This window comes from Olea europaea, chromosome 14 (assembly GCF_002742605.1).
Source record: "Olea europaea var. sylvestris chromosome 14, O_europaea_v1, whole genome shotgun sequence".
Taxonomy (NCBI): domain Eukaryota; kingdom Viridiplantae; phylum Streptophyta; class Magnoliopsida; order Lamiales; family Oleaceae; genus Olea; species Olea europaea.
Window position 1 is genome coordinate 16,176,388 of NC_036250.1, and position 72,089 is coordinate 16,248,476.

At 32.7% G+C, this 72,089-nt stretch overlaps 3 protein-coding genes across 8 annotated transcripts; all 3 read right to left on the bottom strand.

The window, feature by feature from the left end:
* Window positions 1-24,289: 24,289 nt before the first annotated feature.
* LOC111409319 lies at window positions 24,290-27,244 on the bottom strand. The gene is made up of 2 exons (XM_023039357.1): window positions 24,885-27,244; window positions 24,290-24,641 (listed from the first exon to the last, which is right to left on the bottom strand). The coding sequence occupies exons 1-2, from the start codon at window positions 27,148-27,150 to the stop codon at window positions 24,550-24,552; spliced, it is 2,358 nt and encodes a 785-aa protein (XP_022895125.1). The 5' UTR covers window positions 27,151-27,244; the 3' UTR covers window positions 24,290-24,549.
* A 3,883-nt stretch (window positions 27,245-31,127) lies between these two features.
* Window positions 31,128-35,545, bottom strand: LOC111409320. 5 transcript variants are annotated; one of them, XM_023039361.1, is made up of 3 exons: window positions 35,260-35,543; window positions 33,184-35,181; window positions 32,589-32,940 (listed from the first exon to the last, which is right to left on the bottom strand). In XM_023039361.1, the coding sequence occupies exons 1-3, from the start codon at window positions 35,444-35,446 to the stop codon at window positions 32,849-32,851; spliced, it is 2,277 nt and encodes a 758-aa protein (XP_022895129.1). In that variant the 5' UTR covers window positions 35,447-35,543; the 3' UTR covers window positions 32,589-32,848. The 5 variants fall into 5 exon arrangements, with proteins under 5 accessions (XP_022895128.1, XP_022895129.1, XP_022895130.1 ...); XM_023039362.1 differs by having other exon boundaries at window positions 33,184-34,265; window positions 34,731-35,542; XM_023039363.1 differs by having other exon boundaries at window positions 33,184-34,265; window positions 35,260-35,508.
* Window positions 35,546-47,171: 11,626 nt separating this feature from the next.
* Window positions 47,172-53,990, bottom strand: LOC111409322 (ATP-dependent RNA helicase-like protein DB10). 2 transcript variants are annotated; one of them, XM_023039366.1, is made up of 9 exons: window positions 53,791-53,990; window positions 52,781-53,122; window positions 51,650-51,790; window positions 50,771-50,839; window positions 49,969-50,238; window positions 49,375-49,725; window positions 48,946-49,223; window positions 48,359-48,661; window positions 47,172-47,565 (listed from the first exon to the last, which is right to left on the bottom strand). In XM_023039366.1, the coding sequence occupies exons 2-9, from the start codon at window positions 53,096-53,098 to the stop codon at window positions 47,514-47,516; spliced, it is 1,782 nt and encodes a 593-aa protein (XP_022895134.1). In that variant the 5' UTR covers window positions 53,099-53,122; window positions 53,791-53,990; the 3' UTR covers window positions 47,172-47,513. The 2 variants fall into 2 exon arrangements, with proteins under 2 accessions (XP_022895134.1, XP_022895132.1); XM_023039364.1 differs by having other exon boundaries at window positions 52,781-53,128.
* Between the last annotated feature and the right edge of the window lie 18,099 nt (window positions 53,991-72,089).

Genomic DNA, 72,089 nt, shown 5'->3' on the forward strand with positions numbered 1-72,089 from the left:
TTCCCTCAACCTAAATGAAATATTGTACTCAATGTGAAGATTAAACATGCAAAATGTATGAAGAACATAAGGAGCAAAATTTTGAACAGAGGGACGGGTTTTGAGCTTTACCTGGAGAGTCTACATAAATTTGGCAAAAATGAACCTTCTATTTCATTAGTGAAAAAAATGACAATAAAAGAGACACAACTAAAATAAACACACAACATTATAAAACTGAAAACAAACATACAAAATAAAACAATGAGAAAATGATATCAATCTTTAGGATCATGTAAAGCAATGGACTCTTCTAATCTAGAGAAATTTTCAAAAAATGGTTTCAAACGATGTCCATTAACTTTAAAAATATTTCAGTTACTTGGATTTTCAATTTCTACAACTTCATGTGGGTAAACAGTTTTGACAATGAAAGGACTAGTCCACTTGGAGCATAATTTTCCAAGGAAATAAATGTAACCTGGAGTTGTACAAAAGAACTTTTTGAGAAGGCTCAAAAGTTTTTCTAACAATGTTTTTATAATGGAATACCTTCATTCTTTTCTTGTAAATTTGAGAGTTCTCATTAGCTTTATTCTTGATTTCTTCCAACTCGTTCAGTTGAAGTTTCCTATAGTCGATACACATGTGCCAACCAGTAACAGTTCTAGTTGGAGTTAACTCATTTTCTTCATTTTTGACTACAGTAACACCAGATTTTTTTTTGTACAACTTTGGTTGGACTTACCCATCTACTATCAGAAATATTATAAATGACTTCATTATCTAAAAGTTTAATGACTTCATTTCTTACCACCTCTTTTAAAACAAGATTAAGCCTTCTTTACATTTCTCTTGTACGTTTAGCATATTCCTCCAAATAAATCTTATGTATACAAATCAAAGGACTAATCCCCTTTATATCAGCTATGGTCCATCCTAAAACATTTTTATGCATTTTTAAAGTTTGTAACAACTTACTTTCTTGGTGCGCATCAAGTTGGGAAGAAATTATTACCGGAAAAGTTTCATCTTCACCTAAAAATGAGTATTTCAGATTAGATGGTAGTGGCTTCAAATCGAGCTTTGGCATTTGAACACTTGAAATCATGGACATATTGGACTGTTGTGATAATTTTTCAAACTTTGATTTCCAATCACTTGTCTTTTTCTCCTGAAAAGAATACAACAAAGAAATTATATGCAAAATTTTAGAATTATCGTTAAATTCAAATTTTAGCGCATCAGATGAAGATGTAGCGATAAACTGATCATCAACAGTTGTTCAATAAAATCTACTTCATGCAAATCATCTTTATCTCCATGTTGCTTGCAAATGTTAAAAACATTCATTTCCATGGTCATATTTCCAAAAGAGATTTTCAAGATACCATTTCTACAATTTATCAAAGCATTTGAAGTAGGAAGAAAGGGACGTCCTAAAATGACAGGTATTTGTGCATTTGAATTTAAAACAGGATGCGTGTCCAAAACTATAAAGTCAACAGGATAATAGAATTTATCAATTTGAAATAGAACTTCCTCTACAACCCCTCTTGGAACTTTTACTGAACGATCAGCCAGTTTAAGTGTTGTTGTTGTTGGTTTAAGCTCTCTCAAACCAAGTTGCTCATACAAAAAAAGGTAATAGGTTAACACTAGCACCAAGATCAAGCAAAGCACGCTCAATCCTATTATTCCCAATCACACAAGAAATTGTTGGACAACTAAGATCTTTGAATTTAGGTGGAGTGTTTTGTTGAATGATTGAGCTCGCGTTCTCTGTCAAAAATGCTTTTTGTTGAACATTAAGTTTCCTCTTGACAGTGTACAAGTCTTTTAAAAATTTTACATATGAAGGAACTTGTTTGATTGCATCCAATAGTGGTATATTAATTTTGACTTGTTTGAAAAGTTCAAAAATTTCAAAATTATGGTTGAGTTTTAAAATTAGATGCAATCGTTGAGGAAATGGAGCTGGAATGGGGCATTTTTCAACACTAGGTTCAGAAATGATTTTTTCCTCGATTTTGGAAACATCATTTTCTTGCTTTGAAGTCCCACCAGATTTTAGTTCTTTTGAAGAAATGGTTTTGTCAATAATTTTTCCACTACGAAGAGTCGTGATGGAGTTGGCATTTTCTTGTTGACTTTCAGAGGAACTAGAAACATTTACATTAAATTGCCCAGAGGATTTGGTTGAGGTTGAGTAGGAAATTTACCTTTCTCTTGAGAACGCAAAGAAGAGGTCAATGAAGAAAGTGTGTTCTTGATTTCATTAATGGCTTGTGAAGTTTGATTATTAATGTTTGCTTGTCCTTGCATGAATTACTGCAATGTTTCCTCAAGAGTTTTTTTATTGGGGTGGTGGAAAAGAAGGAAATTTTGAAAGCCCTTGAGGTTGTGGTATATGAACACGATTATCATCTCTCCAACTAAATTTGGGATGATTTCTCCATTGTTGATTATATGTTTCTAAGTATGGAGAGCGAAAAGGCTTTTTAAAAGTGTTCATAGCATTGGCTTGATCATGTAAAGCTTCTTTGAAAACTGGGATGTTAGGACAATCATGCGTTGGATGTCTAGAAGTTTCATAAATGCTACAAATTTCATCATTTTGCACAGGTTTAACTTCCTTTACTTTGCTTAATTCCATAGCTTCAACCTTTCTAGACAAACTAGCAATCCTAGTACTTAGATTATCATCTTGACTCAATTGATATTTTCCTCCACTAGAACTAGCAAGACTAGATCTTATTGAGTTTTCGATTGATTTTATTGTTTGCCAAGATTGAGAATTTTCAGCTAGATGATCTAAAAATTCTAAAACTTCATCTGGATCTTTATCTAAAAATTCACCATTGCACATCGTTTCTACAAATTGTTTTATTTCAGGAGTTAAGCCCTCATAAAAGAAACTTATTGTACGCCATTTTTCAAAACCATGATGTGGGCATGTATTTAACAAATTTTTAAATCTTTCTAAACATTGAAAGTACGCTTCATTGGGTTTTTGAGAAAAATTTTGGATTTGTCTTTTCAAAGCATTAGTTTTATGTGCTGGAAAGAATTTCTTCAAAAAATCACTTTGCATTTCTTGCCATGTGCCAATCAACCTAGGTTTTAAAAAGTTAAGCCAAGTTTTTGCTTTATCTTTTAGAGAAAAATGAAACAATTTCAACTTAACAAAGTCATTGGGGGCAAGTTTGATCGTTAAATGTGGTACATACTTCCTCAAATTCTTTAAGATGCAAATACGGACTTTCAAATTCTAAGCCATGAGAATTAGGAAGTAATGGAATCATACCTGGCTTGAATCGAAAATTATTAGCACTACGGGGGAAAATGAAACACGAAGGAGCAGAATTTCGAGGAGGTTGCAAGTAACCACTCATGGTTCGTTCTTGTTGGTTTTCATTTTCATCATGTACGCTTTCATTATCAGGCATGGTGGAAGATGTGAGTGAGTATTGAGGTGAGTCGAATAAATTACTAAAGAAAGTTTCACAATTATCTTTAACTAAACAATGAGAATTGAATTCACGATACCAATATAATATAAAATAACATAAACTAGATGTAAAGAACGAAAATTATGTGGTACAGCCAACCATATAATAATGTAAAAAACGAAAATTAGGTGGCACGGCCTTCTTTTTGAAGTAAAATAACTAAAGTAGTAAGATCGAAAATGAACGAGTGTACCTGTTTTATAAAGATTATGAAAGATAAGAAAACCTCATAGAAAGTAGCAGAAAATAATCCTCGACGCAAATCCCCGACAACGATGCATCTTCCAGCTGTCTTGAAGTTGGACAGAAACAAGTTGTGTCCACTTGCATTTTAGATGTTCCTTTGCCTATAAAAGAAGAACTTGGCCAAGATTTTGAGAACATCAATTCCTCTCCATCATATTCTAGTTTCTTTCATTTTCTTTGTAACATTTCATTATGTATTTCTAAACCATTAGCTAGAGTTAGGGGTGAAACTTTGGTGAATGTATAGTATTGTCTTTGATCTTTCACTTTTTCTTCAATGTTCATCTTCTTACTTTGAAGTATATGTTCTACAAATGGTTTTGATTTGTTCAAGACTTTGATTTATTGTAGACAATTTTGGCACAATAAATGCTTAGATAATCTCTACATACCAACAACTTATTTTGACATATTCTGTCAAATAATTATCAAGATCTATCTTTTAGTATATTTGCGATCAATGTTTTATCTTCCATATAAGATCACTCCTTAGTTGATGTCCATATGAGTTAAATAAAAGATCAAGAGCAATTTCTACCCATTTATCCGAAGTGAATCCCCAACGCTCTAGTGCTCTGCTCCATCGTATTTCCACCTACCATTTACCACTCATAGAATAGTTTATTTCCTTCCAATTCCCTATGGTTCGACCTCAGACTTTCGATTTTACTACTTGCGATAACCTGTACTTGGGTTTGCAACCTTAAAGTTGTAGCAACCACCAATCCCCACCCGATCAGCCCTGTACACAATCTCACAACACAACCATTACTACCCCTACTACCTACTTACAACTTTCCTCAAACCTATGCCAATTGGAACAAAAAAATAAACATCCCCTTCGCCAACCCATCTCTATCAAATCAAGCTTAGGCCAAATTAAGAAATGAAAAATATTAAAAATAGAAATTAATCACCCTTCTCTCACACACATCGAGAGTTCCTCACATTTTTTGTTCCTTTTGTGGTTATCTTTATTTCAGTCAATGGGTGATAATCATGCAATTCCAAAACATGGCTACAGCATCCAATATATTCAGACCGAAATAGGGGTTAAATTGGTGGAATCGATGAGTATTCAGTGATGTATTTCAACGCGTGAGGGATGCTAAAGCGAGGGTTGACCAGACAGAGATTGACTTTGAGAATGATCCCACATCGGAATACCATAATTTGCTAAATTATGCACAGGCTAATTTGACCGAACCTTAGCTATTGATGAGGTTCCTAGAAGTGAAAAGTTGGGTCTCCTTGGTCGTGTGAAGGGGACCATAACACCCGATATTTTCATGGGATGGTCCAAGGAGGTCAGATCAAATCTCATATCAGGACTATCACGACTTAGGTAGGGGAAGATCTCTCTACTCATGTAGATATTAAGAGCTCGGTAATCTCATATTTTCAGGATTTATTATTTGCTCCATCATGGCCTTTGAATCCCATACATCCTAGCATTATACCTAGGTGTAAGAGATGATTTTTAGTATTGATGCTGACAGTATTGCTAGCTTAATGAATTCTCTTTCTGTTTCTACCAGCACTGTTGGGATATTGTAAAGGATGATGTGTATGGTGCAGTTATTGACTTCTTTGAGGGTGGTTGTCTACCATGAGACTTTGCTACTACCTCCATTATCTTACTCCCGAAGAGGGAGAATGGTTATAGATGGACGCATTATCAACCTATTACCTTGTGTATGCTAATAAGCTTATCATTAAACCGTTAAACACCAAATTGAGTTTACTGCTGCCTCGTATCATTTTCTCTCAGTAGAGTGATTTTGTCTCCGATTGCCTTATTGGGGACAATGTTTCATTGACTCAGGAGCTCGTCCATATGTTGGATGATAGAATGTGTGGAGGAAATACTATGCTAAAGCTATATATGGCAAAAGCATATGATCATACGAACTAGGGATTCATTTACTTTATACTGGATGTGTTTAGTTTGGGCAAGTATGGATTGATAGGATCAAATGGTGTATCTCGGAGTGTCAATTTTTCTTTGCTCTTGAATGGTCGTACATGTGGCTTCTTCTCATCCGCACATTGATCCTATCTCCCTGGCCAATTGGTGAAAAGAAATAAGAGTGGTCTTATACTGCCTCGACAAGCAACGAATATACAGATACTAAAGTCAATGATTTTAATTGGATTTTTAAATCAGCGATGGCCATTCACATACTTGGGAGTCCCCTTATATAAAGGGGCTAAAAAGAGACCTCATTGTGAAGTTCAGAAGTAAGATTTCAGCATGGGCATCATGGTTTCTCTCTTATGGTTGTAGGATTACTCTGCTGAGATCAGTTCTCTCCTTTTTACCATTATATCTCTTTCAAATTATACGATCTCCCAAGGCTCTACTGAAAAAGTTGAAGAGTATATTTACACGATTCTATAGGAATTCGAAGGATCATACACGGTGCTCACATTAGTAAAGTTGGAAGAAAATTTGCCTCTCTACTGATTAGGGTGAATTGGACTTTAGGAGATTATAGGATATGGTGGACACGTTCTCCTTAAAACAATGGTGGCTATTTAGATCTCAGAGTTCTCTTTGGGCTCAATTTTTGTTGGGCAAATACTGTAGATGGACACATTCGTCACTTGTAGCAATTCCTTATTAATGTAGGAGGGTCCGAATCAAGCGACGCCAAGTTGTCAGATAGCACATTGATGGTGCTAAGATACCATGAGATGGAAGATTGGCACAAATATGGCAAGTGATCGCAATCTTTTCCTAATTGGGACAGTTTTGAACATGTTTTGGTAATTCGATCATAACTTTGGCTACAATTATCATAATCGCAATTATGATCCCCAATTCAGAAAAAGCAAGGCGTCAGTGAGGGGATTGTTTTTGAGGCCAAAGTCCATTGTTTTCCCTTCCGAATTCCCATTTCAGTTATTTTTTTCTATTTTTGGTAATATTTTGTTTGCCATTTTTGAGATGAGTATGAACTTGATTTGAGTCAAATTTTTGGAAAGTTACTTCTTTTAATATGTAGTTTATTTTGGTATAATTATTGAGATTTTGCTATTTTTGATAAAAAAATTCCAATAACATCGTTATTCTTCAGCTATATAGCCCGATTTGTGGGCTGTTTTTCGTCATTCTGCATTTTTGAATAATATTGAGTTGAATTTCAGAGAAATCTCTCTGTTGTTGGGCATTTCATTTGTATTTTTTCCTTGAATCACCTGTTGTAACTAGCTTGTGGGATAATCACTATCCTGCCCCACGTCACTTATTCAGCGTTTCCTATATCGAAGAGACTAAAGAGATTCATTCCACGTGCCAAGCGATTACGTGGCATCTTGGGATAGATAAGATCTTTTCTGGCATGATTGTTGGATGGGTGATACTACATTGGCATCCATCTTTCCACACAGATAGCACACATCTTCGAGGATGCGGAATTTTTTTTAGGAGACTAGATGGGCTTTGGACGGTTCCTATATACTCTTCCACAAGTTATGGCAGAACAGATTGCGGCCATTCCACTATTTATCGATGCCCCAGATCGTATTTTTTGGTAAGTTACATGAGATAATATATTCACAACCAAGTCAGCTTGGCAGTTGATTCACTCTAATAGGGTAGTGAAGGACTTATTTCGTTTACTTTAGAGCCCTATCATACCTATCAAAGTCTCATTCTTCTATTAGAGATTATGGCTGGATTTGATTCAAGTATATGCTATTATTGAAGGGAGAATAGGCAGTCAACTGGCTTCTTCGTGCTACTGTTGTTCTGAGATTGAGACCATCGATTATACTTTCACTGATAGCAGTATTTCAAATTAGGTTTAGTAGCATTTTGTCCATCTTCCCTACATTCTTATGATTGATAGTGAGAGCGTTAGACAAAGATTTCTTATATGGTAATTTTCTATACAGTTTGCACGGAGTGGGCATATTGTATCATTATCCCTCTACTGATCTTCTGGTTCATATGGACAGATAAGAATTATGCGAAACATAGGAATATAACCATGAGACCCAGATGAATCGTTTGGAGGGTATATCGTAGGATGTCCTTCCTATGCACTAGTAGTTTGTTTCGACCACTACATTAGCATGCTAAATGCAGTTTTCCTTCTACTTCTTCCTTACTATGGTTCGGTGGTGCAATCATCGGATGGATCTATCAAGATCAAATACTGAGGGATGTGACATCAGGGATCATGCAGGTAAATGTACCAAGTCCTTCTTAACTTCATATAGACAATGTATGATATTAGAGATGGAGCTTAAAGCTATTCTTTACGGAATACTATTGGCTAAGGATCTTGGGTTTTTAGGTATTTGGTTTGAGTCAGATTCTATTATGGCTATTCCATGATTATGCAGTGTTACTAAAGGACTTACAAATCACAAGCGTTGTGTGGCAAACTCCAATAAACACACAAAAAGATGCTTGTAAAAGAATGACTTCCTAAAAGTGGAAATGCTAGGGTTTTATGCTTGGTTGTTCTTTTTTTCTTCTTCAGACTGTTCCACTTCCCCACTCACGTTAGATGCTGCATTGCCTTCATCAGTTTCCAAGGCTTCTGAAAACACTAAAATTAAGCATACTTCATTCTTTTTTAATTCTATTTACGTTTAAAAGAGTTTTCCTCAAAAATTCAATTTAAAATATACGTTAGGCATTACTAACAAAAGAATTTGTTTATTAATTTTTACTTGGTGAAATCTATATTCAATAAAAGCCTAAATAAAACTGATGTAATCGTAATGGTAACATGAATAATAATAAATTTTGACGCTATATCTGAACCTAACTAGAGAACAAGGGAATACTTATACCTACTGTAGCACTTGCACAAAGTTCTTGTATGTTCAAATGTACCCACCACTTGACGCGGTAATATTATTCTCACTGCTAGATGTTGAGTCCGAAATACCATGATTAGTGGGTTTGAGTAAGGTATGCCATTCGTCAATATATATTGATCGGTCAGGTGATAGATTAGGAATTTCATGCTTCTGAAGAGCTTTCAGAATGTCTTGAGTTTCTTCCAAAGGGCAAGTTGCTTCCTGTATACTTTTCTCCCGTTCTACTATGGTGTTATTGTTGCATTTCTTGAGTATAGCATGAGGTAAATTGGTCAGGCATGCAACAAATATATCTGCAACAATAACTGAAAATCTCTCAAACACTTGAGTATTTGATGCCGAATGATAGCTTTCCTTATAGACCAATAGCAAATTGTTACTTATTTTGTACATTTAATTGGAAATTATGATATTTTCAGGCAAGTTAACTGAGCTTTCCATAGCATTTTCATTCATTTTACTCATGAATTTCTTCAAAATTTCTTCACTTCTATTTGCAAGAGCCTGAAGAGTTTTTTTTTGGAAGATTTTGATACCCTGGCAATTTTTTGGAGATCCACGTCTAACCACTTGCGCCTCAATTCAACTAAAACCCATGCAAAATATGCGGCACTCGTGCTGCTCAAAATTTTTTATGAACATCCAGACTTTTCTCCATTAGGCTCACATACTTAAAACCTTCAATGACACTTCTTAAGATCTGATTCATAATATTGTAACAAAACTGATTTGTCGGATTAATAAGAGCAAATGCCCCAACCTTAAATGTTTAGTTATTATGCTACTTAGTAAGTTATCATTCACACGTTAATGCTCATAATATTATATCAATTGTTGACTGATTTAAATTTTCATCAACTATTTAAGCTACGCTTAAAAGGGACGAAGTTAGCATCTGAAAAGTATAACTTGTCACACAAATATCCTTCTAGACTGTGCCTTTGATACATAATACCTCTAATAAAGTAAACTCTTTTATTTATTGAACATAGAAATTCTCGGATATGAAAAATCATTAACTACATTGTTTAAATTGAAATTTTAACGAGAGTTGCTAATTTTCATCAAAAATAGCATTTCATTAATGACCGTTAAAAGTTGATTCCCAAATAAACCACTTAAATTGAGAGGCATTTTTCCTTGATTTTCGATGATTTGCTTGGACTAATTAAACCCTCCATTTATTAAGCATATTGTAAACTTTTCAATACCCGAAGTAATTTGGGTTTGACGTTGCGATATATTAATATGACATTGTGGTCTAAATATGAAAAATTAATTAAGTTACAAAAAGAATAATGTTATTTGCAGTTGCTCACTACCGCAATCGTCCTACGTGGCATACATATGGCGGTTAGTGATTTGATACGTTAAAACTACCACATTAATATATCAAATCATTAACAGACACATGTATGCCACAAAGGTGACTATGATAATGAGCGACTGGAAATAACATTATTCTATGAAAAACACAACATCGTTGAAATCTCCTCCCAAGTTATGACTTTGATGAAGGTATCACATTAAATTATACTCTTTTATCTATTGAAATTTTTGAGTTCTCCTATCTGAAGATCATTGTCTAACATATTTACCTAGCTAATATTTTAATGATAGTACTAATCTTCGTTAAAAATAACACTTCATGATTGTTCAAAAAATGATGTGGTAGTAAATTATCGATAGCAACATTATTTGCGTGGATTAGTTAATCCCAACAATTCGTATGAGTAATACTAGTGGATAGCTGTCATATTATTCGATGAATTTAAAATATTTTTAATTTGTTGAACAATGTAACATTGACCGTAGATGTAATATGAACTCATTAGAAATGAATAGTTCTCCATGTGTCCTATAAAGATGAACTTGCTTTCATTTCCACACAAATTAAGAAAAATATAATTAATATAATTAAAATTATAAATTTTTAAATTAAAAGTTAAATTATAATATTTCTTAATTATAATTGAATAAAGTAAGAAATAAATAAAAATAAATAAAATAGTATTTTCTTTGTCAATTTTTATAATAATAAAATCAAAATAAAGGACTTTTGACAAGAAGAAAAAAAGCCTTTTTCACATGGGTTCAACTAAATTTTCAATGAATTTGAAAAAGAGAAAATTCCAAACACACACACACATTGTGTGATTTTTAACTTTCCAATTCAAAAATTGGATTTAAAAGTTTTTGGTTAAAAAATCAGAAGATAATTCAACTTTTGAATATTAATAATAATTTTATAAAATAAAATTAATATACATCCCCATAACCCAATCCGATTTCACTCCCAAATTGTAAATCATTTCTCATTTGTGACTCTTTTGAAGGCAAGGAAGATCAAGAGAATGTGGCCCCGCTGTGCGCCCATCGAAAAAAACAACACTCAAACCCGAGCCATGATTGAAACCAACAACTCGAACCAACCCTATACCAATCTCATAATGCTTTTAAACTCATCAATTAGCTGAGGGATTAAATCTAGCTGAGAATTGGAAAGCTTAGAAGATTCATGTGTAAATAGCTTGTGAGTAATGAATCACTGAAATTGTTGATTTGGATCTCCAAATGTATCTCCATTTTCCAAAGAAATGTTGTGAATAATATATTTTGTTCTTCATTTTTTTTAATCACATTGTCGAAGTACTTAGTGTTTTGATCCCCCAATTGAATCCATTTTATTCCTACTTTTTGTCTCAGGAATACCTCTTAGCACGCTAGTAAATAGTTGTAGTCTAAATTATATTTGTAAAGCTTTATTCTCGTTGTTTCTGATTGCGCATAGTAAAGCGTTAGTTCCTTTTCTTTCAAACTTTGTGAAGAATTACCAAACACTTGTTTATTCCAACACTTAAGGCCAATTTTTAGTCTAGATAATTTATACTAGAAAACCAAGAGCCTTGTCTCTACTTTTGATTGTTTCTAATTCCTTACAAAAATGTCCTGAAATTGTTCACCTCGAATCCAAATGTTCCAGATCCAGAAAGTAGATGGACGATTGACGATTCCATTTATCAATAATCTACAGTAGGGGCAATGGCCTAAAATGTTCCAATTCAATTGTTGAAAAAGAATGATAGAGCAAAGATCCATGGCAAAGGAGTTACCATTCATTTACCACATATGCCAGTTTGTACAAGTATATTGCAAGTCTTCATAATCTGCATTTTCTAGGTTACCATACCTTAAAACTGTTGAAAAATCATCAATAACACCTAGATTTGGCAGTTTGACACTGAATCTTTCTTGGCTGATAAAAGAGCACATTAAAATCACCCCTGCAAAAACCACGGTGGATCATATTGCTTGAGAGAACTTTTAGACTATCCCAAAGTTCCACCCTTTCGTGCGTGGTTGATTTTGCATATACTACAGTATAATGGAAAGAGTCGGGCTAATAGAATTTTTATTCAGGGTAACTAAGTCATTGTTCGAATCCATATTTTGAGCATTGATTTTGTAAGAATGATTTTTTGGAGAATGTGTAATTAAAAAGTAAGAAATTTTTTTGATTACTAGCAAAATTATTTTATTGAGAGAATATGAATGTTGAAAACTGAATTTAAAGAAAGTCAATTTTCAAAAATGAGGCTCAAACGGGGGTTAATTGTCTCGAGTCATTAGCAATGTTACAATTAATATCAAGGGTCCATAGCACCCAAATTTGTTTCAAGGGAAATTTTCATAGCTAAGAGATTAAGTATAATCAATTTCAAAACAAAGAAACAAGTTATATTAATTTGAAATTCAGATATTGATTAAATTTTATTTATGAAATAATTAATTAAAAATATATTTTATTAATTGAATAGTATTAAGGTCACAATATTGTATAAATTATTGTCACAATTATGTATTTGTCACAATTATAGACGTCAATGTCACAAATCACAAATTTCATATGTCACAACTTATTTCTCGATCACAAATTTAACAAACTAATAGGTCACATATTATTCATTGGTCACAAATCAAAAATTTTATTAGTCAAAACCCATGGTCACAAAATATCAAATTAATTGTTACACATTATTTCTAGGTCTCAAATTATCAAATTATTAGTCACAACTTCACAATTTTTTAGGTCATACATTATTTATTGCTCACAAATTATCTATTTCATTGGTCATATATTATTTATTGGTCACACATTAACTAATTTATTAGTCATAATTAATCAAATAATTTATGACCACTACATCATTTGTGACCAGCACATCACCACTACCTCCTGCAGCACTTCCGTCGTTAGGATTTATGTTGTATTGACAAATCTTTAGACAAAAGGACTAATATAATAAGTTGTAAAAGTCAATGAGTCAATTAGAATATTGTATAGATGAAATAGGTAACTTAGGGTTTCAATTTTGAACAAGAAAGAAAGAGTAGTCGAATTTATGCTAGCCTATCTCTCATCTGATGCTCAAGCTAGAAAAACAGAAACACTATTACCTGCCTATCATTGATCTCTCGCTCGAGTGACACATAGATCACTCAACCATCGCTATCCTGGAGCTAAAGCGACAATGTTACGCGCAAAACTCTAATTCGCATTTTTAAAGGGTTTTAATTGGTCTATGCTAGCTAGTTGACTTCTACTATATATACTATTGCCCTATCACTTTTTTTGGGTAATTGTTCATTACATTGTTTCTTCATATCATCATTCAAAGATTTAAGAGCATATTCAAGCATTAGATGTATTCTTTAATTCTTGAGTCCATACAACCACATTTTTGGGAAAAACATCAACAACACATAATCAAAATACCCGCTTCCTATACACATATAGGAAAATACTCTCTCAGTAGCTTTTAGCAAAGGTGCTAAAGATTGAGGGTAGTTGGACTCGAAGCACACAAAGAGCACAAGGAAAATGAGCTCTTGTTTATCCATAAGAGATAGCAATTTCAGAAGATTGGGAACAGTTGTGAGTGAAGCACGTTTTAGTAGGTCTTGGAAATTGTAAGAATTAGATCAGCGAGTCTAATGGATTTTCTAAGCTGAATCATACTATAAGTTCGTATTGTCTATAGTGGAGTTTACTCACTTAATCCCAAGTTTTTACCCAGTTGGTTGTTCTCTGTCAAAAATGTTGGTGTTGTTTATTGCTTTAATTATTGATTGTGGCATTCAAACCATTGGATAATTTGGCATGTTTAATTAACCACCTAGAAACAATAAAAAAGTAACTTGTTGCTTTTAATTGTATAATTCCTAATGTTGGTTTAAAATAAATTGGCTAAATCAAACCTTTTCAAGTGGTATCAGATCTTTTCAAATGGTATCAAAGATTTTCAAGTGGTATCAGAGGCTAAAATTGATCCTTGAACTTTTTAGTTTAGATGAGTCAGTTATTATCCGTTCGCCCTTATTGTCATGGCAACAATCATGCCTATTGGAAGGTTAGAATGAGAGTTTTACTTAAGTCGATGGATGAGCATATCTAGTTCAGTGTAGTAAATGATTGGACTACACCTACTAGCACCGTTAATAATGTTGTCATCCCACGCCTATAGCGAATTAGTCAAATACAATTTTTTATGAATGCAATTGAAATATAAAGCCCTACATGCCTTACTTATGGTAGTGTCTCCTGAAAAATTTAGGCAAGCATCTATATGTGAGGTTGCAAAAGAGGTTTGGGATATTTTACACAACACACATGAGGGAGCTCATGCTATTAAGAACTTCAAGTTACAGATGTTGGCCATTACATTTGAAAAGATTAGAATGAAAGAGGATGAGACATTCGATAAATTCTACGCGAGCTTGAATGACATCGTTAATTCAAGCTTCAACTTAGGTGAGAGAATCCATAAGCCTAAGATTGTTAGAAAAATCATTGGATCCTTACCTGAAAGATTTAGGCCTAAAATCACGGCTATAGAGAAAAGTGAGGACTTAGATACTATTTAGATTGAAGAGTTGGTTGGATCTTCCAGACTTACAAACTAACATTAGCTAAACATACAAAAAAATAAGTCTTGGCCTTGAACACCATTAGGGATAACTGCAATGAGTCTTCTGATTTGTAATCATCCAATGATGATGAGATAGCTTATTTTGCTAACAAATTACAATAAATATTTAGAAATAAGAAGAAGCCTCAAAAGAGACATGTAGGTACTCCAAGAGATCTCAATTTGTAATATGTCATATATGTTAATATTTTGGCCATTCTCGGAGTAAGTGCCCTAATAGTAGGAAAAATAAGGATAAAGCTATGAATGTCACTCTCACTGATGACGAGTCCAACTTCGATAATCAAAATGGGAAATCCACTTAGGATGAGAATGCGAAATATATAGCCTTAATTGCTAGGAGTAGGAGTGAATCTGATACGGAGAGTAAGAATATTAAGGATGTAGATATGGTGAGGATTTTGAAAATGAGGAAGACATGTATGAGGCTTATGATAAATTATATGAGGAGAGCCTTAGGATATAGATTATCAATAAATCCTTGTGTACGAAGGTCAAAGATATTAAGTTAGAAAAAGAAAAACTAATAGCTAACATTCAAGAATCCATCTTGCACTTGAGTAAGTTGAACACTGTTAAAATCCCTAGATAGTCGCGTTAAGAATCCTAGAGAGATCTTGAGAAGTCCTCTGGGAAACTTAATAAGTTGAGTACTGTCAATGAATCTTTAAAAAATAAGGTTAAGAACTTTATGAGCAATCTCGAGGATTCCAACACCCAATTCATTACGTTCTCTAGTGGCTCAATAATGCTTAATAACATTTTAGAAATGGGAAAGCTTGCTGGTAATAAGGGAGGTCTAGGATATAAGGAGAATGATCACAATGCTGCTAGTACTTCCAAGACCATTTTTTCCGGTCATTGACTAGCTGAAGTATGTTTCTAACTCAGCATCCAAGAATAAGATAATCATAGGACAGAGGCATACTAGATAGTATAGGACCTACCAATTTAGGAATAGAAATCAGAGACTACATAACATTGGTCCTAGGTATACCCCTATTTGTTTCAATTGTGGTGAGGTACGGTATATAAGGCCTATGGGTCAAAAATTCCTGAAAAGAAATAGACATCAGAACTTTAATAGAAATAAAAATTAGAATTTTGATAACCGAATTAACTTTTTTACTAATCAGGTAAGTCAATTAACCGATTTAATGACATAGCTGACTACAATAAATTCTTCCGCTAGGCAAGTTACGTGAAGATAAAATAGATCACGATGCTCTTGAATGTAAAAGCGTTTGTATACCTGACTGATTATGTGTTTCTGGTACATAATTGTGCTCATTCAGTGTGACTCATTCATTATTACATGCATCTCATTGTGTTTGTGTTGGTACATGCATATTTTTTTGTTTTGCATGCTGAAATTTTTATTTTGTGTGATTGGTGCTTTCATATTTAAAAACAAAGGGGGAGGTTTTTTTAAACAACAATATGATATATGATATACTTAAACTTGTGTGTTGTGACCAACTATGAGTTTAATTGATGTGTTGTAGCATATTTTCTATTTTTTGTTTAGGTTTTTATAAAGTACTTAGAATAGGTTTCTTCGTGTACCATCTGCACTGCACACACTATGATATTGTGAGTGGAACTTGACAGTGTGTGTGAAATTTTGGATGGCAGTCACATGTTAGTAACGTGACTTTGAGCGTGAATTGACATTATTTTAGTAAACCTAAGCTCAAGTATATTTTCTTGAAAGAAAAAAGCTCAATATTTTATACTCTTCTTCGGAACCTATTTGACATGAGCAATTAAGTTTGAGGGGTTTCTCATCACTTGGTGCATATGGCCAACTGACTTGGTTTAATCGGCCTAAAGCTCGTACAAGGGTCATCTCAGTCACTTAATGGAGAAGAGCCTGTATATAAGATTTAAAAAATTGATGAGAAAAAAGATGAGCTTAAAATTTTAGAAAATGTATAAAAATATATATGTTCAAAGTTAGGGGGAGAAAAGAATAATATACACATGCAAAACGAGCTTCTTTTATAGGTTCTAATGTGCTATTACTTGTTTGACTTTCACAAGTAGAAGGACAAATTATTGACAATGATGTTTAGCATGTCCTTTCTCGCAAAATTAATGTTTGGAGTCCTGCTTAGAAAGGATTAGTGACACTTTACGTACATAGGTCACGTATACAATTTACTCCATTTTAACTTGAACTGAGTATGTGGGAATGTTTACTGATCATTGATTATGCTTTTACATGCTATCAACTACCTCTTCGATTATATATTGGTGTTCAATTGTATTTGACAAAGTTCCCTTAGTCATTTGTGACAAAAAGGGCGAGAGAGTTAGAGTTTTGATTATACGGTTTTTGCAGTAAGGGGGAGATAAAGATAAAGCATTCCATATCCTCTACATTCTATATCATCTGCATTTTTGGGAGAGATGAGTGTGAAAGGGAGAGATAATTGTATGCCCACTTCTTTGTGTTTTGATGTTTGGTGATATTAATGTTTTAGTTGTGTTTTGGTTAACAATAGTTTTACTTTTCAATCTAGCTAGCATATTTATGATTATGTGTTTTAATTGTTATATTTTCTGTATCACGTATTGCACTTGGTATTTGAGGTGTTGATTTCAGGAAACATGTTTAACAAGGAATGCAAGAGAGGACATTCAATTCGGGTTTAAGTAGATTAGTATGATTTTAATTCATTGTATTTATTGTATAATTTTGTCATAGAATTCTAAAAGGAGAGATTGCTAGGATTTGTATTGTATTGACAATTCTTTGGACAAAATGACTAATATGAAAAGTTGTAAAAGTCAATGAATCAATTGAAATATTGTATAGATGAAATAATAGGTCACTTAGGGTTTGAGTTTGGAACAAGAAGGAAAGAGTTTCTGGATTTACGCTAGTCTATCGCCCATTTGATGCTTGAGTGAAAAAAATAGAGACACTATTGCCCTCTTGTCACTGATCTCTCACTCGAGTGACAGTGTTAGGCCCAAAACTCTAGTTCGCATTTTCCAAGGGTTTCAACTGGCCAATACTACCTAAATGTCTTCTACTATATATACCCTTGCCCTATCACTTTTTTAGAGTGGTTGTTCATTACAATGCTTCTTCATATCATCATTCAAATATTCAAGAACATATTCAAGCATTAGATTGATCTTTTGATTCTTGAGTTCATACAACTACATCTTTGAGAGTGGAGTTGCTGAAGATTGAGGAAAGTTGGACCAGAAGCACAGGAAAAGTACAAGAACAAGAAGTTCTTGGTAATCCATAGGAAATAGATATTTCAAAAAATCGGGAGAAAATGTGAGTAAAGCACGTTCCAGCGGGTATTGGAGATTGCAGGAATTAGATCAACGAGTCTAGTGGGTTTTCTCAACTGATTGATACTGTAAGTTCATATTGTCTATAATGGAAGTTACTGGCTTGGTCTCGGAGTTTTTACTCAGCTGGATTTTCTCCGTCAACCAATTTGGTGTTGTTTATAGCTTTCATTATTGATTATGGTATTCAAACCATAGGATAATTTGATGTGTTTGAATAACCATCTAGAAACAATTAAAAAGTGACTTGTTCTTTTTAATTGTATAATTACGAACTTGAGGTCAAAATAAATTGGCTAAATCAGGACTTTTCAAGTGGTATCTAAACTTACAAGTTGTATCAGATCTTTTCAAGTGGTACCAGAGCTTTTCAACCGTCAAAACCATCGTCGCAAGAACAAAGTGTACATATATATATGAATCTAGGAAAAATAATTCCAAGGTCAATGTTTGTCTTGATTGCGAATGATTTAACATACCAAAGGAATGATAATAACCATTTCATATAATCGATCAGAAATTTATTAAAAATTAAAGATTTTAATTTATTGTCGTTGTCCTTCTAGACCAAAGATACTTGTTAACCGTGAACAAGTCCACCTTGTGAGAAGAAAGAGTATCTACATATTGTGTATGGAACAATATACATTCTTATGTTCAAGCTTTTGTGCCAAACAAATCGAATAATGTTTGATTTCAAGATTTCCAAACAGTTAAAATTTACAAACTAAAAATGTGATTAAACTCGCCACATTCGACCATATACTTTTCAAATACATTTATTGTTAAATCTCTATTTAGTTTTTGTTTTTAATTTGGGGTTGAGCTTTGAATCATGGTGCAAGGTATCTTCCATTTAACTTCAAGACATGTATCATGTTTCAATTCCACAAAATTCAATGTATATAGAGAACTTGAATTTTCGTTTTCAAAAGTCTTCATGTTTGATCTTTCAATCTTGGTGCAAATGGATCATATTTCAATTTCACAAAAGTCGAAGTATCTGGAGAACTTGAATTTTCGGCTCCTTGTTACTGCACTGCTTTAGATTCAAGAGTAGTGAAAATTTCCAGGGCAACTTCAACTTTTATTTTCAACGCTTTGATGCATCCATTAAAGAAAATTATATCCAATAATAAAACCTTGCAATGAATCATCTCAAGGATTATTTTGAATCATTCAATTTATTAAAGGGTATAGAAAATAATATATGTTGCGAATTTCGACTACATCATCATTCATATCTTATTAAAATTATCCTTAATATTGTTACAATTTGGAATCTCTAACTGATTTGTGCCTACTTCAGATTAATAAATCAATGGCTGAGATTTAGCCTTGAATGTTTAAGTTGAGGAAATAAAGTCAACCTTCAAATTTCATCAAACACAGTTTCTACACTAACAATGAATTTGAAGCTTTTCATACTAATTCTGTTCATTAAACTAAACTCGCCAGAAGCTGTCAAAACCAATATAATAATATAGAGAGAGATTAGAGCCTTTTAACTCTGAACATTTGTAAGCATATTGCACACTTTTTTAAAACCCGTATTTATAAAACCCAAGATTTGGAAGCAATAAGCATATTATAAAGTTTTCAAAATCCAACATTAATTGCTAAAATTCTTGATTTGGATCTTCAAATGTATCTCCATTTCCAACGAAATGTTGTGAATAACAGATTTAGTTCTTCATTTTATTTATCATGTTGTCGAAGTACTTTTATTTCGATCCCCTAGTTGAATCCATTATATTCCAGTTTTTCCTCTTAGGAATACCTCTTAGCAAGTTAGTAAATAGTTTGTTGTAGTTTAACCCAAATTCTAGTGAGTGTTGGAGTTGTATTTAAGGTTGTCTTGGATAAATAAAAATTATGGACTGGGAAAATCGTTGTTGCATTTTCGCTAGCTGCATGCTCAAGCGAAACTGTCAAATTTGGAACAAAGAATTTTCAACTACTTCTTGCCCCCTATCGCTCGACACTGCTCGAGCAAAGATGCTTCCTGACTTTTCGCTTTGGAACGCGTTTTGGACTTCAGATCATCTACAACTTGATTTCTAGGGTTTTTTTTTATATATATAATAGTGTGTGTTGTTCATACAACAGAACATACAACATTTCGAGAGATTTAGATCTTAGTTGAGAGTATTGAGATCTTGTAAATATAATTGTTATTGATTATAATGGATAACTTCTCCTCTGCCCGTGGTTTTTTCCAGTCTTAGATTTCCATGTAAATCTTCGTATTCTTTATTTTGTTCTTGTTTACTTCATTATTATCATAACCTTTCGGTCAATTAACAACATAGTTGCAATCTAAATTAGATTTGTAAAGCTTTATTCTCGTTGTTTCTGATTGCACATGGTAAAAAGTCAGCTCCTTTTCTATTCCAGTTTAACCTTTGCGACTGCACTTTGGATTTTAAGATGGGGATGCTCGAGGTCATAGGAAATTTCTTTGTTATTTCATTGCAACTTCAGCTTGTATTTTCTACCCCTTGATGTATCCATTGAAGAAAAATATATCCCATAACGCGTTGATGTATCCATAAAGAAAAACATATCCAATAAATTATTGGGTGAGGTTTGGAGTGGGAATTCTTTTGGACTAATAAGAGGAAATACCCAGGCCCTCAGCCTTGAATTTTTAGTTATATCCTGCTTAATAAGAATAAGTTATCATTCACATGTTAATGCTCATAATATTATATTAATTGTTGATTGATTTAAATTTTTATAAACTATTTAAGCTAAGCCTAAAAGGGACAAAGTTAGTATATGAAATGAATTATGTTTTGAAAAACATAACTTGTCACACAACTACCCTCTTAGACTGTGCCTTTGATACATAGAGGATGTTTGGTGAGGATGAAAATTAGATTTTTAGTAGATTGTAATAGAAGTTTTTAAAATATGTGATTTAAAAGTTGCGATACCCATGAAAGATGTATTTAATATTTATTGTTTGACTTTAACTTAGATTCAAAACCAAACATGGGCATAATACCTCTAATAAAGTAAACTCTTTTATTTATTGAACATAGAAATTCTAGGATATGAAAAACCATTATCTACATTGTTTAAATTGAAATTTCAACGAGAGTTACACATTTTCATCTAAAATAACATTTCATTAATGACCATTAAAAATTGAATCCCAAATAAACCACTTAAATTGAGAGATACATTTTCAACTGATTTTCAATGATTTGCTTGGACTAATTAAAACCTAAATTTATTAAGCATATTGTAAACTTTTTAATATCCGAAGGAATTTGGGTTTGACGTTGTGGTCTAAATATGAAAATTTAATTAATTTACGAAAAACATAACGTCGCTAAAATATCATCCCAAGTTATGACATTGATTAAGGTATCATATGAAATTATACTCATTCATCTATTGAAATTTTCGAGTTCTTGTATCTGAAGATCATTGTCTAACATATTTACATAGTTAATATCTTAATGATAGTACTAATCTTTTTAAAATAACATTTCATGATTGTTCAAAAAATGATGTGGCAGTAAATTATCAATGGCAACATCAAAATATATTTTAAGTTGTTGAACAATGTAACATTGACCCTACTGACACGTAGACATAATATGAAGTCCAGAATAGTTCTCCATGCATTCTATAAAGCTAGACTTGCTTCCATTTTCATACAAATTAAGAAAATATAATTGAAATTATAAATTTTATTAACATTTTCCCTCTCTTTTTATACTTCTCGTTCTCAGGTTGGTTGAATTAAAAATTAAATTATAATATTTCCTAATTATAATTGAATAAAAAAGAAATTAAAAAATAGAATTATAATTTTTTTTGTCAATTTTTATAATAATAAAATCAAAATAAAGGACTTTTGACAATAAGAAAAGTGGGGAAAAAAGCCCTTTCACATGGGCTCAACTAAATTTTCAATGAATTCAAAAAAGAGGAAAATACACACGTGTGATTTTTAAATTTCCAATTCAAAAATCAGATTTTAAAGTTTTTTGCTCAAAAATCAAAAGATAATTTAACTTTTGAATGTTGATAATAATATTATAAAATAAAATTAATATACATCCCCATAACCCAACACCCACCCTACCCGATTTCACTCCCAACTTGTAAATCATTTCTCATTTGTGATTCTTTTGAAACGAAGGAAGATCAAGAGAATGTGGCACCGCTGTTCGCCCATCGAACCGAACAACACTAAACCCAACCCATGATTGAAACCAACAACCCGAACCAACTCTTTATTTATCTCATAGTACTTTTAATCTCATCAATTAGCCGAGGGATAAAATCTAGTTGAGAATTGGGAAGCTTAGAAGATTCATGTGTAAATTGGTCATGAAAGTGATTAATCACTAAAATTGTTGATTTGGATCTTCAAATAATGTATCTTTATTTCCAAAGAAATGTTGTGAATAATATACTTAGTTCCGCATTTTTTTTTATCAAATTGTCGAAGTACTTAGTTTTTCGATCCCCTAATTGAATCCATTTTATTCCAACTTTTTGTCTCAGGAATACCTCTTAGCACGCTAGTAAATAGTTGTAGTCTAAATTAGATTTGTAAAGCTTTATTTTGATTGCACATAGTAAAAAGTTAGCTCCTTTTCTTTAAACCTTTGTGAAGAATTACAAAACACTTGTTTATTCCACCACTTAAGGCCAATTTTTTGTCTAGAAAAATTATTCTAGAAAACCAAGAGCCTTTGTCTCTGCTATTGATTGTTTCTAGCTCCTTACAAAAATGTACTGAAATTGGTCACCTCAAATCCACATGTTCCAGATCTGGAAAGTAGATGGGCAGTTGGCGATTCCATTTATCAGTAGTCTACAGTAGGAGGCAATGGTCTAAAGTGTTCCGATTAAAGTGTTAAACAAGAATGATCGAGCAAAGATCCAAAGCAAAGGAATTACTACATACCACATATGCCAGTTTGTACAAGTATATTGTGAATCTTCATAATCTGCATTTTCTAGGTTACAATACCTTAAAAACTTCTAAAAAATCATCGATAACACCTGGATTTGGCAGTTTGACACCGAATCTTTGCTGGCTGATAAAAGAGCACATTAAAATCACCTCTGAAAAAACCAAGGTGGATCATATTACTTGAAAGAACTTTTAGACTATCCCAAAGTTCCACCCTTTCATGCGTGGTTGATTTTGCATTTACTACAATAGAATGGAAAGAGTCCGGCTAATAGAGTTTGTACCTCAAAGATAACTAAATCCTTGTTTGAATCCTATTTTTTGAGTATAGATTTTGTAAGAATGATTTTTTTGGAGAATGTCGGATTAAAATATAAGAGAAATTTTTTATTGCTTGCAAAATTATTTTATAGAGAGAATGTGAGTAAGCCACATGCAGAAAGTATTAATAACTAGTCATAAATAACCTTATCCCATGCTGAACAAGTTACATTGTTTTTCCTCCATCATAAACCACTATACTTTGAACTTCAATTTCTTATATAACAAAGCATTATTTTATCAAGTTATATATGATTTTGATATTCTCATGTAGGAGAACATCGGTCTATTTTGATATTCCAAAACAAAGAATCAAGGCCCCGCTCAAAACAATGCTACAACAGCACTATTTTCAAAACAAAGAACGAATTCCTAACTACATTAATCATGCATATAAAACCTTAAAATAATTTGAATTACACATCAACTACCATAAAAAAATACCTTGGATAATTTATGAACGTTACAAATTTTGTCAAACTAGAGTAGGTTCCTAGGAGAAGTGTTAGACTTGGTCTAGATTTAACATACGTATTCACTGAACATCCAATACCAAATCTTTAAAATCCTTCGAAGCCCCCTAAGACATCTGCACAATCTTTTGCAATACCCTAAACCAATGGTTCATCTTCCCAAATTGATTTACCTAAAGTTCTGATACCACTAATATAAAATTTTCATGTGAATTAAAGATAAACTACATAACAATTCTACATCTCATTATAGCACTTAAAAGTAGTAATCAGTACCAAGATGTACACAATTTTAGGGCTCAGATTTTGTACACGTGTCACACACAGTCAACCCTAGTGTTGGACACAACCCAAATTTTTAGCACATAAAGTTTTGTAACTTACAAAAATAGAGAAACATGTTTTCATCTCAAACGCTAGGACAACAGATTAGCTTTAAAATAATTGACCATGCTTCAAATCTAATGATCTAGATTGCTCTAAACACACTGAAGTTGTTACAGAGTGGCAATCCAAGTAAAACATGTTCTTAAAGTAGCACTTTAAATGGGACCAATTTTGGACTGATCTTGTGAGGGTTGGACTTGGACTTGGACTTGGACCACTCGGTTCATCTCCAATTTAGGCCTAAGCCTGAAGATCAATCGTGGATCATTACAGCCCAAGGACCTGTTTGTCATCACATCTGAAATTATCTATTTTATTCATCCACAAATTATAACAACCTAACAATATTACATAGCACTTTTAATGTTCACAATATGCATAATAACGTCTAATAATATGACAACATTAGGTGCTACTAGATTTCCATGATTACGCAATGTTACTGAATGACTCACAAATCACAAGAGTTGCATGGCAAGCTCCAATAAACACACAAAAAAGATGCTTATAAAAGAACGACTTCCTAAAAGTGGAAATGCTAGGGTTTATGTTTGGTGGTTCTCTTTTTCTTCTCCAGACTCTTCCACTTCCCCGCTAACGTGAGACCCTGCATTGCCTTCATCGGTTCCCAAGGCTTCTGAAAACACCAAAAGTAAGTATACTTCATTTTTTTAATACTATTTATTTTTAAAAGAGTTATCCTCCAAAATTCAATTTAGAATATATGTTAGGCATTACTAACAAAAGAACTTGTTTATTAATTTTTACTTGGTGAAATGTAAATTCAATAAAAACTAATATAATTGTAATGGTAACATGAATAATAAAAAATTTTGACACTAAATCTGAATGTAACTAGAGAACAAGGGTATATTTATACCCGCTGTAGCACTTGCACGAAGTTCTTGTATGTCCAAATGTACCTCACCACTTAAAGCAGTAATAATATTCTCACTACTAGGAGTTGAGTCCAAAGTACCATGATTAGGGTGTTTGAGTAAAGTACGCCATTCATCAATATATATTGATTGGTCAAGCGATAGATTAGGAATTTCACGCTTTTGAAGAGCTTTCAGAATTTCTTGAGTCTCTCCGAGAAGGTGAGTTGTTTCCTTTATAATTTTTTCCCGTTCTTCTATGGCGCTATTGTTGCATTTCTTGAGTATAGCATGAGGTAAATTGGTCAGGCATGCAGCAAATATATCTGCAACAATAACTGAAAATCTCTCAAATACTTGAGTATCTGATGCTGAATGATAGCTTTCCTCATGGACCAATAGCAAACTGTTGCTTATTTTGTACATTGAATTGGCAATTATGATATTTTCAGGCAAGTCAACTGAGCTTTCCATAGCATTTCCATTCATACTACTAGTAAATTTCTTCAAAATTTCTTCACTTCTATTTGCAAGATTTTGAAGAGTTTCTTTAGAGGATTTGGATACCCTGGCAATTTTTTGGAGATCCATGTCTAACCACTTGCGCCTCAATTCAACTAAAACCCATGCAAAATCTGCAGCTCTCGTGCTGCTCACCAATTTTTTATGAACATCCAGACTTTTCTCCGTTAGGCGCACATACTTAAAACCTTCAATGACACCTCTCAACAACTGATTCCTCTTCTCATTTTGAACATTGGGAAGAGCAATCATGATGCTAGTTAGCGTTGTCACAGCTAGACTCCAGCAATTAAGAGGTTCTGCGCAAATAATTGGAGAGACTTGAACACTTTCAAATTTTGATACACCCTCGAAGCTGGTGGAATTGTCCATAAGCTTCATTAGATATCTAGGCTGATTATTTGAGTCCATATTTATGGATGAATTAATAGAACTGATAATGGACATCAGGTATCCATCATGTATTGGCTCACTTTCTAGATGTAAAACAAAATTTCTAAGATCTTGCTCATAACCAACCGTGTGTTCTGCTTCATTGAAATTGGCCGAGGCCTCAGATTGCCTTAAGAAAAAAAATTTTATCATCAACAAGCATCTAATGATTTTCATCCTTACGGTATTAAAACAGAGTATGATGGTAAATGGGATCATAATTTCCATGGTACTGATAACTGGATTCGTGGCCATTAAGTAGAGAATTCCACCAATTGAGATGGGAACAAGCAATTTATTCACGATCACAGTCACTATCTGACTTCCAATACAAATGTTGATGAGTAGATTTCTGATGTGATAAATAATTTTTCTATGTGCATGGTATCGAACATGTAATGGTAGGAGTCTCCTTTTCCACTCTGCCAATCTTTTGATCCCGTAATTCTTTATTTCAAAGGAAATGCTAGAAATGGTATATTTTCCAATATTCCGTGCAGTGTGAAATAAAGCTACTAAAAGTCTTCCCAAAGACATGATAGTGCAAAGAATCGATCCTACATATTGAGTCCAATAAACAAAATATACTGACCATTTATAATCAGAAGCAGCATTTGGCATATAGGGACTGTAAGACACACCTCCGTTAAAAGTATAACTTATGGTGCAGATCATGAATAAAACAACGCTGGCCTCAGATCGTGCCAACACAAACTGAGGGTTAGCTGTTTCTGTCATCACCCAGTACTTCTTCACGCACAACTTTAACTTGTCAAAGTCCATTATTTGGTCTCCTTGTGGTTCCGCTGCCAAAATTCTTGTTTGCAATTCTTTGTACTTACTTTCCAAATACCTTTTACTTGTAAATACCGTTAAAGCAGAAGAACTCAATACAATGAACGCGTAAACATTCATGCAGACAATCACCACTTGGAAAACATCTTCAATCACGCCTGTGAATGCTTGGATGATAACATTTACTGTAAGCGTCACTATAAGGATACCCAATGCTGTCAAGTTCACTATTATATCTCTATCACTCATGGATCCTAGAGAAGGCATGAAATGAGTGGTTGAAACACACAAGAAAACAGTGCTACTAATTTTAGCGCCTTGATCATACACACCTTCCATCGGGGTAGTTAGATCCATTGACAACTTCACTGCGACGGCTAACACAGTCAAGGAAGCGGCGTTGAGAGAAGAAAATCTGCAAGGGAACCATAACTTTCTATGGCGGACAGAGATCACTGCATCAATGAATAGTGAAACATCCATATTAGAGACGCTACAGCAGCGTATAGGCCTATCCATGGCATTGGTGCTTTAGAGTCCATCATTTTGTTCAATTATTCAGCTCTCTTCCCACGGCTGCTTTACTTTTGATTTAAGATGAGGATATGCTCGAGTGGTGGAAATTTCTTTGTTNGGATTCAAGAGTAGTGAAAATTTCCAGGGCAACTTCAACTTTTATTTTCAACGCTTTGATGCATCCATTAAAGAAAAGTATATCCAATAATAAAACCTTGCAATGTGTCATCTCAAGGATTATTTTGAATCATTCAATTTATTAAAGGGTATAGAAAATAATATATGTTGCGAATTTCGACTACATCATCATTCATATCTTATTAAAATTATTCTTAATATTGTTACAATTTGGAATCTCTAACTGATTTGTGCCTACTTCAGATTAATAAATCAATGGCTGAGATTTAGCCTTGAATGTTTAAGTTGAGGAAATAAAGTCAACCTTCAAATTTCATCAAACACAGTTTCTACACGAACAATGAATTTGATGCTTTTCATACTAATTCTGTTCATTAAACTAAACTGGCCAGAAGCTGTCAAAACCAATATAATAATATAGAGACAGATTAGAGCCTTTTAACTCTGAACATTTGTAAGCATATTGCACACTTTTTAAAACCGGTATTTATAAAACCCAAGATTTGGAAGCAATAAGCATATTATAAAGTTTTCAAAATCCAACATTAATTGCTAAAATTCTTGATTTGGATCTTCAAATGTATCTCCATTTACAACGAAATGTTGTGAATAACAGATTTAGTTCTTCATTTTATTTATCATGTTGTCGAAGTACTTTTATTTCGATCCCCCAGTTGAATCCATTATATTCCAGTTTTTCTTCTTAGGAATACCTCTTAGCAAGTTAGTAAATAGTTTGTTGTAGTTTGACCCAAATTCTAGTGAGTGTTGGAGTTGTATTTAAAGTGGTCTTGGATAAATAAAAATTATGGACTGGGAAAATCGTTGTTGCATTTTCGCTAGCTGCATGCTCGAGCGAAATTGTCAAATTTGGAACAAAGAATTTTCGACTACTTCTTGCCCCCTATCGCTCGACACTGCTCGAGCGAAGATGCTTCCTGACTTTTCGCTTTGGAATGCGTTTTGGACTTCAGATCATCTACAACTTGATTTCTAGGGTTTTTTTATATATATAATAGTGTGTGTTGTTCATACAACAGAATATAAAACATTTCGAGAGATTTAGATCTTAGTTGAGAGTATTGAGATCTTGTAAACATAATTGTTATTGATTATAATGGATCTCTTCTCCTCTGTCCGTGGTTTTTTCCAGTCTTAGATTTCCATCTAAATCTTCGTATTCTTTATTTTGTTCTTGTTTACTTCATTATTATCATAACCTTTCGGTCAATTAACAACATAGTTGCAATCTAAATTAGATTTGTAAAGCTTTATTCTCGTTGTTTTTGATTGCACATAGTAAAAAGTCAGCTCCTTTTCTATTCCAGTTTAACCTTTGCGACTGCACTTTGGATTTTAAGATGGGGATGCTCGAGGTCATAGGAAATTTCTTTGTTATTTCATTGCAACTTCAGCTTGTATTTTCTACCCCTTGATGTATCCATTGAAGAAAAATATATCCCATAACGCGTTGATGTATCCATAAAGAAAAACATATCCAATAAATTATTGGGTGAGGTTTGGAGTGGGAATTCTTTTGGAGTAATAAGAGGAAATACCCCAGGCCCTCAGCCTTGAATTTTTAGTTATATCCTGCTTAATAAGAATAAGTTATCATTCACATGTTAATGCTCATAATATTATATTAATTGTTGATTGATTTAAATTTTATAAACTATTTAAGCTAAGCCTAAAAGGGACAAAGTTAGTATATGAAATGAATTATGTTTTGAAAAACATAACTTGTCACACAAATACCCTCTTAGACTGTGCCTTTGATACATAGAGGATGTTTGGTGGGGATGAAAATTAGATTTTTAGTAGATTGTGATAGAAGTTTTTAAAATATGTGGTTTAAAAGTTGCGATACCCATAAAAGATGTATTTAATATTTATTGTTTGACTTTAACTTAGATTCGAAACCAAACATGGGCATAATACCTCTAATAAAGTAAACTCTTTTATTTATTGAACATAGAAATTCTAGGATATGAAAAACCATTATCTACATTGTTTAAATTGAAATTTCAACGAGAGTTACACATTTTCATCTAAAATAACATTTCATTAATGACCGTTAAAAATTGAATCCCAAATAAACCACTTCAATTGAGAGATACATTTTCAACTGATTTTCAATGATTTGCTTGGACTAATTAAAACCTAAATTTATTAAGCATATTATAAACTTTTCAATATCCGAAGGAATTTGGGTTTGACGTTGTGGTCTAAATATGAAAATTTAATTAATTTACGAAAAACATAACGCCGCTAAAATCTCATCCCAAGTTATGACATTGATTAAGGTATCATATGAAATTATACTCATTCATCTATTGAAATTTTCGAGTTTTCGTATCTGAAGATCATTGTCTAACATATTTACATAGTTAATATCTTAATGATAGTACTAATCTTCGTTAAAATAACATTTCATGATTGTTCAAAAAATGATGTGACAGTAAATTATCGATGGCAACATCAAAATATATTTTAAGTTGTTGAACAATGTAACATTGACCCTACTGACATGTAGACATAATATGAAGTCCAGAATAGTTCTCCATGCATTCTATAAATCTAGACTTGCTTCCATTTTCATACAAATTAAGAAAATATAATTGAAATTATAAATTTTATTAACATTTTCCCTCTCTTTTTATACTTCTCGTTCTCAGGTTGGTTGAATTAAAATTTAAATTATAATATTTCCTAATTATAATTGAATAAAAAAGAAATTAAAAAATAGAATTATATTTTTTTTTGTCAATTTTTATAATAATAAAATCAAAATAAAGGACTTTTGACAATAAGAAAAGTGGGGAAAAAAGCCCTTTCACATGGGCTCAACTAAATTTTCAATGAATTCAAAAAGAGGAAAATACACACACGTGATTTTTAAATTTCCAATTCAAAAATCAGATTTTAAAGTTTTTTGCTCAAAAATCAAAAGATAATTTAACTTTTGAATGTTGATAATAATATTATAAAATAAAATTAATATACATCCCCATAACCCAACCCCCACCCTACCCGATTTCACTCCCAACTTGTAAATCATTTCTCATTTGTGATTCTTTTGAAACGAAGGAAGATCAAGAGAATGTGGCACTGCTGTGCGCCCATCGAACCGAACAACACTAAACCCAACCCATGATTGAAACCAACAACCCGAACCAACTCTTTATTTATCTCATAGTGCTTTTAATCTCATCAATTAGCCGAGGGATAAAATCTAGTTGAGAATTGGGAAGCTTAGAAGATTCATGTGTAAATCGGTCATGAAAGTGATTAATCACTAAAATTGTTGATTTGGATCTTCAAATAATGTATCTTTATTTTCCAAAGAAATGTTGTGAATAATATACTTAGTTCCGCATTTTTTTTTTTTATCAAATTGTCGAAGTACTTAGTTTTTCGATCCCCTAATTGAATCCATTTTATTCCAACTTTTTGTCTCAGGAATACCTCTTAGCACGCTAGTAAATAGTTGTAGTCTAAATTAGATTTGTAAAGCTTTATTTTGATTGCACATAGTAAAAAGTTAGCTCCTTTTCTTTCAACCTTTGTGAAGAATTACAAAACACTTGTTTATTCCACCACTTAAGGCCAATTTTTAGTCTAGAAAAATTATTCTAGAAAACCAAGAGCTTTTGTCTCTGCTATTGATTGTTTCTAGTTCCTTACAAAAATGTACTAAAATTGGTCACCTCGAATCCACATCTTCCAGACCTGGAAAGTAGATGGGCAGTTGGCGATTCCATTTATCAGTAGTCAACAGTAGGAGGCAATGGTCTAAAGTGTTCCGATTCAAGTGTTAAACAAGAATGATCGAGCAAAGATCCAATGCAAAGGAATTACTACATACCACATATGCCAGTTTGTACAAGTATATTGTGAATCTTCATAATCTGCATTTTCTAGGTTACAATACCTTAAAAACTTCTAAAAAATCATCAATGACAACTACATTTGACAATTTGACACCGAATCTTTCTTGGCTGACAAAAGAGCACATTAAAATCACCCCTGAAAAAACCAAGGTGGATCATATTACTTGAAAGAACTTTTAGACTAACCCAAAGTTCCACCCTTTCATGCGTGGTTGATTTTGCATGTACTACAATAGAATGGAAAGAGTCAGGCTAATAGAGTTTGTACCTCAAAGATAACTAAGTCCTTGTTTGAATCCTATTTTTTGAGTATAGATTTGTAGGCATGATTTTTTTGGAGAATGTCTGATTAAAATATAAGAAAAATTTTTGATTGCTTGCAAAATTATTTTATAGAGAGAATGTGAGTAAACCACATACAGAAAATATTAATAACTAGTCATAAATAACCTTATCCCATGCAGAACAAGTTACATTGCTTTTCCTCTATCACATAAGCCACTATACTTTGAACTTCAATTTCTTATATAACAAAGCATTATTTTATCAAGTAAATATATGATTTTGATATTCTCATGTCAGAGAACATCGGTCTATTTTGATATTCCAAAACAAAGAACCAAGGCCCCACTCAAAACAATGCTACGCAGCACTATTTTCAAAACAAAGAATCAAGTCCTAACTACATTAATCATGCATATAAAACCTTAAAATAATTTGAATTACACGTCAACTGAACGTTACAAATTTTGTTAAACTAGAGTAGGTTCCCAGGAAAAGTGTTAGACTTGGTCTAGATTTAGCATGTGTATTCACCAAACATCCAATACCAAATCTTTAAAATCTTTCAAAGCCCCCTAAGACCTCTGCACAATCTTTTGCAATACCCTAAACCAATGGTTCATCTTCCCAAATTGATTTACCTAAAGTTCTGATACCACTAATATAAAAATTTCATGTGAATTAAAGATAAACTACATAACGATTCTACATCCCATTATAGCACTTAAAAGTAGTAATCAGTACCAAGATGCACACAATTTTAGGGCTCAGATTTTGTACATGTGTCAAACATAGTCAACCCTAGTGTTGGATCCAACCCAAATATTTAGCACATAAAGTTTTGTAACTTACAAAAACAGAGAAACACGTTTTCATCTCAAACGCTAGGACAACAGATTAGCCTTAAAATCATTGACCATGCTTCAAATCTAATGATCTAGATTGCTCTAAACACACTGAAGTTGTTACTGAGTGGCAATCCAAGTAAAACGTGTTCTTAAAGTATCACTTTAAATGGGACCAATTTTGGACTGATCTTGTGAGGGTTGGACTTGGACCACTCGGTTCATCTCCAATTTAAGCCTAAGCCTGAAGATCAATTGTGGATCATTACAGCCCAAGGACCTGTTTGTCATTACATCTGAAATTATCTATTTTATTCATCCACAAATTATAACAACCTAACAATATTACACAGCACTTTTAATGTTCACAATATGCATAATAATGTCTAATAATATGACAACATTAGGTGCTACTAGATTTCCATGATTACGCAATGCTACTGAATGACTCACAAATCACAAGAGTTGCATGGCAAGCTCCAATAAACACACAAAGAAGATGCTTATAAAAGAACGACTTCCTAAAAGTGGAAATGCCAGGGTTTACGTTTGGTGGTTCTCTTTTTCTTCTCCAGACTCTTCCACTTCCCCGCTTATGTGAGACCCTGCATTGCCTTCATCGGTTTCCAAGGCTTCTGAAAACGCCAAAAGTAAGTATACTTCATTTTTTTAATGCTATTTATGTTTAAAAGAGTTATCCTCCAAAGTTAAATTTAAAATATACGTTAGGCATTACTAACAAAAGAACTTGTTTATTAATTTTTACTGGGTGAAATGTAAATTCAATAAAAACTAATGTAATTGTAATGGTAACATGAATAATAAAAAATTTCGACACTAAATCTGAATGTAACTAGAGAACAAGGGTATATTTATACCTGGTGTAGCACTTGCACGAAGTTCTTGTATGTCCAAATGTACCTCACCACTTAAAGCAGTAATAATATTCTCACTGCTAGGAGTTGAGTCCAAAGTACCATGATTAGGGTGTTTGAGTAAAGTACGCCATTCATCAATATATATTGATTGGTTAAGCGATAGATTAGGAATTTCACGCTTATGAAGAGCTTTCATAATTTCTTGAGTCTCTCTGAGAAGATGAGTTGCTTCCTTTATAATTTTTTCCCGTTCTTCTATGGCGCTGTTGTTGCATTTCTTGAGTATAGCTTGAGGTAAATTGGTCAGGCATGCAGCAAATATATCTGCAACAATAACTGAAAATCTCTCAAATACTTGAGTATCTGATGCTGAATGATAGCTTTCCTCATGGACCAACAACAAACTGTTGCTTATTTTGTACATTGAATTGGCAATTATGATATTTTCAGGCAAGTCAACTAAGCTTTCCATAGCATTTCCATTCATACTACTAGTAAATTCCTTCAAAATTTCTTCACTTCTATTTGCAAGATTCTGAAGAGTTTCTTTGGAGGATTTTGACACCCTGGCAATTTTTTGGAGATCCATGTCTAACCACTTGCGCCTCAATTCAACTAAAATCCATGCAAAATCTGCAGCTCTCGTGCTGCTCACCAATTTTTTATGAACATCCAGACTTTTCTCCGTTAGGCGCACATACTTAAAACCTTCAGTGACACCTCTTAACAACTGATTCCTCTTCTCATTTTGAACATTGGGAAGAGCAATCGTGATGCTAGTTAGTGTTGCCACAGCTAGACTCCAGCAATTAAGAGGTTCTATGCAAATAATTGGAGAGACTTGATCACTTTCAAATTTTGATACACCCTCGAAGCTGGTGGAATTCTCCATAAGCTCCGTTAGATATCTAGGCTGATGCTTTGCGCCCATCTTTACGGATGAATTAATAGAAGTGTTAATGAACGTCAGGTATCCATCATTTATTGCCTCACTTTCTAGATGTAAAACAAAATTTCTAAGATCTTGCTCATAACCAACCGCGTGTTCTGCTTCATTGGGATTGGCCGAGGCTTCAGATTGCCTAGAGAAAAAAAATTTTACCATCACCAAGCATCTAATGATTCTCATCCTTAAGATACCAAAAAAGAGTACGATGGCAATGGCCAATGGGATAATTAGTGTGGCACTGGATGCTGCATTCCAATCAAATAAGAAGATAATTCCACCGATTGAGATGGGAAGAAGGAACTTATTCAAGATCACAATCACTATCTGACTTCCAATACAAATGTTGATAAGTAGATTTCTGATGTGATAAATAATTTTTCTATGCTTCTGGCCTCGACCATATAATGGTGGGAGTCTCCTTTTCCACTCTACCAATCTTTTAATCCTGTAATTCTTTATTTCTAAGGAAATGCTACAGATGGTACAGTGTCTAATATTCCGTACAGTGTGAATTAAAGCTACTAAAAGTCTTCCCAAAGACATGACAGTGCAAAGAATCATGCCTACATATTGAGTCCAATAAACAAAATATACTGACCATTTATAATCAGAAGCAGTGGGTCGACCGCCATACAATATTCCTCTTTCAGAAATATAAGTTAAGACGCAGATCATGAATAAAACAACGCTGGCCTCAGATCTTACCATCACAAACTGAGGGTTACCTGTTTCTGTCATCACCCAGTACTTCTTCACGCACAACTTTAACTTCTCAAAGTCCATTATTTGGTCTCCTTGTAGTTCCGCTGCCAAAATTCTTGTTTGCAATTCTTTGTACTTACGTTCCAAATACCTTTTACTTGTAAATACCGTTAAAGCAGAAGAAATCAATACAATGAACGCATAAATATTCATGCAGACAATCACCACTTGCTTAACATCTTCAATCACGCGTGTGAATGCTTGGATGATAACATTTACGGTAAGCGTCACTATAAGGATACCCAATGCTGTCAAGTTCACTATTATATCTCTATCACTCATGGATCCTAGAGAAGGCATGAAATGAGTCGTTGAAACACACAAGAAAGCAGTGCTAGTAATTTTAGCGGCTTGATCATACACACCTTTCATCGGGGTAGTTAGATCCATTGACAACTTCACTGCGACGGCTAATACAGTCAAGGAAGCGGCGTTGAGAGAAGAAAATCTGCAAGGGAACCATAACTTTCTATGGCGGACAGAGATCACTGCATCAATGAATAGTGAAACAGTCATATTAGAGATGCTACAGCAGCGTATAGGCCTATCCATGGCATTGGTGCTTTAGAGTCCATCATTTTGCTCAATTATTCAGCTCTCTTCCCACGGCTGCTTTACTTTTGATTTAAGATGAGGATATGCTCGAGTGGTGGAAATTTCTTTGTTATTTCAATGCAACTTCAGCTAAAAGACAAAATAGCTTTTTCTTTTTATTAATATTTGTTTTACATTTTAGATTAAAATTCGAAAAATTGCATTGAAATTCTTGCAATGTGAAAGAATGGAGTTACTTGATTCTATTGAGGTGGTCAGTTATTACTTGCTATAATATTCATTGGCACAATTATTGTGATGAGTCATTACTTGCTATAATATGAGTCGAATTAAATTTTTTATTACTTTAAAATACAATTTTAACTTACAATCTGAAAAAACTTTATCAAATAGGGGCTATGTACTTTTAAAGAAATAATGCACAAAATTATGGCGAACACTTTCACTAACTGGACCTGGCCACACTCCGATATTGTGGTGAAAGGAGTGAGAAATCGAGATAATTTCAGTGCCAGGATGGAGACCACTTTCTTTGGCTGTCAAAATTATATCAACTTCTTAAATTGTAGTAATTTTTTATTGACTTCATCTTGTGATCTATATAAAAATGATTAAACCAGCTTTATGTTCAGTGGTTTAAGTTAGGTGGTTAGAGATAAAGACATTTCATGTGCTGAAAATATGAATAGAAATCACTTTCACCATAAAGAATCCTGTCGGCCATTAATGTCTCACCTTCACCTCACCACCATTACTGTCGGCCAGCAGTAAGATATTGATCTAAAAACTCTCCCTTTGAAACCATATAAGAAAATGCACATACCATCACCGCAGTTGTTCATCCGTGAGAACTTGAAATTTATATAGCCAGCATCCGCAAGTCTCTTACCATATATACGAGTAATAAGTTCTTGATTACCGACCCAAATTCCTGACAATTCCCAAAAAATAAAAATAAAAATAAAAATCTTCAAAATGCACATCTTTATAAGAAAACTAGTATGTTGAACATGCATAAGTGTATGTAAAAATGATAGGATGACATGGATAGAACTTTGAGCTATATATAATAAGAGGTTGATGTGTAACTTTCAACATTTACTACCATTTATGATTCCTCGATAATAAAATGAGTGATTTTTAAATATATCTTGAACAATTCAATTTAAACTTGATCCTATTTTGACCTGCTTCCACCTTCATTTTATTTTTTATTTTTTATTTTTATTTTTTTTGTGGATGGGTGGGGGCAGGGGCAGACCCGGGGGGGTGGGTTTACTGGTTCAAGTGACCCTCTAGATTTTACAAAAAGAAAAAATTTAGTTTAGCTTCTTCTTTTTTTCTTTTTTTTTTTATATTTTATTAAAAGGTATCCTATAAATTCTATTTGTGACCCTCTAACCCAAATCGTCTAGGTCCACCCCTGGGTGGGGATGAGTTGCGTAAAGGGTTTTGAGTTTTATGAAGTCGCATACCACAACTATATCGGATTTCTTTTTCAATGGGACAAAATAGATATGGAATGATAATTGTATTTTGTCATCTTCATTTTTTCTTACTTTTCCTGTTTTCCGTTACAAATCATTGACATAACAAAAATTAATGAAGACAATATAAATAAAACAATCTCGCAACCAATCAGTTTTCTTTAAGTTGTTGCGATGGCAAGACATTTGCAATATTTGCATATCCTTCATGCCTCTAGACGCTACGATTGAGCTGTTTTCGTTTAGAAACGATGCATCACAGATTAGGCTCCCAAAGAACTTTGTCTTGCTCCAAAATTCACGTCAAGACCAAATTGCACTTTATTATGATTAGCTTATCAACCAAAAATAGATCATCGTAGCATTGCATTCAGTAAGAGTCTGAACCTGCAAGGCAAATAAAAGTGTATATGTGAAAACTACCAAACTGGAAAAATATCAAACTCTGAAACTTGAAGCAAATTCATGTCACTAATCAACATAAAAAATTTATAGAGAAAAAAAAAAATATATATATATATACACACTATAATTTAAATTTGGAAAGTTGGCGGACTAAAGTGACATATGTATTAATAAAATTTTATTTAGGCAAAATACTTAGATTTCAATAGAACGAAAATAAGTATATCGATAAGCGCTCGTTGGATAGCTCATAATTAGTCATTTATATTAGCCTCGAGAAAAAGTTAATTCGGATAAGCGAAGCTTAAGTTATTAAAAGTTTAAAGGATTTGTCATTAACTAGTATTTGATGGTTAAGTTGGTTATGGATTTTAAAAGTTTGGTAGCCACGTGGTATCTAGATAAAGGAAAATCATCTTTTTATTTGATTATGATAATGACTTGTTGAAATCACATTGGAATTTCATATTGTTTTACGGGTAATATATATATATATATATATATATATAACACATAAAAGTTAGAAAATTTTCACCACGAAAGCACTTTACATACAAGGCAAAAGAATTAAATTCTGGCCACACGTATTTCAAAGTAGAATTTACACCCATTAATCATTATTTCGAGCTTACACATACAAGTGATTTGAGAAAAAGATTTCAAAATTTAATTAATCATTATCCAGTTCTAATAGTTTATTTTCATGTTGTTAAATTATTATGTTTATGAAAGTTCAGCAATATGATATAATATGTATGTTATGGCCATCTGATACTAAAGATGTGGTGTTTATTGAGCTCTTAACTGTTTCTATGAAAGTATGATATGTTGACACATATATTAAAATATTTTTATTCGTGATTGCACCATGATTTTTCGTGTTCTACTGAGTATTCTCATGTACTCATTCTTTTTCCATACTCCTCACAAATTAGAACTGACTGTTGGTTGGCAGGCGATGAGGTGCAGTCATGATGCCATAAATTATGGAACCCAATAATAATAATTCGATAAATTTGACCATGGATTATATTTCAGTATTTGTTTTAGTTTAGTTATTATTGTGTAAATTGTTATTTAGAGTTAAGAGTATGTTTATTTGGTTATGTTTTATTTTTTATTGGAGGGACCAAAAATTTCGTATTGGGTTGTTTGACAGGTTTATTTAATTATGGAATGAAAGTTTTAGTAACAATTTAAATGTTAAAATTTGGGTCGTTACAATTTGGTATCAAACTTTAGGTTTAACTTTTCTGTAGACTCGTATATTTTTCATTGCTCTAATATAAAAGAGAGAATGTAAATCCACTATTCATTTTTTTCTGCTGCTGTTTTCACACTAGCCAGATTCTTCCACTGTTCCCAAAATGGTTATTTCTTGTTCATCAAGCTGTTCTCTAAATATATCTGTTCATCAATTGGATTTTGTTTCAATCTTGTCCAATTGTGGTGGACACATTATTTGCTCCAATTTGACTTTTGTGGACAAATGGCAGGTTAAAAAAAATTGAATTCTGACAACTCTGAGATATGTAATGGGGTGAGAAATAAATGACTAATCAAATCTTTCGTGTAACTTTACATTTTCTATTTGTCTTTTTATAAATTTGATGACATGCACATTTATCTCGTTAAATTTATTATTTATATCTCAAGTAAAACATGATTCCTCTACTAGTATATGCAAGCATGAAGTAAGTTTTGTTACCGTAATAAGAATATAAACATGATATGTTGACCATATATAATAGATTGATGTGGATAATAATAATAATATTATTATTATGGATGAAGAGTTTAAGACCAAGTATCTAGAACTCCTTGATTAGCCAAATAAAATTTCGAGGACAAAATTCTTTGACGGATGGGAGATTGTAACGCTCTGAAAATTTATAGAAAAAAAAAATTTATTTGTACTATATACTATATTTTAAATTTGAAAAGTTGGGGGATTAAAGTGATATATGTATAATACAATTTTATTTAGGTCAAATATTTAGATTCCAATATGACGAAAATAAGTATATCGATATGGGGCTCGTTGGATAGCTCGTAATTAATCATGTATATTAGTTTCGAGAAAAAGTTAGTTCGGATAAGTGAAGCTTAAGTTATTAAAGTTTAAAGGACTTGTCATTAACTAATATTTGTTGGTTAAATTGGTTATGGATTTAAAAGTTTGGTAGCCACATGAGTATCTAGATTAAGGAAAAGCATCTTTTTATTTGATTATGATAAGGACTTCTTGAAATCCCATTGAAATTTCATATTGTTTAACGGGTACTTTAGGTGACCTACTTTCTATTGGATTTGTCATATGAGTAAATATATATAACACATGGAAGTTAGAAAATTTTCACCACAAAAGCATTTTACATACACGGCAGAGAAGCTAGAAAATATCGAGAAATGCAAATTTACCAAATTTTAGGGCCACCACCATTCACCTTAAAGCTCAAACAACAACAGAAACCAATCCAGCAAAAAAGTGAATGCCGAACGCGTAGGGATAAAATAGTCCAAGTTTCACATCAGTACTCAAAACTCAAAAATGAACACCACCGCAAGGTCCATCTAATCATTTCGAGGAAATTGTTTGAGGAATTCATCACAAGAAGAGGCCTCACGTGTCCACAAGTGCGATCATCAGAGTTCCACACACTGCGTCATAGGTCACGCGCCACACACTTAGTCCTTGTTTGAGCCCCATTTTTCAACCAAAATATATTTTTCAACAGTGATTTGACATCATTTCAACCACACATTCTTCAATAAAATAATATTATACGCAAATCAAAATTTTTTCCTTATTTTTTAACCACACATTTCCCATCAATACACTATTCAAAAATTCATTTTCTTCACAAAAATGGGGCTCAAACAAGGGCTTAGTACCACCTCCACCTACACGTCTCAAATTCAGTCTACATTTCTCCAACAGATAAATAGTTTCACCTGAAAATGTAAAAATAGGTCTGGACAAAATTTTCAAAAAACTGGGGACTTTCGATTTCGTTTTCTGCTGGATTTTCAGTGCTTTTTCAAATCAATTTTTGGTCAAAAATTCACCACCAACGTGGTTCTGATACCAAGTGTTGCGCAAGTGATTCAAGTGGTGAATTTCAGGCTCAGTTTTCAATATCTTATCCCAAATCAAACACAATCAACCACTACTTCAATTGCTCCCCCTTTGCACCCTCTTAAACAAGGTTATTGTGATGAGTTTGCAAGTCACAAAGAGGAGAAAAACAATGGAAGAATTGGGTTATACTCAAGCACAAATAGAGAGGATAACAAGGTAGGCAGCCACGATTTTTTTTCCCTTGTCTTCTTTTCCATTGCAAAAAGGATAAATATATATAGAATTAGATTGTGCTAAAATGGGTTATGTCATACTAAATGGGCCAACAATAGGAACCATCCAAAAAGTAGAATTTCGGCCAAGGCAATATTAATTAATTAAGTTGCTACTAATTGCCCTCTTGCTTTCGGGTCAAGCCTTTTAATTGATATTGTTGATAGTTATTCACTCATCGATCGAGACCTATAAAATATAATCCAAATTATTTAACATCATCGTCCGAAATTTATTGAGTATCAAAACCAACAAATTCTATAATCATTATATTGAAAACATATTTTTCATCCCTTTGTTATTTAGTTTCAATTTTATGATTGACTAATTCCTTGTTGTTAGGATGAAAGACGTAGCTTATATTAATATTTGTTTAATCCAATAGATTTTATGCCAAATTAATTATATTTTAATTGCCTATTATGTGCCAAATTGACGTTAGATTGTTTGTTTACCAATTACATGGATTAAAGATAATATTGAGGCCGAGAAGAGATAGATTTCTATAGTTCGTACAATAAGTAACATAAGATTTTATAAGAGGTCGAGAGATACTTTTATAGCATATGCAATCATAATTGAATGCTTTTATACGTGTATGAATTAACATAGATTAAATTTGGGTTTGTAAATAGGGCTAGTTTTCCTCGAGAAAAATTACTAATTAAAATTGATTAATTCGATTATTAATATATGTGTAAATGGTGAATGAAATTGGATTACAGTGAATGTTAGATAATTTAAGTAAATTCAAAATTTCTAACCACTAAATCCCAAAAACCCTCCACAAGTTCATTAAATTAGATTAAATTAGTATAAATTAGTTAGAAACACAAATACCTGAATTTGATAACTGATTACTGTATAAATTTTGATTGAAGGCAAATTAGGTAAATTTAATAGTAAATATTTAGTCCTTATGGGTACATACTTGTACTCAAAATTCATATAATTACTTGTCAATATATGTACACTTACGGAATCAATCGATCAAATTTTGGTTCAAGAATGAATCACTAATCCAATAATATTGGAACTTAAGTTTATGAATTGGAACCCAAAAAATTTTTTTTTTTTATGGGCATAGAGATACTATGAAGAATAAAGATAGAGTGTAAATATGATTTTAAACTTAGAGTTTAATTCAATGTGTTTTTTTTTTTTTAATTATCTTTGATTAGTTTTAATAATTTCATAAAGTTCTAGCTATTAAAAGTTTTATTGGTTTTAGATTATTTGCTCTATAATTGGAGGGTTTATATGTACTGGAATAGGTACCCTTGAGTATATGAATAAATTGATTTCTCTCAACCTAATAAAAATACAGTAGTTTTCCCTTCTTCTTTGGTATTTGTTTTTGGTTCAAAGATGAATCTCTAATCCACTATTTGAAATTAGGGTTATGAATTGGAACCCAAAATGTTTTTTTATGGACATAGAGATACTATAAAGAATAAAGATAAATTGTAAATAGGATTTTAAACTTAGAGTTTAATTCAATGTGTTTTTTTTTTTTTTAATTATCTTTGATTAGTTTTAATAATTTCATAAAGTTCTAGCTATTAAAAGTTTTATTGGTTTTAGATTATTTGCTCTATAATTGGAGGGTTTATATGTACTGGAATAGGTACCCTTGAGTATATGAATAAATTGATTTCTCTCAACCTAATAAAAATACAGTAGTTTTCCCTTCTTCTTTGGTATTTGTTTTTGGTTCAAAGATGAATCTCTAATCCACTATTTGAAATTAGGTTTATGAATTGGAACCCAAAATGTTTTTTTATGGACATAGAGATACTATAAAGAATAAAGATAAATTGTAAATAGGATTTTAAATTAGAGTTTAATTCAATGTGTGTTTTTTATAATTAGATTTGATTAGTTTTAATAATTTGATAAAGTTCTAGCTTATTAGAAATTCTATTAGTTTTAGATTATTTGTTCTATGATTGGAGGGCTTAGTCATCATGATAAGTACCCTTGAATGTATGAATAAATTGAATTCTCTTGCCCTCATAAAAATACAGTAGTTTTTCCCTTTTTCCCTTCTTCTTTGGTGTTTGTAGTTAATTTAAAAATAAATAAATAAATAAATAAATAAATAATAATAAAAGCCCGTTGGTATCTGTTGTTTAGTTGATGTTTTTATTTTGGAGAGCAAAAATATAAAAATAAAATAAAAATAAAAATTATTTTTGGGAGTTCCTAAGTCTAGTTGCATTAGTTATCCTCCTGAAGAAGAAAATAAGGTTTTTACTATCGAATCTATTTACTCTTCTGATAGCGAGGACGAGAATTTTAAGACTTGTCTCATATCTAGCCTCAGACGGCACACCAATTTTTGGACATAATTAATCATGATATAGTGGAGAAATTATCTATAATTGATAATTTCCCCATGCTGCCACAATTTTTTTATTTTTTTTTCAAGGCAATAGTTCACTTACATTATCTTCCTATCGATATTCAAATGTTGCTACTAATTCTCAACATACTATGCCCTTGTCTGGGAGCAATTATTTTTCACACAATATAAAAAATTTTAATCGCTGGAATGAGGCCAATTTTTGTCAAAACTGACATGTCCACAACAATTGACCACTCAAATGAATACCATACTATGCCAACAGTCATTTCTGCCCTTCATTGTTGGACAAGTTTAAAATCATGGAGGAACACTCATGTCATTTTGCATGCTCACAACATTTCACCATTCGAAAGGTCACTGTAATGGTTCAATAATTAATGTATGTCCGGATCCCACTTACCTTCTCAAACGGTAAAAAAAATGGAACTTTTTAGCTTACTTTTGATGCACAACATAAGCTCGGAAACTTCAGAGGTAATTATTATGCTTTATTTAACGCTTTTTTGACTAAGTTCCTAAATATATGAAGAAAAGGGTGTTGAATTATTCACATAACAATAATCTATATGACTGACTATCTCACTTGAATGAAAGTTAAATTTTCAATATAGTCTAATTGTGCTTATGAGGGCATATTTGAGCCTTCGATATTACAATAATTTGTTTTTGCAAGCTAATCTACGGTGCTAGTCCCGAATTTTACTTATGTGAGAAGCCAAATGATGTTTTTTATGATTGATGGTAACATTTGGTACTATCCAAAGTTTACTATTGGTACTTGGTCAAAAGAAAAGATTGTCAACTTGGTCCTATCACATTATTGAGGATGATTTGCAAGTTCAATTGTCATCATGTGATATGTTGCATTATTTGGTTAGTGAAAAAGATCGTCATCATTGACTAAGAAATTCTTGTCTATCTTGTTAGAATCGAATTCTCTCAATCGAGAAGAAATGATAGAGATATAGATAGGATAACGATAAATAATTAAGATAAGAGTTCAGATAAAATATTAACTTAAGAGTTTAATTCAAAGTATTTTTATTTTAATTGGATTTGGTTTAGTTTTAATATTTTAAATTCTAGATTATTAGAAGTTTTATTAGTTTTAGATAATGTACTTTATAAATAGATGACTTATTTATTGTAATATGTACCCTCGAATATATGACAAATTAATTTATCTTTTGTCCTAATTTTTTTTTTTTCTTTTCTTGGACTTTCATTTCTAGTTCTTTAATTGTTCATTGTCAAATTTGTATGCTCCTGCATCAGTTTTACTTTGAAACTTCTGAAATGTATATAAGAAACCTTAAGTATCATTAAGTAATAGAACTAACGGTAGAATCATTGGTGCCGTTACCTTGAAAACGAATTCCCTAGTACGAGTAGTAGATGCATGAGAGAGCATGTTTGGACAGTGGCGAATGCAGACGTTTGGAGTTGGTGGGGCACAATCGAACTTAAAAAAATACAGATTTATGTTTATCTCAAATATCACCAAGTTTGTCTCCAACATCATTTTCATCACTTTTATCTCGTGATCATCAAAAGAATACGTATATTTTGGTTTAAATTATTTTTCCATCACAATCAATTCAAGTGAAAAGTACAAAAATCACAACAATTCTCAATGTTACATCATCAATCGCACTCCGGTCCAAACAAAGACAAAAATTACAACAAAAATCCATTATCATAAAATCGCCAAAACAAGATAGAAATTGGAGCGTTTAAGTGTTTCCCAATTTCATTTGATAACAAAAACAAAAGAAATCATCAAAAATAAATAATTTCCTGAAGAAAGAGTCATATAACTTTTCATGAATGAATCTTTCACGTTCTTTAAAAAATTAAAACTTCATCCAAAGCTTTCAAATTTTTTGGGCTCGGGTTCTTCTGCTTCATATTTGATTTGATTTTTTTTTTTTTTTTTTTTTTAGAAAGAAAAAAAAGAGAGAAAATTTGGGAGACCTTCATTGGAATGCATTGGAGAATCGACCTATGAGCAAGAATGCATGACCTTTGGTATAGAAGGTAAGGACATCGCCAAAGAATCTATAAATCAAAAATACTCTCTTTTTTAAAAAGTTAATACTTATAAATGAAGTCTAAGATACTTCTACTTTCTTGTTTCAACTTTTTAAAATGTAGAATGCGTTTTGAGTATTCAAACTCTTTCTTATATTATAATATAATTGCATTTAATAAGTTATAAATTTTAGTACTCAACTCCTTAAATTAGTCAGATCATACATGAATTGATTGACCATTAAAATACAAAATAATATGCTAAATAAAAGATGCTAAAAAATAAATAATAAATAATTAGAAAAGCAAAATTATGAACCAAATAAATAGTATTAAAGCTGGACATGATTCGTTTCGGTTCGGTTTGGTTCGATTCTAACGAAAATCGAATCGAATCCGAAATTTTCGGGTATTTAATAAGTAAAATCGTCAGGTTCAAATTTAATAATAGAACCGATTGGGTTCGGTTCCATACGATTTGGTTCCATTCAATTCCGAGGTTCTATATTATAATTAAATTCTTTTATATTTACAAAACTACATTAATTCAACTAATAATATTTTAATCTTAGCTCTTACAACATAACGTGGTACAATCTTTTGTGTCTTTTTCTTCTCTATTTGCTGACTTCTTCATATATCTGATTGTTAAAATCATAGAAAGAAAAAGATAAGAAGCTCACAATAATTAAGAGAGGCATTGTCGAGCTTCAATTCGATTATTCCAAAACAGTAGAAACGACACTACAGTAGAGTAACTGATTTGAATAAAATTTAGATCAATTTGATTAAGTTGACTTTGAACTAAAAATTAGAAATAAGAAAATTATATTTTTGAATTTGAGCTAAATTAACTAATTAGCAAATTTATTTACAAAAAAAAATAAAATAATCTAACTTATTTAAAATAAATCAATTAAAAAAATTAGGAAGATTCAATTCTTCAATCTTTTATCTAGAACCGAAAATTGAACCAAACTCATCGATTCTTAATTCAGATATCCGTTCGGGTATTTAATTTAAGAAGAACCGTTCGGCTCGATTAGATTCGGATTCGGTTTGAAAATTTTATCCAGCCCTAGAAAGCATTGTCAAAGTGTAAAAAAATTTACTATTTAAATTTACAGAAGATCTCCATTGCTATTAAAGATGAGAAAGTTTTGAAGATGTTCAAAATGATTACTAAATAATCACAAACTGGTAAACTCGTCCTTACTCCCTCGATTTTACAAATTTTTATTGTAATTTCCAAAGAATAAACAAACTTCCCGAGGCTCAAAATGGTGAAAACTGGAAAACTCACACTCGAATAGAGACTTTAACATAAAATTAAAAGGTCATCATACCCTCAACTGCAATTATTTTTTCGGTAAAGACAATTGTACACTAGAGCGTACATTCTAATCTAGTGTACACCCCCCTCACATGAGAAAGCCCATGGTGTATGTAACTCTAATGTACATATGGCAAATCCCTTATTTTTTTAATACTACCCATATGTCGCCGTTCAACTAATGCACAAAAATGCAATTAATCAACCCACATTTTCTCAATTGTGCGATCCCCCTACCATGCCGTATCCAAAGCGACCAAAGTCGGTCCCCTCTTTTATCTTTTAAGAAATCACAAGGACCACCTTAAAATGTAAAATACTCGTACATGAACAATAACATTGTAACATGAGTAAAGGGTGAAAAACAGAGAACAGAAAACCGTCAACTCCCAAAAGGGAGAATCCAACTCTAACCGCAGAATGCATTCACCATGTCATTACACAAGAACTTGGAATGACGTTAAACAAGTTATGCTACATAATTAATTAGCAAAAACACCAACCACGACCATTTCATTTTCTTGTAGGATCAATTACACGAAAAAAGTGGATAAGCAGCACAATTTGGTCATCACTTGTTACGATATCAGCAGAGTCAACATTTCACGTTTAGATATCATCCATCCACTAGAATAATTTTCTCATAAACTTTTTTCTAAAATAGCAGAATAGATGTAGCCAAGACACTGGCTGAGATCATAGACATCTAAATAATTACTTAGTTTTAGGTTAACAGAACAAAGTATATAACAAAGATTCATAAATCCAAAGTAAATTCATTGGACAGGAAGCTTACTTTGTTGTTCACATGTAACAATGTCAAACAATTAGTCTTAATTTTACTATCACAAGTATAAATTCCCCAGCCGTAGCTAAAGCACTATTCAAATAGGTTCCAAGGACAAAGAATACAACAGAGGAAAAAATACAGCGTCAGAAGCACAAAATTCATCAATAATCAGTCCTTATTCACTGCCCGAAACAAGCAATTTTTTATCTGGAAGAATGATATGGCCTTCAACGTGAATGGTCCTTCATCCTCTTACTCTTCCTAATTGGGACAAGTTCCATCAGCATATTCTGCATCAAACTAAATTTCTATTGGGGCTTCTACTGCGATGTGCACCATACCTATTGCTGCACATATCAAATAATATAAAGACACCTTTTGTTAGACTACGAAGCCAAACCAATCAACAAGCAAGATACAATGTCAACAATACATTGTAAATCAAAATCCATTGTGAGGCTATACAACTCACATCCCCAGAAAAGAAAAAGGAAAGAATGGGAATATGTCAATAGAATTTTCTAAAGGAAAAATTGCATTACTGGTCTCAACTTGGTCCCCCACCTTCGAAAAAAATAGTAATTTGGCTCTCAATCCTTCAGCATAGTTCTCAATTGGCCCTCAATGACAGAAACGTACGAGTGGCAACGAGCTAAGCTGAGCACGATTCGGCTCATTCTTTTATTTTATTAAAATTAATAAAATAAAACAAACCCACTAGTTCAAGACGAGTCAGTTCGTGGCTCTCATCTCAATACAAGCCCGGACAACCCATGGGCTGAGCCGAGTCAAGCCGGTGAGCCACTCAGCCGGTTTGCCACCACTTCAGAAACCATACAAATCTCCAATAAATCATGGTATGACCCTCGCATGTCCAACTTCACAAGATTATATGTTGTTTCTCAACTCAAATTGGTGCCTAGAAATTCGAAGTGAAGCATGTTTCCCAAAGCACCAAGTGACTACTGACTACTAAAGAAAATTTTAGACATTTTTATCACTGGGGGCTGATTGTGCAACTTGCTTCTTTCAGGACATTGGCAACCTTCTACTGAGACAGAAGGCTAAGGACCAATGCTGTGATTTTCCCAATTTAAAAATGTGAAAGTAAGAACCAACAAAGCATTAAAAGGAACAAACCTGCCACGTCCACCATAGACAGAATCATAGCTTCCAAAATGACCTCCATTACGTATGCTAGGGCCTGAACCCCATTGGCGTTTTGCCTTTCCCATTCCATTGCCACATAAAGCCAAATCACGAATTTCAACAGGGACACATTGATTTGCTCCATTCAAAACTTTGACAAGATCCGATGCATGTTTTGCATCCTTGTCACAGAAAAATGTAAAAGCCACTCCAGTTGCACCTGCTCGTCCTGTTCTTCCAATTCTATGAACATAATCCTCTATTCCAGTGGGAAAGTCGAAGTTTATCACCACCCTGTAACAATAGAAGAGATTACCAGGGAGGTGAAAAAACCAATAACACGGGAAAATAAAAGCAATATAAATCATATCATGTCACAGAATGCCATAAAATCTACACAATCTGTTTGACTTTTAGGACATGCTAAGTGGGAGGGGTTAGATGGCGCTAGACTATATCAAGAAAGGAAGGGGGGGAGGGGGGGGGGGGGGGGGGGGGGGGGGGGGGGGGGGGGGGGGAGAGAGAGAGAGAGAGAGAGAGAGAGAGGTGTGAATTGGAAAACCTGGAAAACCACTTGCCTAATATCTTTGATGTCCAGGCCACGAGCAGCAACATCAGTGGCTACAAGCACCGGTGACCTTCCTGTGCGAAACTGACTCAACACATGATCCCTCTCACCTTGAGATTTGTCTCCATGAATAGCAGCCGCATCAAATTGGCGGGTTAGGTTACGTGCAAGTTGATCGCACATTTTCTTAGTTGAACAAAATATTATTATCTTCGATCCTGGTTCTTGAGATCTCAATATCTGCTCCAGCCGCCTATGTTTCTCCACGGGTGAAAGGACTTCAACATACTGACATATGAGAAATATATTTGCTGTCAATATTTCTATGAAAATTTCAGAAGCAAAAACAAAAATGATGTTTAGCTACAAACGCATTAAAAAATAGATAAAAAGCTGGAACTTCAACATAAGACTCATGGAAATTTTTAGGAAGAATGACCTGGGTAATAGCCTTGTTCGCAGCAAGCTCATCAACATTTCCAATGTTAATCTGAACAGGTTTAACCAGAAGATCAGCAGCAATTCTCCGCACCTCCTTTGGCCATGTTGCTGTGTACATAAGTGTTTGCCTGGTAGTAGGCACCTCCTTGACAATCTTTCTTATCTGAGGTTCAAACCCCATATCCAACATCCGATCCGCTTCATCTAACACCAAGTATGAAACTTGACGGAGGCTTACTCTTCTCATCTCTAGAATATCATTCAAGCGACCAGGAGTAGCAACCACAACATCTACACCTCTGTCTAGGTCTCTCAACTGAGGACCTTTTGGTGCACCTCCATACAAACACTTCATTAAACAACGAACAAGAACCAGAATCAGCAACAAAATTCATTCACCCATATAATAATACATTTAACACATACTCAACTTTTGTGTGCTATTTTGTTTTGGGAGGGTTTATAGATGTGTGCAATTGTGTGAATACTGCAAGGTCACTAAATAAAAACAAGTAGAAAGCAACTTTATAACAGCATTATAGTTATTTTATTTGATCCAAAATAAGCCAAGCAAACATCATTAAATCCATACCGTGCAAGATATCTTAGATGATTTTCCAAACTTCGCAGTTTCATTTTGTATCTGAGTTGCCAACTCCCTTGTCGGTGACAAGACTAGAACTGTTGGACCTAATTTGGGATTATTGTGTCGTTTCTTTATGTGAGTAAAGCCAGGAATCAAGTAACCCAAAGTTTTACCAGAGCCTGTCTTCGCAATGGCTACTACGTCAGAACCTTGTAGAGCAATTGGCCATGACTGTGCCTGTATTGGTGTAGGAGTAGAAAATCCAGCATGGTACACCTGGAAAAAATAAATAAATAAATAAATAAAACCCACAACCCCTGTGAGCAGCGTAACTGACTTTAAAATTTCTGAATGACGACTTTTTTAAGCTTATTCGAGTAGCCCATGCAAGAAGAAGCATCATCCCACAATGTAGACAATCATTGCTTACAGATGAAAGCTAGAGTAGGAGGACACGTCTTCTTTTTGGACCAAAAGGCAGACTGAATCACTACCACCAGAAGCCCCGGCCACGAACTTGGATGATTTGTAAAGCCCTTCAGAAAAGTTTGTCCACCAATAAGGACAATGCAAAAATATGCAAGTCCATGCGAAGGCAGCACAGTGTACGACATTTGGCTCCTCCTTGGAGCAAACATCGCACCTGCGACGAGAAGTGCAAATGGAAACTAAGAATGAGTTCTTAATCTCCACATTAAACCCCCATCAGTCAACAAATGTCGTAACAATGGAGTGGGACTCACAGTTTATTATGCCTACAAAGTTTCTATCCATCCAAGAATTTAAAAGAATGAAATTAGGTCCATACCTCCCTAAGAATCTCTGAAGGAAAACCAGTAGCTTCAAATGAAGTGAAAGGTTGGGGCACATTATCTCCCTAGTTAATTGAAGTACAGAAAAGCAGTTAAAACATACAAATATAATCGATGTAGCAATCGGTAAAGAACATCAATAAATGAACGAGCATGTACAAGAAAGCATAAAAGAAAAGCATTATAGATCAGGAGAAAGAGTAGAAATCTAGATTACTACCACGATTTTGACACCAAAACTTACTGCAACTCATACATCAATCGGGTTAAAATAAGCTTTTACTTTTGAATGTTTCAAATTAAACCTCGGTTGACAAAAACCAACTGAAGCACTATATTACTCGAAACCACAGATATATTTGCCATTAGTTCTATTGAAGGATTCAAAAACATTTTAATTCTATGATTATGCCTCCTTCAGTGGTTTAATTTATAAATAAATAAAAATAATTGGTGAAAAAGCAGATAATATTTGTGGGTCCATTGAAAATGAAGTATGACCATAAATAATTTACTTAGTAATTTCTCCATATGGAAGCTATATGTAAGGACATATATCAATTGGGAGAGAAGACAATACCTACCAAGAATATTCCCAAACTATGTCAATGCTATCGAAGTTTGGATCTGTGTCCTATATAAACTTACATCACCCATTGCTAGGTTTGAGTCAACAGATCATTTTAAGTTGCCATATTTGACCAAATTAGAAAACATATCTACATATCGATCTCCCAGGCTGGCTACACGAGGCTTAAGTTAATCCAAATAATTTAAAACACTGGATCTTATGGTGGATACAGCACTATCTCTTCAATTAAGAAAAATATCAACTTAGCATCAGGTTCACAAATACAAGTAATATAAATGCTTACAGTTACAGTTATGTCATGTTGACGGCGATAAGAATCAGCAGATAAACCACTTTCTGCAACTTTTGAAGAGAACAATCCAAGTCCAGAACTCGCTTTCACAATCAGATCATCACGTAAATGATCAGATCTGCTTCTTGCACTCTGGTACGAGTGAAGGAAAATTAATTGGTTAGTTCATCAAAAAGGAATGAAGGGAAAAATTAACTGATATGCAGAAGAATGAAGTTATGCAAGTCCAAATGTACCAGTGCGCAGCCAAATATTTTTATGCATAAACAAAGTTACAAGTATCTCAGTACAGAACTCCAAATAAGTTGAAGTAGAAGGAAGATTGAAAGAGTCGAGATATATTTGTAATGTTATTTTCTGTACCAAAAAGTACTTCATCAACATCATATAAGAAAAAACCTAATGGTATCAACTTCAATTCATTATATCAGACTCTATCCAACAAATTCAAAAGCAAATAATAACATCATTAGATCATATCTTCCAAATTTTTGTTTGATGCACTTTCAGAGGTAACAGAGATTCACCATCTCTTCAGTTGCTCAATAACAACCCTTTTTGAACTTCTTTAACCGTTGACAACACTGTCAGGACAGAGAGAACATATTGATCTCCCGAATATGTCGCAAAGCTATTTGATCTATATAGTGAATGTCAAGAAAATTCTCATAAACCATTCAGTAGACTATACATAATAGCAGAACTATTAAGAGATGAATATTCTAATTTTAATCTGGAATAGTTACCAACATCAAACAACGATGTCAACATAACAGATAGAGAGATTTGGCCTATGAAGTTGACACTAATGCAACAACATACACAAAAATGAAGGCATGCATAATATCAGCATCAGCATTCAGTTTTCCTTTCTAAGAAAATGTAATAAGAGGAATATAATTGAACTTGTGCAGCTGCAGTTAATGTCTTTTACAAATTAAGCATATTTCTTACAGAGCATTAAGCAAACATGACAGACAATGGATCAACCAAAAAAATACGCAGGGTAAATTAGTTTTAAATGGATATCAACCAATACTTGGATGCAATCAAAGCTAAGTTCTTTGTTCCGAAGATTTCTCCTTCAAAAAAAGTAGGACTAAAACATAGCTGCATTAGCACCTGATAACTTCCTGTCCCAGAAGCAACCTTCACTGACCCACTGTTGCTACCTCTGTTATATCTATCATCATCATCATTAGCTTTGTGGCCTCCTTGAGAAGACTTTTGAACTGAGGAACTCAAAGATTTGTCTGGCGCAGCAGAGCTTGCTTTCAAAGAGATAATGGGCCTCTCATATTGGGTAATGTTGGTCTCTGGATTCCAGTAATAAAGATATCCCGTCTTACCATCAATCAGGCCTTTCCATGGTTTTGAGAGGGTGGGGTCCTCTGGCCCATATCGAATGTCAGTAGAAGAGGCCATCGCAGTAGCAGCCATATCAAAGGTTCCCTCTTAATTTTCCTGTAGCTTCAATAAACAACATTCCAAAAACAACATTATATAAATATATATGGAAGACAAATCATCAAACTTCTGGCAAGTCATGCAGAATGAAAAGTGGTCTTGAAATAGCAAATTTAGCACTCAACATAAACTATGGAATGACCAAAAGCAAACATAACATATATAGCTTCATTACAAAAGAAAAGTAAAAACAGAAACTAAGCTGAGTGCAACAGCCCTAAGCAAGCACCCCAGATATCATAGGTTTCACCCTAGACAAAAAATGATTAAAACAAATGTTAAGTAGAACCATAGCTCATTCACTTATAAAATCGTACATGCATTGATGCATACAGCCATAGCAAGCACAAGTACTTACATAAGCAGGAAAAAATATATTCCGATTCAATAGCTGAAATTAAGCATCGACCGAACAAAGAAATTTTTCTTCAAACAAGCATATCTTTATTTTGTAAAGAAAAACAGACTATAAAACCTAAAATTAAGAGTACGGAAGCAAAATAAAGCACAAAACATTCATATGAAACAATTGACCTAAAAAATCCTGATCTGAAACCCTAGATTTCTTTACTACGATATGTCCACAGAATTCGCAAAACCCTGGAACTTAAAATTATTGCGGAGAGAATTGACTTAAAATAATTGCGGAGAGAATTGTGCCCTACCTCGTCGATTAAGAACAATAACAAGAGGCCGCAAATGCTCCCCCTCTCGCTCCCCTCTCTCTCTCTCTTTAAAGCAATTTGTACGTATAGGCGCACGAAAGAGAATCGCTACCGAGGAACCAGAAGCGTAAGCAAAATAAGCGGAGCAATAGTGGGAGGGTAAAGGGATTTATGGCGGCGGACGGTGGAAGCAGATATTTTGTTTAGAGCACGTTTGGCTGAGAAAGAAAAAGTAACTCCTTTTTTCATATTTTGCTGTCAAAGAATAAATTACTTATTTTTAACTTTTGGCCAATGAGTAATGCTATTTCTACATCTCGATGTACTTGTACACGAAAATTATACATAATAGATTACATAATATGATATGAAGGGAATAGATAACTGTGTTCTGAAACTTACAAATGGTAGAGTGCCATGTGACATTATGTAACCTACTATATATGGAATAATGTTACTTATATGTAAACAGTTACATAATGATTTATATATAAATAAGGTGTCAAAAAGAAAATGAATTTTTTTATTTGATTGAATGAATTTTTAACTCAATCATATCTCATTACATTATGTGTATTTAAATCATTATATAAAATTATTTGTACATGTAGCACAACCGAAAAAATAAAGAAAGAGAATAAGAGACAAAAAGTTACACCATTATGTACACTAATACATACAATTAGCACTACTCAAAAGTGTACTAATTTTAAATTTTACATTTTAAGTAAATAATAACCAACCGATGTCTTCATTGTTCAATTTATGAGAGAATCATTCTTCACAGTAACAACAAAAATTGAAAAAATTCTCTGCTTTTAAAGTTTTGTTTGGAAATGCCTATAAATTATTTAAATTGTGAATAGATTGAATAGGTGATGAATAAGTGAATAATACTTTTAAATCTCATGGAATGTATGAATAGAAATAATTTGTCAGTTTATAAACATCAGCCAAATATAGGCTAAAAAAATAAAATCAAATTAATTCTTATGTGAAATCTAAAAGTAAATCTTCTTAATCATAATCAACTGCAATCTTAATTGGTCACTTTGTAAGCAGAACTCTTTCTACACAAAATAATTGAAAGAAATTCTCTATTTTTTAAGTTGGTTTGAAAAGTGTTTATAAATAGTTTAAATTATAAAATAATTAATCGATAGTGAGCAGTATTTGTGGATTTCACGAAATGAATAGTTAAAAAAAATTTAATCAGTTATGGACATTTGTCAAATATAGGCTAAGAAAATAAAAATATGACTAATCCTTATTTAAACTGCATAAATTCTATGGGTGTCGGAATTATATTGTAGTAACGATAAGGGGAAGATGGTGATTCTCCGGATTTTATTATACACATTATTGCTTCACAAGTTATTCAAGGAAAGTTATTTATGTTAAGAAGTACATATATAGATAAATTATTTTGGTGTCACCGGATTTATGCTCTAGTTTCAATCAAATACCTAGTTTTCATTTTATATGATGTTTATGGTCCATGTTTGGCAAGCTAATACAATGGAAGAAGCGATTGGATTGAAATAAGTTCATATATATGTACTATTTACTACGACATTTGGCCATCTTAAAAGTCATAAATCATCGTAAACATCATATACAGCATTGGAAATTTACTTAATCACGCAGAGCGAAATTTAAACAAAATTTCAATTCCCACCAATGATTTGTTTTGTGTTTACATAGAAACTGTGATAGAAATTATACATTTGTTGAATTCTATAAACTCCCTTCTTTTTCTTCATCTCCAACAATCACGATCTGCAATCCACAGCTATCCAGTTATCCAACCTCCAATGAAAATCCACATAGGGAACAAGATTGAAAAAAATAGGATTTTTTACTTTTATTGTACTAGCAAGAATATGAATTTTCTCCCTACCATTTTTCAAACTTTAGCAGCTTATTTATATAAACTCAAACAAGTTTAGCCTGTCTCATAACTTAATCCGGTCCAATATCTAATTAATCCAATTAATTAAATTTGGCCCATGAATTAATTAATTCGAACTATTTATAAGCAATCCAATTAATTTATTATCCAACACTTATTAATTAATTAATTGGTAAATCTAATTCTCTTAGTTCTCTTTTTATGTGTGACTATTTAGGTTTTCAATCACGACGTCTAATAACGTAAATTATTCTTTGATTTAATCAGAATCAATAAATTAAAATACCCCATTTAATTACTAATTCACATTCGTCGTTCCAGATTGACATCTAGTAATATGTCAAAACAATGTGACGAAAAATGTCACGTGGTATGACACAACCAGACTTGTTCGTTTACCGTGAAACTATAATTATTTCATCTATATAATCAGATCAATTATGAGAGATGGAAGTATGTCAATCTCAAATATCGATCATATCTTTCATTACACTATTTAAGTCAATATAAGTCGAAAACTCATTTTCGACTTATGAGTACACATTGGCCAAGGATTCCATAATCAACTTAACTGAATGAAATATAGATCATAATCATTTACTAACTAAGAGTGACGAATCTTTTATTGATCATTCACAACCTTCATATCATTATTGACATATCCAAACGATGTCATATTAACGACCTTTGGTAGAGCAACATCCAATATCACTAAAGTATGACTGTCCTCATTTAAGGTACTATGATAATCTCAAGTCAAATGACCAATTCTACTACCGAACGTTAGAAATTAATCACTGATACTCAAATAATTATCCATGTGGAATTCCCTCGCGAGTCTCCAATGTTTTGTTAACATCCAATATTTTATTTAAGTGTTACCACACTTTAACTTGTGAAATCAGATACTTACTTCACAAGTAAGAAGTGTCACACGTGATGGTCTATATGTAATAACGTTATCAATGTCTCGTTATTACTTATGAACACAAATGATTTAAGATTCAGTTATATGTAATTTGTATTCCATAATCACATCTCTTTGTAATTAACAAATTACCAAGATTTGAATTTACGAATTTTGTTATTTAATTTAATTGAATATTAATTAAATAATAGATATGTCATAAAATAGCTTTAACTATTTATTAAAAGTGTTTATATCCAAAGTTTGATTGAACATAAGACATAACACTTACAAACTCTCACTTGCACTAAATTTAATCACTTATATATCTAATACCATAAAAGTCTACACGACAATCATTTTTATACTGCAATAATTCTTTGTCAATGGATCTATAATATTTTCAATTGTGGGAATTCGTTCTTTCTTTACGTCATTTCTTTGTATTATCTTTTTGATGAGATAATACTATCTTAACACATGTTTAGATAATTGATGAGACCTTAGTTCCATCGCTTGATCACGACTTTATTGTTACCACAATACAAATATATGTGATCAACAATGTTAGAAACTACTCCAAGTTTATTAATGAATTTCTTGATCCATACCGCAACTCTTTACTACTTTTGAAGCAATCATATATTAGGGTTCTGTTATTGAATCAACGGTTGTTTCATGTTTGGAACCTTTCCAACACACCGTTTAAGAGTAAATCAATATCCTATTCGAGATTTACTACCATTCTAGTCTGACTAGAAATTAGTATCAGTGTATCCATGAACTCTCTGCTCATATTCTCCATAGAAAATCTTCTCAAGATTTTATTTATGTATATTGGAATGAGTTAACAATCTTCTAGATCTATCTCTATAGATCAAGTTGCTTCTCCCATATTTTTTCATTAAGAAATTATTTAACAAACACAGTTTTAACGATTGAAATATCGGAATGTCGTTTCCTATTAATATGTTATCTACATATAATATTAAGGACATGACGACGCTCCCACTATCTTCTTGTAGACACACAGTTCATCTTCATTTTTAATAAAATCAAACCTTTTGATTTTTCCATCAAATCAAAGTTTCAACTTCTAAAGGCTTGCTTTAACCCATAAATTGATCAACCAAGGCATAAGTTGTTGGTATCTTTAGACTCAAAATCTTCGGGTTGTGTCATGTACACTTCCTTTTGTAAGTTTCCATTAATGAAAGTAATTTTGACATGGTTTTAATTAGTGAAGTCAAATTTGAGCTCACTTTTAGTGAAACCTGTTCTTCGATTTTAACGGAACAAAGCATATTTACATTTCACTCCGAGAGATAACTAATGTTAAATATTTATTTATTGAAAATCATTTAGAATTGAATAAAATTTTTGAATAATGTTTGCATCTCCTACTATGAATAAAATTGTATCTTCTTCTTACTTGCTTGAATTGTTTAATATTTATCATGAACGAGTAAGACGTGTAAATTATAATACTTTGTATAAACTAATCAAATTAGATTTATAACCAAAGTGCGATTTAAATCATAATCACAAATGCGGTATATATGTAGAAGTGAAAATGGCTCGCATACCCTTTCGTTCTATCAAAAGAAGTATCGAACCTCTAAATTGAATTCACATCGATATATGTGATTTAAAATTTGTTCAAACTAAAGGTGATAAAAATTACTTTATCACTTTTATTGATAATTATACTCAATATTGTTATGTGTATTTACTCATAACCAAAGACGAAACAATTAAAGTGTTTAAACAATATAAATTAGAGATTAAGAATCAACTTAACAAAAAGATTAAGGTAATAAGTGATAGAGGCTGTGAATATGATTCCACGTTTGAACAATTCTATTCGGAACATGAAATTATTCATAAAATTATCATACCTTATTCTCCTCAATCTAATGGTATTACTGAACGCAATAATCGAACATTGAAAGAAATGATGAATGCTATATTGATAAGTTTGGGATTACCTCAGAACCTGTGGAGGGAAGCTTTGCTTTCTGCCAATTAAATTCTCAACAATTTACCCCATTGAAAAACATACATACATACATACATACATACATACATATATATATATACACACACACACACACGCGCGCGCGCACACACACACACAACATAGTAGTGCGTACATATTTATTGTACAAAAGTCTGAAGTACCAGATGTGTATGTTAATAAGGTTATTGAATCGATAGACGCTAGATTTTTCGAAAACGTTTTATTAGAACATGCAAAGTGAATCAAATTCATTGAAGAGACCTCATAAAAATGAAGAGACTATAGATCAAGAATCTATAAATAAAGAACCTATACGCAGTAAGAGAGCTAGAATGACAACCACACTTGACCTAATCTTTTAACATATTTGTTAGAAAATGAACCTCAAAGTTATAAAAAGGTTATGTCATCGACCGAAACTTCATATTGAAAAGAAACTATTCATAGTGAAATTAAATCCGTACTACAAAATCTTACATGAGAATTAATAGACATTCCTACTGGGAATTAGCCACTGGGGGTATAAATAGATTTTGAAAAAGAAATGAAAGTAGGTGGACCAATTGACAAATATAAAGTTAAAATTTCACTAAAGGCAATAAGCAAAAGGAATGTCTTAATTATTTCAATACCTATTCACCTGTAACAAGAACTACTTCCATACATATGCTTATTGCGATAGCAGTGTTGAATGTTTGGATATACATCAAATGAATAATAAATTGGCTTTCTTGAATGGTGAATTATATAAATTAAAAAAAAAGATTATAAGGAACAATTTGAAGGATTTGTGGCCTCAAGAGAGGAAAAGAAAATGTGTTGACTTATTAAATAGTTTCATGGATTAAAGTAGGCTTCTAAGAAATTGCATGAAAAATTTGACATGGTTATGATGTCAAATGATTTCAAAATTAACGAGTGTGACAAATGCATGCATGTCAATAGCACTCAAAATAGATATGTCATGGTATGTTTATACGTAAATGACATACTCATTATGTATAACATTGATACCATAATTCAAACTACTAAAAGGATGTTAACAAGTAAGTTTAAAATGAAAGATTTGGGTGTGGCCGATATTATATTAGGAAATTAAAATTTCTAAAACATTCGATGGTCTCATATTATCTCAACCACGCTATATTGAGAAAATTCTTGATAAGTTCAAGAAATAAGACCTATGAAAACACCTATGATGCTAATATACATCTTGTTTCCAACACTGGTAATAGTAAGTGTCAATTGGAATCTCGTATTATTGGCAGTTTAATGTATGTTATGAACTGTACTTGACCTAATATCGCTTATTCAATTAGTAGACTAAGTCGATATATGAGTAATCCAAGCACTGAGTACTGGAAGGCAATTGTTAGAGTTTTAGGATATTTAAAACACATCAAAAATTTCAAATAGTACTATTCGGGATATCCAGCAGTACTCGAAGGATATTGTGATGCAAATTGGATATCAGATAATAAAGACTCTAAGTGGACATATCTTTACATTTGAAGGCACTGTAGTATCATGGAAATCTTCAAAACCAACATATATAGCTAGATTAATGATGGAATCACAATTCATTGAGTTAACTAAATGTGAGAAAGAAACTAAATGGTTATGAAACTTTTTGGAATATATTTCATGTTGGATAAAACATGTATCCGCTATTATGTATTCATTGCAATAGTTAATCGGCAATTATAAAAGCACAGAATGCTATATATAACAGTAAATCTAGATATAAACGTCGTAGACACAATAACACTAGACTATTTCTCTATATTGATATTATTTCTATAAATTATGTGAAATCAAAATAGAATATTGCAAATCCGCTAACTAAAGTTTTGACAAGAGAACAAGTTGAAAATTCATCAAAGGGGATGATGTTAAAATTGATAAAATAACTATGAGTTTTCATGGTGGCAACCAAACCTAGTTAACTGGAGATTCCAAAATCTAGATTCAATGGACAATCAAATTGTGAAAAACTCAGTATACACTGATTTTTAACTCTTACCCTTTATTATAAGAACTAATGTCTAACTTCCATGAAATAGATTAAGTTACACTTTTACTAATCTCTAGACCTCGATTAGTTCAAGTGGAGTATAGCAACACACTTTTTATGGAGATCGCCTATGTGGGTGAGAATGGGCCATTTCTAGGAGAGTTATGGTAAAATAAATTCTCTAAAAAATACGCATGAACCAATAGGTGTCCAAGGCCAAAATAAATACAAACGGAAGAACCAATTATGTTAGAAGGGAATTGTGTGACTTCTATTGTTTATGTTTATACAAACAACTAATTGTTCAAAGCATCTTACTACTAGATCAACTATTAACCGACTTAACAAACGTCTATTAATTGACTTAATGGATGCAGTGTTTTCATTTTGAACATTACTGTCTGCTAGGGTTTAGAAGGCTGTATCTGAAAAGGCTTGAAGGATGTTCGAATAGCCACGAGTGAATTTATAAATGGTACACCCTACTGCTAGAATAATTGCACAATTTTCATTGCAAACTTTCTCCACTTTGAATCTCATTCTCTCTCATTTTGATATTGCTCCCGAAGTGAAAGCACTTCATTGTGTTCATTAAGATTCCTGCAAATTGCTGTGCTATTTTCGTAGAAGACAAAATTTGTTTTATCCTAAAAGATGATTGTTGCACACCTTTAGCACCTTTAAAAGTAGTAAATTTATTTTAAAGAAACATCGTGAAGTCAATGGGCTTGAATTAACGTTCCGATCCTAATGATCATCTCATTTCGTTGTTTAAATCACAATATGGTAATTCCGTGAATGTATTATTTTCAGATTGTTCGAAGAAAAAACTTATAGTCCAGAAACACCAATTTTAACACATATTTGTAGCCCAAAGCGAAACTTTAATTCGGTAGACAAATTCAAATAGAACTGAAAAATTGTAAAATAATGAAATACCCTTCAACGAACTAAAAACAAAAAATGCTAAAATGGACACCAAAACGATGGAATCTGAGTTTTCGCCTTGGTAAAATTGTAGGTAACTAAAAAGGATTATGGATCGTACTCTCTCTTGTAAATCTGACACCAAAGTTAAAAGTTACGTACATTTTCATAGGTCCTTCTCATTTCTGCTCCTTTCCAACTGATTTATAATCTTCTCTTGTAACTGTTCCACATTATTTTCTCTCATATCCTCTATTACTCCATAAAGAAGATCTCATTTTCTTTGAAATTTTACTTCTCATCTTGTATCCTCATAGAATGACAAAAATTATGTAAGATAGATTTTAAAGCCAATACAAAATGTAGAATACGACGAATTCAATGTCTAAAGCTTTAGAATTTAAATTGCCAAGGGCTTCTTGAGTCATGAATTGAATTTTGGGATCTTTTGCATAAATTATAAATTAAACCAACCAATTAAATTGTAGCCATCATTTTAACAATCATATCATACTTTGCTCTAAAAAATAAAATGCAAAATCCCATAGAAAACATAACATTAAGTGCCAATATAAGATCACGACCCCCAACATAAAATAATCAAGAACAGGGGCTTGTGAATAAAATTTAAGAAAAATTCGAAAGTGCAATGACTATAGCATGCCTGAAAAAAATGTACATGAATCATTAAAACAAACCAAAACCAAAATCCAGATATTTTTCGTACCTCACAGATAGAAAGAGCAATGTTGGGCTAAGACTGTATGGCTGCAAACTATGGCAAGAAATGAGGAAATAAGGTAGAAAAAGAGAGAGAGAGAGAGAGAGAGATGAAGAATAAAAGATATAATGGGATGGACCATGCTACCTATACATAATGGTTTATACATTGGTTTACACTCCTGTAATTTTGCAACTTTTGATACATAGATCTTAAAAACACATTTTTCAATCAATGGCTAAACTGTTGACACATAGGAGGTGTGACAAAGGCGTACACGTCTGGGTGTACGATTAGCTTTATCATGATGGGAGTGCTTGCTTGTGAGTGAATGTGAATACATATGGAAGGATGTGAGGTGGATCACTTAAATTCAATTGACACATGATTATTGGCCTTGTGTGCTTGGAAAGGATTATGTTAGTTGATGTGCATTATGGACCATAGAATAAATCCAATGGTTGAATTTAATGTTGTGGTTAATTATCTTACTAGTCATGACCCTTTCATAGTACAATATTTGAATTTAAATTTATATGGTTTTGGCTCTATAATTGCAAGACTTTACTTGTTTCACTTGGACTTGGAGAATTGGCAAAACACAAAGAGAAAAATATAGAGAAGAGCTAAGTGGGAGAGTTTATTTCTTTGGTGATATTCTTGGTTGCCTCCGACAGTTCTCTCGCTGTATCCATTGTCATTCTTGTAGATCACAGTTCATTGAATTCGGGGTGGTACAAAACTAAGCTCGACATCACAAGATAAATCGGTAGTGAGGTTGAAAAAGATTTTGAGTCGGTTAGTTCGATTTTTTACTCTTTGAGAGTTTATGTTTCCGTATTTTGTATGTGTAATAATCATTGTACACTACTTTATAAACTCAACAAATGGTATCAAAGCTTAGGCTAGTGGTAAAAAGTGTTATAAGAACTTGAAAGTGGGATTGAAGGATAAAAGGGTTCGATTTTGTTAGAAAACAAGTTTAACCGAAACTTCAAACCTATATTTCGGAGAATCTATGCACCTAGTGGACGAATGATGACAACCACTAGACTCTGAAGAAGAAGTAGGTAGTGCCACACATGAGACACTTGCATAGCGGTGGATATGGCATGTGATCCACAAGCGCAAAACTAGAAAAGGCGCATAAGAACGCTTGTAGTCGAACCAGGTGGAGGTGAAAAAAGATAAATTGTTCGTTGGTCAATTTCTTACTATTGATAGTGTTGGATTTCATTCTGGTGCACTATGGAAGTAGATATACCTTGGCCAGAAAAGAATAGACAGAGAAACATTTCGATTGGCGGCTCAGTGATGTTTTATGTTGCAACAGCTGTTGGACAAGTTAGGGTAGTTAGTGGTGGCCTTAGATCCATAAAGACTCGTATCCCTCCTTAATATATGAACAGATAGATTGGTTCGCTCGATTTGTGCATTCTAACACCTCTCGAATTTAAAATTTTGATATTGTGATTATTTGTTGCCATACAATTTGTGATCTTTTACTCTTGTGATATTGGCTACGTGTTACTTGTTGTGATATCATGTGTGTTATCTTGAAAAGCATTTATACATAAATGGGTTTGAGCTTGCATTTGTGTGTGAATAAAGTTGTTTAAGTAAAACTTTTCGAAAAATATTGTTTTGCTACCATGGCCTATCGAGTTGATTTGTCACAATTCAATGGTCAGGGAAATTATTTTATTTAGAAGCAAAAAATGAAAACTATTTTAATTCAACAAAAGGTTGTTAAAACTCTTGACGACCCAAAAAAAATATCTTGATGCATTAAGAGCTAAATCGGAGAAACTGTTGAAATGCCCAAATCCTATAGAGATGTTAGTAATGCTATCAAGTATGCTAAGGGTGTTTTGACCCTAGATATTGTGATTGATGCTTTTGAGGGCAAGGGAGCTACGACTTAATAAAGAGTAGATGGGTAGATTGAGAGAATAAAGCTTGTTCGTCAGACGAATGACACAAATGAGGAAAATCAATTTCAAAGTAAGAAGGGCAGAGAAAATCAAAGGATAGGTCTAACCGTCTAAGTCTAGAGATAATAGTGGTTAAAAATGCTACCATTGTAGGGCATTTCAAGAGAGACTGTTTTGACCTTTTGAAGAAATAGAGATAGCAATAGGGTGATGATCAAAACTTAGTTACTGTAGTGATTCCGTCGATTGTCTACATGTTATGACTATGTCAAGAGACTTTGACACTAACGTAGATTGTGCCCTTGATAACATACATGTTATGAATATATCTAATATTGATTTGACAATGAGTAGACTTTAGACTTAGGTGCCACTGTTCTTATGTGTTCGATTAAGTCTTAGTTCTATAACTATAAAGACGTTAATTCTAGGAAAGTATGTCTGGGGAACAACTGTGCACACAATGTGGAAGGAGTAGATGATATTGTTATTAAGATACATGATGGCATTATCAGACCTCTTATAGGTGTTAGTTATGTCGCGGGCCTGGCAATGAATATTATTTCCTTAAGCATTCTTAAATATGGAGGTTTTGAGTTCAAATTTGATGTTGGTTCTTTGAGAATTGTGAAGGGTATAGAAAAACATCTACACATAGAAGGAATAGATTTTTTTTGTTCATTGTTGATGACCACTTGAGGAAGGTTTGTATGTATCTCATTAAATCCAAATCTGAAACTTTTATTGAGTTTAAGTCCTGGCTTGCCTTAGTTGAAAAAAAGGTCATGGAAGGGAAATGGTATGAGATTCAGACTGTGAGAAATACCTCCTACAAAATGGGGTGGCGAAGAGGATAAATTAGATATTAATGGATAAAGTTAGATGTATGATAATTAGTTCAGGGTTATCTAAAGGTTTTTAAGTTGAAGCCTTGTGTACTGTCGCTTATTTGATTAATAGGTCACTTTCTAGTTCTGTGAATTTCAAGACTCTCCAAGAGCCGTGGTCTAGAAAAACCCTAGATTTGTCAGACATTAGAATGCTTGGTTGCGCTGCTTATACACATCAAGTTGAGGGTAAACTGGGGCTACTAAAGTATGTCATGTTAGGTTAACCAGAGGGAGTGAAATGATATAGATTGTGGGTTTTAAGTGTGAAGGGCATTAAGATAATTAACAATAGAGATGTAAGTTCAAGAACTTAATAGGGAGATAGTCAAAAGAAACAAACTGAGTAAGAGAAACCTTCTACTAAAAAGATAATGGAGTTTTAAGTGAAGAGATTAGATGGTAATCCAACTGATAGTAAAATCCAACCTCAAGAAGAATATGATCAAGAAATAATGATAAAACAACCTAAACTTGAAATTACTGAAACTGGTTCCCTAATCAAGAAACTTCTGCAGATACTAATTTTTAGATGATTACCAATTAGTAAGGGGATAGGGAAAAAAGACAAGTTAGGCCCAATTTGAAATACATCTCTTCAAATTTGATGACATTTGTTTTAGTTTCAGGTAAAGCCTTAGAGTTAATTGAACTGGCTTCATTTTGGAATGAGCGATGATGACAAAACAAATTTGATGAATTTTATTTTAGTTTCTAGTAAAGCCTTAGAGTCAAAGGATTATATATGATCCAAGGTGAAGATTTGTAAAGAGAATTACTTAAATCTACTCGACACATGATTATTGGCCTTGTGTTCTTGGAAATGATTGTGCTAGTGGATATGTATTATGGACCATAATTAAATCCAATGGTTAGATTTAATCTTGTGGTCAATCATCTTACTAGACATATCCCTTTCATAGTACAATATTTGAATTTGAATTCAAATGGTTTTGAAGTTGTCTAGCTAAAGCAAGGCCTTATAGGCTAAATAAAAGAAAACTAGACTTCAAAGCCATTAGTTGCTATTCTACTACACATTGTGAAAGTTTAAGGGGTTACAAATTTATTTATTTTTTAAAATCCCACTATGGGGTCATTTTTGAAACAGAAAAATATTCAATTCTTTGAGGATGTAGAGTTTGTAGGAGAAATAATATTTTAAGGTTAAGAATTTTATCTTTAAAGAAGAATATGTATATATTCATTCTATTGCAATTAACAATGATCAGGACCAGGGACAAATTCTTGCTCCAGATCTTGTTCAATAAGCGATTTCAGACCAAAACAATTTTACAAAACCCTCTATACACAATCAAGAGATTGTTCAAGAAAAACAAATTCAAAAACCTCAAGAACAAATGTCACTAAGGAAATCCACTAAAAAAAGGAAAAAGACAATTCTGGATAAATTTGTAGTCTTTCTCCAAAACCACGAGGATGGCACTGGATTGGTAAAAGATAATTTGAGCAATCAACATTCCATCAAACCAAACAAAAGAATAATTCTCTAGAGTAGATTGATGCCATGAAGAAAAAGATAAAATCCATTAAAGACAATGGCATTTGGGAACTCATTCCATTGCTTGAGAGTACAAAGTCCATTGATTGTAAGTAGATATTTAAAATTAAGAGGGATTTGAAGGGTGATGTGGAAAGATATAATGCTTGTCTAGTTGCAAATAACTTTACTCAAAAGGAAGGCAATGACTCTAAAGAGACTCTCTCTGATTTCTACGAAAAACTTTTTTAGGGCAACTATGACACTTGTGATACATTTTTTATCTTAAGCTATGTCAGATTATTTACAAATTAAAAAAATCCATTTATGGGCTTAAGTAAGCTTCCCATCAAAGGTATCATAAATTTCATCAAATAATTATCTCGTTTAGTTTTTAGATAAATTCAGTTGATAGTTGTGTATATCACAAGTTCAATGGAAGTAAGGATATTTTTCTAGTATTATATGTCGATGACACACTACTTGCCTGCAATGATTTAGGTATATTGCACGAAACTAAGAGATTTCTATCACGAAATTTTAAAATTATAGATTTTGTTGACACCTCTTTTGTTTAAGGAATACAGATGTATTGGGATCGTTCTCAAGATATTTTTGAATTGTTATGAAAGAGCTATAACGATAAAGTTCTTGAAATTTTTTGGATGTATGAATGTAAATCAACCGACACCCCTATTGCTAAGGGACACAACTTTAGTCTCAATCAATGTCCTAAGTATAAATTTATAGAAAATTTCCTATGCTTTAACAGTTGGGAGTTTAATTTATGCTTAGGTTCGCACATATGTAAATATAGCATTCATTATTAGAATCCTGGATAGATATTTAAGTAACTCTGAGATAAATAATTGGAAAGCAGCCAGTTTTTTGGTATCTATAGAAAACTAAAGGTTACATGATCACATACAAAAAATAAGACCAATTGGAGATCATTGGATATTCTGATTCTGATCTTGGAATATGACTGCGAAATTTTGTCACTAGGCTGGGCATTTTGGATTGAATCGAAAGACCAATTAAGTTATTATGTGACAATAACAATCTTATATTCCAAGTTCCTATAGAGCATATTAGGTTAAACTCCGTGACTGCAAATCAGCTTACTAAATGGCTATCACCTAGAATCTTTTCATGAGTATACTACTCATATGAGTATTACATCTTTTGATGATATGATAGTTAAGTGAGAGTTTGTATTTGGTTGTTGTCTAATCCAGACACATTTTCTGCTTATAGATATTCGGTTTATTCTGCTGAAATAAAGCATTCGGTTATTTTCATTTTGAATAAAGTTTTGATTTCACCTCATTAAAGAATGAGGAACCAATTGGAAATAGGCATGTTTATATTACATTACATATAATTTGCATGCTACACATTCATAATTGATCTATGTCATTTGATCGTGTTGATATACGTGATCATTGATGAGTTTAGTTATATTACTTGTAAGGAAAATCACTTTGATCATTTATTGACATAATTAATGGACGAGATTGTTTGAAAATGCTTTTGGTTATAATAGCAAAAGTTTTGAGCTCATAAGTTATACACATTTATAATGTAACAAATATGGCTCAAGCGGGAGATTGTTGGAAAATTACTAATGTGTCATGTAGGCTTACATATGTAATTAATTGTGCATGAAGGCTATCTTGAAGTTAAGCCCAAAATTAAAGTGATCTAATAGAGAATTAAGTAATTGGGTTTGGGCATCTAAATAAATTGTGGGCCTGATTATATCTATAGAGACCATATTCCTTTAGAATTACATTTCAGGATAGGAAAAATACATATGAAAACTATATATATGGTTATAGTCCCCAATGCAAATGTAATTTCTCATTTTTTATATCATCCCATCAGCATAAAAATATAAGAGAAAATATGTTGAAGAGGAAGATCCAAAACTCGCAATCAAGATCAACGGTCGAGAATCAAGAAGATGGATTGAAGCAATTAAATTCAAGATTCAAATCAATAGATTAAGGTATGTTCCACATTGATTAATTCTCTTGGTGGCTTGACATGGAGATCTTGACAATTCGTAAAGTTTTTTAAAGTTAAGTTCTATAAAATTCAACAGAATGAGATTTCTTGAAAACTCCATTGAAAGAATTCAAAGGAGATGAAAAATCATCTTCAACCTTCTCTTTATATTTTGATATTTCGGGTGATGAATTTTCAATTCAATATGTATTTTTGTATGACTAACATGATAAGCTAAACATTTGGTGTGTAGGATGATAATGTAAACAAAATAGTGATGTTTTAGTTCAATTTTTTATTTTTATTTTTTTATTTCTCAATTTGTGTGTTGATTGATTGATGCAAGATTTAATTTTTTGGTTAAATGAATGATACATTTTTTTATAGTTCTTGTGGCTTATTTTGTTTTCAGGAGGTTCAAAGTAGGTATAGTTCATACTTGACGGCCAATTTAAAGTTATAGCCCCCGTTTGGTTTTAATTATAATCCAATTAAAATCTTAAGTCAAAATCAACAATTAAATTTAACCTCACATTTCATAGGACCAACAACTTTTCAACCATATATTTCATCAATTTCTACTAAAATTTAGTAATAATCTTATTTTAATTTCTTCTAAATAGTGGCCAGTAGATATTAGAGATAATTGTATATTTTTTTGTACAATCTATTAAATTAATCTAACTATTAAATGCATTTTTACATATTCGAATCGAGGATCAGTATATTATTCATCAATGACAAATTTGATGTTTGTCATTTTGTGTTTGGTATTTCTCAAACATGATGCCACATTCTATTTAAATAACTTTGATAGATGAATTTGCAATGGTTGTCATGTATTGAAAATCCCATTAATGGGGGAATAAATTCCTTGCAAGAATGGTTTTTGACGTTGAAGAAGATGATAAATGCAAATGGTGAAGTGTCTGGCAGAATATCATTCTCAACATTTTATAACTGTTAAAAACGACACTTAAAATGTAATTTTTGACAGTATTTCAATGTCCAGAATTACATTTTATTAACTTAGCAAAGCTGCTGTAAATTTTGTGAATACCGTTGTTTGAAATTTAGTACGTGGATGTATACTGATCTTGAAATCGTAGTTTACAAAATTTATGTTTTGTAATGCTCTTTGAATGACTATGAAGTGTCAAAATGAATTGTGAAAATAACCTGAAAATGTAAAAGTATATTATTCATTAATGACAAACTTGATGTTAATATGAATACAAAAAACATTCAAGTGTCAAGATTAATCAATGGTCATGAGCTCCTATATGTTTGCTTGTTATGTCCGTAACCACCGCACCGTCCACATTTTCGTGCGCTCATCAACCTTTAATGTCTTGATCGTTTCCGTTGGGTATGAGGTTGTCCTGGTGGTCTACGTATAATTGGGGGCGAAATATGGATGGAACGAATCGAATGAGGAATAACCTAATCGGACTCCATTCCAGTTAGATAAATGACTTCATTATATGCAACTTTGCCAGAAATAAGTGGTATAGTACCGGGAACACAAATCATAAAGTGATTTTTCCTTTGCGTATGCTGCTCGAGATGTATGTGCACACTGTATCTATCGCATCTGAAATTCTTGATATGAGCACATGTTGCCTATAAGGTCAAAAATACATATGTTTGTGCCCACACCAACCTCCAATACGAGTTTATCCAAGTGACGTACTTGTAATGTTGCACCAATGTCAAACAATTTCTCAATTCCCCCTCCATCTTTGGTGTCAAGGCACTCTAGCATTCGGCGGATGCGATTCTCCTATCGAAAAACCACTATTGCATCAAAGACCTAATGTTGTCGACCAACGATTTTATGATAAAACTTTGTTGCCGCCTGAGGACTGCATTAAGGGACTTGGCACTTTTGTTCGTCATAATGTCTAGTCGGATGTTTCTAATATGCCCCATTAACTATTCGAATTCTAATATGCAGTATGCTTGAACAAGAACACGACATTGCTACTGCTATACTTAGTAATTATATTTTTCTCAATATGCCAGATGTAACACCATGGTGAGAAAGTGAGTACAACCTAAATATTGCCCGCTTAATGCTCTTCTTCCCGTCTGATACAAGCACTAGCCTTTCTAAGTCATCTACTACGTCTTTCAACTTTGTGAAAAACCAATTCCACGATGTATTTGTTCCCCCCATCGAAAATCCCCCAAGCAATTGGATATATCTGGAAGTTCTCATCCTGCGCTATAGCAACTAATAGTGTTCCCTTATACTCTCCCTTCGAATGACTTTCGTCAACACAAATGATTGAATTTATGTAATCTTGAAAGCCACGTATACTCGCACCTAATGCTAAGAAGAAGTACAAGAAACAATTATTGCTATCGAGCTCAATGTGTGCGACGGTTCCGGGTTTTTTCCAGATAAGACATAATAGTACAAAGGCAATTTTTGAAAACTCTCTTCAGGTATACCACGGAGCCATTCAAGACCCTTCTCTGTGTCCCTCCAAGCTTTGTTGTAGTTAATTCTTAAGCCAAACTAATGTTCGAAATCCCCGATAATACCTGGAGGAACATACGATTGATTTGCATCATCTAATCATCGCATTATGTGTTGTCCAATTAGAGAATTGGTTGCATGCATGTGTACATTCCGTCGAACATCTAAAGAAAGTGTGTACCCAGATATGTACCTTCGAACCTTAATATATTTAAATTTTTTATCTTCGAAGCTCGTAATAACCATTGGCAGTTTGTATCCATGCAACATACAGTGAGAGATCTAGTACTCAACTTTTTAACTTTGAAATAAAACTTCTCGGTCAAAGCCTATAGTCGAAGCCTTGTGTGTAGTTGTTTCTTGCTAATGAAGAGTTGCTTCTCTGTAATTTCCCTTTGATCTTCCGATTCGTTTGCATTTTCAATATATGAATTTCCTTCAACTAGGCCGAAGTTTGTGTCAGAAATCATTAGTGGCTCTTTTAGTTCGAACACACCAACTTCATTATGCTCGTACGATGTCTCTTATACTGGTGATAATGATCAACTCCGACATTCTCCTCTTGCTCTCCGACATCATATTGATCTGCAATTACGCACAAGACTGTTTGTTTGTGAACAGAAATATACCATTGCAAGTCCTCATCATCAACTACATCAACAAGGGGTACATTCATGTTCGGAACTTTAAATTTGAGGTGGATTTAAATTTTCATTCTGTTAAGATGAAGCTTTTTGAATAATTTATTGAGAAGTTCTTCATATCTAAGTCTCTTTGAATAATAATTGATGTCGTTTGATTCCCAAACCACTTCCACTCATCCTCTGTGTTGACGAATGTACCGCCATGCAAGATAACAAATCTCACCAAAAAGGATTACCTAACAGGAATATCAAAAACAAACATGCTACCCATAAGTAATATGGTCAACGATATTTACAAAATCTTCGGTAGCTTCGCTAAGTTAATAAAATGTAATTC

Bases quoted from the DNA above. Each gene is read 5' to 3' on its own strand.
- LOC111409319 (XM_023039357.1), bottom strand. From the start codon at position 27,150: ATGGATAGGCCTATACGCTGCTGTAGCGTCTCTAATATGGATGTTTCA. The intron at 24,642-24,884 runs GTATAAATATAC...TGGTGTTTTCAG, and splicing joins TCGTGCAAGTGCTACAGCGG to AAGCCTTGGGAACCGATGAA.
- LOC111409320 (XM_023039358.1), bottom strand. From the start codon at position 35,446: ATGGATAGGCCTATACGCTGCTGTAGCATCTCTAATATGACTGTTTCA. The intron at 32,941-33,183 runs GTATAAATATAC...TGGCGTTTTCAG, and splicing joins TCGTGCAAGTGCTACACCAG to AAGCCTTGGAAACCGATGAA.
- LOC111409322 (XM_023039366.1), bottom strand. From the start codon at position 53,098: ATGGCTGCTACTGCGATGGCCTCTTCTACTGACATTCGATATGGGCCA. The intron at 49,224-49,374 runs GTCATTCTTCCT...CTCATATGTCAG, and splicing joins CGAACAAGGCTATTACCCAG to TATGTTGAAGTCCTTTCACC. The intron at 47,566-48,358 runs GTTTGTTCCTTT...TGATATGTGCAG, and splicing joins GTCTATGGTGGACGTGGCAG to CAATAGGTATGGTGCACATC.